The 51903-nt window shown below is 33.7% G+C and overlaps 1 protein-coding gene and 1 non-coding gene across 3 annotated transcripts; one reads left to right on the forward strand and one right to left on the reverse strand.

Annotated features, from left to right (window-relative positions):
- Positions 1 to 4339: 4339 nt before the first annotated feature.
- Positions 4340 to 18899, reverse strand: LOC136218553 (uncharacterized). 2 transcript variants are annotated; one of them, XM_066005495.1, is made up of 6 exons: positions 18653 to 18899; positions 11411 to 11710; positions 11282 to 11318; positions 11159 to 11180; positions 10942 to 11074; positions 4340 to 7813 (listed from the first exon to the last, which is right to left on the reverse strand). In XM_066005495.1, the coding sequence occupies exons 2-6, from the start codon at positions 11411 to 11413 to the stop codon at positions 7613 to 7615; spliced, it is 396 nt and encodes a 131-aa protein (XP_065861567.1). In that variant the 5' UTR covers positions 11414 to 11710; positions 18653 to 18899; the 3' UTR covers positions 4340 to 7612. The 2 variants fall into 2 exon arrangements, with proteins under 2 accessions (XP_065861567.1, XP_065861568.1); XM_066005496.1 differs by lacking the exon at positions 4340 to 7813 and adding an exon at positions 8776 to 9412.
- Positions 7310 to 7416, forward strand: LOC136221294 (small nucleolar RNA R71). The gene has a single exon (XR_010685068.1). It is a non-coding gene; the product is annotated as a small nucleolar RNA R71 (small nucleolar RNA).
- Positions 18900 to 51903: the final 33004 nt, after the last annotated feature.

Genomic DNA, 51903 nt, shown 5'->3' on the forward strand with positions numbered 1-51903 from the left:
AAAAGGGAGAGACCAACAGATGTGGTGTATTTTCTTCTCTATCTTTTTATTATAGCTGCTACAATACTTCTTTATCTTTTTCTAACATTTTTGTTTGCATTTTCTTTTCTTCTTTTTATTATAGCTGCTACAATACCTCTGCTACAATTAAACTTTTTGATCATTATTAAAAATCAACAATTTATTAAAAATTCATAATTTATTTATTTTGAAACAAAAAAAAATTCATAATTTATTAAACGAATTTTAATTTTATACTTCAAAAATATTACTAATTTAAATATTAAAAATACGTTTAATATATATATATATAGTCATCTCTTTCTCTCTTCTCCCATCCTTCTCTCTTCTATATAAAATGTTACAATAAGATCAGATTATTGTAGAAAAAATTAAGTATATAAAAGCGTAACATAAAACTTAAATAAAAAGATGAGATAATGTGTAAAAATACCATTAACTTTTATAATCAGGAGCAATATTACTCATAACTTCTAAAATGGTGCAATTTATCCCTAACTTTAGCTGCTAAGAGTCAATTTCAGACATCATTATAAAACACAGATATTTTGGTTCATATTTTGTACCAATTGCATAACCATTGTTTCTAATAAAAAATTTCAATTTTTTTGTGTTTTAATAATAGAATTAGTGATTAATATTTTTAAATTCGGTGAAGTGTTTGAATTTTTGTTATCCAATTCATACAAAATACATTATATTTTTTAATTTTTTTCACATATAATTATATATGTTTGTCATATGTTACTAACTAGTGATAAAAAAAAAAATTGCTATTGACTTCCAACCTTGTGCGTAAATTTGCATCACTTTAGATGTTATGGGTAAAATTACTTCTGACGGTAAATGTTAAGCGTACTTTTGCTCATTATCCCTCGAAATGAAGCTTAACTCGTCAGTTTAAGCATATATCTTAATAAAAGAATTAAAGTATAGATTCTAATGGACATCATATATACTAGATTTAATAATGAAGCATAATTCACCTGTAATATTTGGTCATTCACCATTAGATCTAGGTTTATTAGAATTCTAAGGTGGTGATTCAAAATATCATACGGCTTAGATTTAATAAGCCTATATCTAATGGTGAATGACCAAATACACTTGGTTATTAAGATCCATGTGAACATTCTTGTATACTAGTAAATTAGGTAAAAGCTATATATATATATATATATATATATATATATATATATATATATATATATATATATATATATATATATAGGTGTGAGATCCAGTGTGACAAGGGGTTATGGTGTGACAATGAGTTTATTGTGTGACATAACAAAACTACGTAGTTTTGATGATAATTGAAAAGGGCAATGTGACAAATTTGTAAATAAAAGGAAAGAGAGGATATAGAAAATTGTTTTATTTCTTTTCTTTAAAGGCCTAATACACAAATAACCCCCTGAACTTGTTCAAATGTTGCAACTGCCCCCTCCAACTTTCAATTGTAACAACTTACCCCTCAAACTTGTCCAATTGTAACAACTTACCCCTTAAACTTGTCCAATTGTAAAATACAACCTCAAATTGCTGACATGGGCTGCAATTGAAGAAACAGGTGAAACACAAAATCTGCAACGCTCGTGGAGTATGATAATCATATCTTTGGCGTGATACGAATCCGGGAAAACTTTTTTACGGTTGCTTCAAATACGAGGTAAAAAAATTCCCAATTTGGGGTTATGTTTTACAATTGGACAAGTTTAAGGGGTAAGTTGTTACAATTGAAAGTTGAGGGGGGCAGTTGCAACATTTGGACAAGTTCAGGGGGTAATTTGTGTATTAGGCCTTCTTTAAAATACATTTTTCCGACATCTCTAACATCGTTTTTTGAAATTTTTTATACTATTAGACTCATCTAAATTAGACGGTCATTTTAAGATCCATGAAGTTCAAGTAAAAAAATTTCCGGTAAACGGAATCCGGGTGTACGTTTTCCGGCGAGAAAAAAAGTGCCCATAAAATTCTCAAAAAAATCCAGAAAATGTAAAATATTATTCTAAGAAACTTTAATTCTTGGGTCAAAGTGGGATTTCTTACGGTTTAGTCCCAATAAAACTTTTTCCTTAATTTTATTCATTTTACACGCTTCAACAATTTGTTTGGTCAAAACTGTAAGGAATCTCGCTTTGAGCCAAGAATTAAAATTTCTTTAAATGATGTTTTAAATGTTTTGGAATTTTTTGATAATTTTCTGGGCACGTTTTTTTGTCCTACTTACATTGTTCCAAATCAGTGTACCATTTGTTCCAACATAATACTTATATTGTTCCAACAGAAAATTGTTTTATTTCTTTTCTTTAAAATATATTTTTCTAATATTTCTAACCTCGTTTTTCAAAAAATTTTATACTATTAGACTCGTCTAAATTAGACGGTCATTTTAAGATCCCTGAAGTTCAAGTAAAAACAATTCCGGTGAACGGAATCCGGGTGGACGTTTTCTGGCGAGAAAAAAAAGTGCCCAGAAAATTCTCAAAAAATTCCAGAAAATGTAAAACATTATTCTAAGAAATTTTAATTCTTGGGTCAAAGCGAGATTTCTTACGGTTTAATCCCAATAAAACTTATTCCTTAATTTTATCCATTTTACATGCTTCAACAATTTATTTGGTCAAAACTATAAGGAATCTCAATTTGAGCCAAGATTAAAGTTTCTTAAAATGATGTTTTACATGTTGTGGAATTTTTTGATAATTTTCTGGACACGTTTTTTGTCCTACTTACATTGTTCGAAATCAGTGTACCATTTGTTCCAACATAATACTTATATTGTTCCAACAGAAAAATGTTTTATTTCTTTTCTATAAAATAAATTTTCCTAATATTTCTAACCTCGTTTTTCGAAAAATTTTATACTATTAGACTCGTCTAAATTAGACGGTCATTTTAAGATCACTCAAGCTCAAGTAAAAAAAATTCCGGTGAACGGAATCCGGGTGCACGTTTTCTGGCGAGAAACAAAGTGCCCATAAAATTCTCAAAAAATTCCAGAAAATGTAAAACATTATTCTAAGAAACTTTAATGATTGGGCCGGAGTGGGATTTCTTACGGTTTTGACCCAATAAATTGTTGAAGGATGTAAAATGGATAAAATTAAGGAAAAAGTTTTATTGGGACTAAACCGTAAGAAATCCTACTTCGACTCAAGAATTAAAGTTTCTCAAAATAATGTTTTACATTTTCTGAAATTGTTTGAGAATTTTCTGGGTACTTTCGGGTTTTTTATCGGAAAACGTCCATCTAACCGCCAGATTCCATTGATTTGGGACTAAACCGTAAGGAATCTCATTTTGAGTCAAGAATTAAAGTTTCTCAGAATAATATTTTACATTTTCTGAAATTTTTTGACAATTTTCTGGATATTTTTTTCTCTCCGAAAAACGTTCACCCGGATTCCGTTCACCGGAATTTTTTTTACTTGAGCTTCAGGGATCTTAAAATGACCGTCTAATTTAGACGAGTCTAATAGTATAAAAATTTTCGAAAAACGATGTTAGAGATGTCGGGAAAATGTATTTTAAAGAAAATAAATAAAATAATTTTCTCTTTCCTTTTATTTACAAATTTGCCACCTCTTTTTGGTTAATTACAAAATTGATCCTTGTCACACAATAAGTCTTGTCACACCATAAGAAATGTGTCACACCTGATCTCTCATATATATATATATGACACATTTCTTATGGTGTGACAAGACTTATTGTGTGATAAGGATCAATTTTGTAATTAACCAAAAAGAGGTGGCAAATTTGTAAATAAAAGGAAAGAGAAAATTGTTTTTTTTCTTTAAAATGTATTTTCCAAACTTTTCCAACCTCGTTTTTCAAAAAATTTTATACCGTTGGACTCGTCTTAATTAAACGGTCATTTTAAGATCCATGAAGCTCAAGTTCCGGTGAACGGAATCCGGGTGAGCGTTTTCCGGCGAGCAAAAAAGTATCCAGAAAATTTTCAAAAAATTTCAGAAATTGTAAAACATTATTCTAAGAAACTTTAATTCTTGGGTCGAAGCGAGATTTCTTACGGTTTAGTTCCAATAAAACTTTTTCCTTAATTTTATCCATTTTACATGTTTCAACAATTTGTTGGGTAAAAACTGTAAGGAATCTCGCTTTGAGCCAAGAATTAAAGTTTCTTAAAATAATGTTTTACATGTTTTAGAAGTTTTTGATAATTTTCTGGATACGTTTTTTGTCCTACTTACGTTGTTCCAAATCAGTGTACCATTTGTTCCAACATAATTACTTATATTGTTCCAACAGAAAATTGTTTTATTTCTTTTCTTTAAAATACATTTTTCTGACATGATCGGTGTAAACAATAACTTTGGAAAGCACTAAATATGAACGAAACTTGTCAAGTGCAAAAATCACAGCTAATAACTCCTTTTCTGTGGTTGTATAATTTACTTGAGCACCATTAAGAGTTTTACTAGCGTAAGAAATTGGTTGGCAAATTTTGTCCACCTTTTGCCCTAAGCATGCACCTACAGCTGTGTCACTAGCATCACACATTAGTTCGAAGGGTAAATCCCAATTGGGGCTAACCATTATCGGAGCTTTAGTCAGTTTATCCTTCAAGGTATTGAAAGATTCAAGGCATTCGGGTGTGAAAACGAAATTGGCATCCTTCAATAACAATTGGGTCATAGGCCTGAAAATTTTAGAAAAATCTTTAATGAAACGTCTATAAAAACCAGCATGGCCTAAAAAACTCCTAACTGCTTTGACATTGGAAGGAGGGGGCAGTTTGTCAATGACCTCAATTTTAGCAGGGTCTACCTCAATACCTTTTCGTGACACCTTATGGCCTAGAACAATACATTCAGTTACCATAAACTGACACTTTTCCCAGTTTAGGACTAAATCAGTTTCCTCACATCTTTGCAGCATTAATCCTAAGTTATGCAAACAACTATCAAAGGTCGTCCCAAAAATAGAAAAATCATCCATAAAGACCTCCATGAAATCTTCTATCATATCAGAAAATATAGCTGTCATGCACCTCTGAAACGTAGCATGTGCATTGCATAATCCAAAGGGCATCCGTCTATATGAAAATGTCCTAAAAGGGCATATGAAAGTTGTCTTTTCCTGATCGTCAGGATCCACTGAGATTTGCATGTAGCCCGAATACCCATCCACACAACAGAAGAAAAACTTACCTGCCATGCGTTCGAGCATTTGATCGATGAACGGAAGGGGAAAATGGTCCTTCCTAGTGGCGTCGTTTAATTTCCTGAAATCCACACACATTCGCCACCCGGTCGTTTTCCGCACCGGAATTAACTCATTCTTCTCGTTCAACGTCACTGTTGTGCCTCCCTTCTTTGGCACCATATGCACGGGACTCACCCACTGGCTGTCAGAGATCGGAAATATCATCCCTGCATAAAGCAGCTTAATCACCTCAGCCTTCACTACCTCCTTCATTTTCGGATTAAGCCTTCTCTGTGGTTGAGCAGTTGGCTTCACTTTATCTTCCATATAGATCCGGTGTTCGCAGAGCGACGGGCTGATCCCTTTTATGTCAGACATTTGCCATCCAAAATCCCCCTTATGTTTCCTCAACACATCCACCAAGCGATCTTCCTCAAGACCTGTAAGTTTAGCAGAGATAATTACAGGTAAATGTACAGGTGGTGCTAAGAACACGTATTTTAAATGTGCAGGTAAGGGTTTTAGATCGAGGGTTGGTGGTTCTTCGATTGGCGTTTTAGGCCTTGTTTTGGTCTCCCTCTCCAGGAGTTCATCGTGTCGGGCCCAATTACATCCTTCTTTATTTCCGTCCCCAATGTCTTCATCTGACAGCTCCTCCTCTTCTAGTTCGATGTTCAGATTCTTGACCTCGTTTTCCTAAAAAGTACTCTCAACCAAAGAGTCAGTAAAGCTTAGGAAATTACAACACTCGTCATCAACGGGAAATTTCATAGACTTCAGAATATTGAATTCTACTTCCTCATTCTGCAATCGGAGAATTAATTTTCCCCCTTCAACATCAATCAGGGTCCGTCCTGTCGCGAGGAAAGGCCTCCCTAATAAGATAGGCACTTGATCATCTTCCTCGATGTCCATTATCACAAAGTCAGCCGGGAAGATGAACTGATCTACCTTCACCAAAAGGTCTTCTACCACCCCTACCGATCGCCTTATCGATCTATCAGCCAGCTGTATGGTGACTGATGTTGGTTTCGGATCTCCCATCCCCAGTTTCCTGTAAACAGACAAAGGCATCAAGTTAATGCTTGCTCCTAGATCACATAAGGCACGTTTAAAATGAACCTTGCCTATTGTACAAGGTATGCTAAAACTACTAGGATCCTTAGATTTTTTTGGGAGTGGGTTTGTGAGCATCGCAGAACATTCCTGGCTCAGCATTACAGTCTCATGATCTCCTAATCTTTTCTTTTTAGAGATTAATTCTTTCAAAAACTTTCCATACACAGGCATATTCTCAAGAAGTTCAAGGAACGGAAGATTAATCTCTATTTTCTTAAACACATTAAGCATCTTTGAATAATCCTTATCTAATTTAGCTCTTCTAGAAGTAGGATAAGGTAATGTCACCTGTGTTGGTGGGTCAATAGTGTCAGTTATCGAAACCGGATCAGAAACACTTACTTGAGGAGAAGATGGAACAGACGAGATATTACCAGTAACTGGGTCTAACCCCTCGTCTCATTGAGGCACAAAATCTGGTCCTTTGACCTGTGTTCCACTTCTGAGCGTGATTGCTCGTGCTTCCTCTTCTACCAACTTACTCACTTGCGTCTGAAGTCTTTGGCAGAATGCTTCATTGTGTGCCAATCTTCCCTCCATGGCACTCATGCTCTCTATCAGGGCGTCGATACCCTTCTCTAAATTGAATTCAGAACTTGTCCCTCTGTGCCCGTCCTGCTTTAAATAATGGATCTGTTCGAGCACCATGGGACATTCCACACTCTTGTGCCCTCCGCTGCAACCCTCACAGCTCACCACTGACACCGGTGATTTCAAGTGATTTCCCAGCAGAGCTACCTTTTCTGTGAGTGCTGCTATCTGAGGATTTGATTTTGGAAATACTCCAATACACTCCTCTGCTGTTGTAACCCTGCTCGGAAGCGGCTTTACAACTTGCCAACACGCACTTCGTTCAGCCAATTCTTTCACCAGATTATAAGCCTGTATTGCAGTTTTGTTGAACAAATTTCCTCCCGCCGCTGTATCAAGAAAAGCACGGCTAACTGGAGATATCCCCGAATAGAACATATCAACAAGCTGGTACCACTGGTAATCATGATGGGGGCACCTTCTCAACAACCTCTGGAACCTCTCCCAGGCTAGATGCAGGTTCTCACTTTCAGACTGCCTAAACGATGCGATTTCGCTTCTGAACTGAGCAGTCTTGGATGGAGGGAAATATTTTGCTAGGAAAGCTGATACAGTGGTGTCCCAATCAGTGAGAGAGCCTGGCTCAACTGAATGTAGCCATTCTGCAACTTCTTCTTTCAAGGAAAATCTGAATAACTTCTGGTAGACTTGTGCAGATGTGACTTCTTCGCACTTGAAGGTGCTGCAATATTCTACGAACTTGTCAAGGTGTGAATTGGGATCTTCGTAGTAATCCCCCTTGAACTGTCCCGAGTTCTGAATCATCTGGATCATCGCTGGTCTGATTTCGAATGATTCCGCTGTTATCGCCGGATCGAGGATGCCGGAGGTGCTTGTCGGCCGCCTCGCCTTCAGCAACTCCATAACTGACATATCCTCGGCCATCGTATCCTCGTCTCAGGCCCTGCAAGAACAGTTTCAGCTTATGAATTCAGATAAGAGTACAATTGATTATCAGACCCTCGGTTAGAGGAATCCCGAACAATTATTCAAGCTTCGCAATGAATTAATTAGTTATAAAAAAAATAGTCCCCGACAACGGCGCCAAAAACTTGATGCTGCTAAAATGTATAGCAATAAATAAGACAAGAGTATCCTATCGCAATAAGTAGTACAGTGCTTAAGCACGAGATCGAACCACAAGGACTATTTGCCACAACTAATTAGTCTAGAGAAGAAGACGTAATTGTTCAGGAGGTTGAACAAATATTGGAGAAGTGATTAAGCAGATGAATTTTTAAAACAAAAGATAAGAACGTTTGACCGGGAGGATTTGATCTAATTGATGAAACAATCTAAGATGGGGATTCCCTTAATTGGTCTCCATGTATGATTTACTGGGATTCAGTTTTATATCCTAACGATAGTTGACGGTAATCACCTAATTAACCACATGAAGACTGCCAATCTCGTGTAGTCTATTCACATGCAATCGGTTGACGGCTTGATTAGGCATATAACCTAGGTCATGCAAAGCATTAGGTTCTGTGGTGATTAAGGCTAGAGCCGTAGCCCAGCCACTAGTCCGCACTCCTAGTGGTCTCTAGCGATGTCAGATTATTCTCATTCGGATTAGGTAGTTCCTTGGTCGGGTACTCACCTATCTATAATCCTAGATTTGTCAGAATCAAGGCTTTAGGTTCAGCAATTTCAGGCTAGTTGATCATCATTGAATCTCATTCTAACAATAATCCTAGTTCTGACAAATCCAGGACACTAAGCTTGCATAATCTGATCAATTGGGAATAATCCCATAAACCCAAATCCCTAATCATTCAAGGTTACACAATCAATCTCATCCCCATCCCAGATTGGATGGGGATTAGTTCATAGTTAAACTAATTAAATCACTGAAGCACATATTATCAACATGAATCATCATTAATCAAATAAGTAAAAAGTAAGAGACATATTGAGGAATTTAGAAATCTAAAACCCGGCTTTGTCTGATTCTGATTACAAAATGGATAGAACTCTCCTCACCAATCTTCAAGTAACAGCAATTACAATGGAAAAAACCAAAAATCTCCTACCAAGTAGAAGGTAGAAAAAGGAGGAAGAGAAGCTGAGAAGAAAAAAAGAAAAAGGTAACCTCCACAAAAGAGGCATAATGTTCTATTTATAGTGCTAGGTGTGTTAGGGGGTATTTTGGACATTTTTCAGGCCAAGATTCGCGCCCTGGAGGTGAGAAGGCGTTGGGAAATTGCTTCCCAGCGTCTCGTCTCGTCGAGACAAGAGGTGTCTCATCGAGACGAAAGGTGTCTCGTCGAGACACCACGTGATGGTTCCCTTTGGGAACCATCGGCCTGCCTCGTCTCGTCGAGACAAGCTGTGTCTCGACGAGACGAGGGCCTGTCTCGCTGAGACAGGCACTGTCTCGGCGAGACAGGTGCTGAGAAAGGGCAGTTCCCTCCGGAAGTTATCTGTTTTGGTCCATGTGCTTCGAAATTTGCTCTAGTGGTCCCCGAACTGTCCGGAAATGCTCAAAAAGTCCTAAAAACACCTGAAAATACAGAAAATGCCATAAATAACGGAAACTAATACTTTTAACTAAAAGATAACAAAATGATACTGAGATTGAAAGGAAATAAAGCAAAAACGAACTAAAACAATCCTAAAAACCCTATATAAATGGGAGCTATCAATAAGCCTGTTGAGAAATCCTAATTGATTTCAACCCTCCAATTTCTGTAACCACGGCCGTAGAATTCGGAACCGAATCTATCCTGGCTGAAACCACCTGAGCATAAGAATTTCGACCAATAAAAGGAGTAGCCGAAGCTATACCCCCAGAATTTCCAAGAATAGAACATGCAATCCGGCCAGCCACAGGAGCTTTGAGATTGAAGAGAACTCCTATCCCCAAATAATTATAAAGATAATCCAAAGGCAATTTAGAAGCCATCACAACAAAAGCACATAAACCAGCAACTAGAAACCACCAATCAACACACAAAGAAAAAGTAAACAGCAATAAAAAATTCAACACACAGAGAACAGCAGCGGAAAATCAGAGACAGCATAGGCAACAATGCTCCAACCAATAAGCACCCAAAACTATATAGAAAAAATAGAGACAATCTGGTGTAAAAGAAAACAAACAGAGAATGGCGACTCTCAGCAACCGATGGCGACTCGTAGCAAAAATATCAGACAGAGAAAGCAATCAGCGGCAACCAGCAGGCGGCGAAAGCAATCGGCAGAGCAGCGGTGAGTTTACAGTCAGGAGAAATCGTGACCAACGGTGAGAACGATCGAACTGACAAAAGGAAGAATGAGATCGCCGATGAATGAATGAGCGTGACCGATGAAGGAAGTGAGAAAAACGATCGCAGGATGAAGGGGATGAAGGGAAAAGTGAGGACGGCGGCTCCAGGAATTTAGGTCGAATTTTTGGGATATCTCAAAATTGAATCGCCTTCAAGCGGTTGTCGGCCAAATGATTGCTGCATTTGATTTCTTCAATTCCTTGTAATATCATAAAATAAATTCCTAACTTTATAGCTAAAAACGTTCGACCATCTGTCAATAACATTCCCAATATTTGAATAGGTTATAAAACTAGCAGAGCTATTACTTCACATCTGTAATTGAAGACCATACATCATCAGAGAAGACTCTTCTCTATTTAATTTAAAGAATATTAAACAATTTCAGTCCCATTAGGCAGATCAACACAAGAACCAGTACTACAGCCAAAAATTCTATAATAAAAAGAATGAGAATAACACTCCAAATTTAGAAATGAATTAACTATTCACCTAAACATCAAGGCGTCCTTTCACAAATTCAACAACTTGAGCCAGATCTAAATTCAAAGCTACAAATTCAGCAGTGCAGGGTATTATACACAAGGGTATAATTTCTATAATCTACAACTTACTTTTTGCATCATCTTCTCCTAAAAGTTAAGAACATGCAAGTATCAAATTTATGGCTTCTGTTCGGAAATCAATAGATGAACAACTGCACTTCAAATTTAGAAGAAAAGGCAACATTCACTTGCTTAAAGAAAAGCTTAATAATATGTACCAGTATCTCATAAAAGAGCATTGCATTTCTTTTCTTGCTTCTTCCTTCCACAAGTGGCATCCAACTTACTACTTCCTGCTCTCTCTTTTTCTTTTGATTCATAAAGTATTGGTTCAAGTACTGCATTACCACTCTGCAACACAAATTGAACAAACTTAACAGAGGCTGATTCATAAGAATTAGGCAGGTAAAATGAAACAACCCCTTATTAACTTACTTGGTTTTTGCACACAAACCATCTGCAATCAAATATTTATGAGATAAGAACTCTATTTTCTATGAAAAAAAATGAGCTCATTAATTTGAAGCCAAGTACAAATTAAATTGAAGTGCTACTTACTCCAGTCCTGGTTATCTCTCTCACTTGAATTTGTATCCTGGTTAATAAAGGGGAAAAACATAAAAAAAGGGGAAATTTTTCATTTCTGCAGGTGTTTTGATCTTAAAATATGTCAAGCAAAAATCTCACCATTGTAAGGTGGAAGCTTTACATGCTGAATGCTTAACTCATTTATGAAACTGAGATCAGAATCTTGCTCCGTATCAGGAGACTGGTCTCTCTCTTCTCTTTTAGATTCGAGTCTCGCTCTATCCAAGTCAGGCATTTTAGGTCTTTCAAAACACCTCAGTGATTTAATACACTCAACATGTGTTTCTAGAGCTTTCTGTTTGCTCTAGAGATCTAACATCAGTATGAAATCCTGATACGTTCTCCACTTTCTCTTGAGGTTCCACATCTTACAGTGATTTCTATCAATATTCCACTTGGCTGTTAGATAAAACAGAGGAACTCATAAGCAAATTCTGTGTTAGTTAAAAAAATTGATATCACAATAATGGTATTTGCAAACTTTATTGTACACATCAATCATGGTTTAAAATAGAAAGTAAGAACAAGGTTAAGAGAATTTAATCATCAATCGTTGTCTTTTGTTAATAATTTGTTAGAACTCTAAATCTGGAATTTATCTGTATCTTAGTATCTAAATATAAAAGGAGACACGAGAAAGCATTTGCACCTCTCACAAAACTGCAAGAAGAACCTTGGCAGTAGAAATTGGAGTTTATATTTTCTGAAAACTGATATGTAACTCTAAGCCAAGAAATCATGAAATTGATCTTTATGTTGCATATTGATAGGGGGTATTTTACCCCTATCTTTTAGCGTGATTTACGGGATAATTTTGGATAAAATAATTAAGTTTAATTGCAAAAATAAAGTATTTTGAATAAATAAAGAAATAAAAATAAATCTCGTACTTTTAGTTTAATTCCTTCGTTTTTTGATTAGTTTAGGAAATAAAAACGTCAAGCTAACTCGGCTCTCAAGTGTTGTATTTCAGGTACAAGAAAGGAGCAAAAACCCACTTCATACGTGGGGCGTAGTAACCCTTACGCGGGGCGTGAAACATGATGCCAGAAATAATTGTCTTATCCGCAGGCACCATGTGGAACTGACTCAGCATACGCGGGGCGTATGCCATTTTACGCGGGGCGTATGACACATGTCGGCAATAATTGGCCTAATCCTGAAAGTCAGACTGCATTGTCTCCCAGAGTCAACTATCCATACGCGGGGCGTATCATTATATACGCGGGGCATATAAGGCAGTTCTTCAACGTAAAAAGATCAGAGACACATTTACGCGGGGCGTACTTCATCTACGCACGGCGTAAATACTCCAATTCTAGCAATAAAACTTCAGAAATTCAAACACGCGGGGCGTACTTCAGCTACGCATGGCGTGTTTGGGAACAATTAGACACGGAATTGGTCCACATGCAGGAGATTTCTGACGGAATGGGCACTGACGCGGGGCGTAAACCACCTTACGCGGGGCGTATCATGGGATTTCTGCGCCAAATAATGTTGCTCCATGCTTGTGCTTTGTGAAATTACCAACTTGCCCTTGCTTGATGTCTATAAATAGATAGCTTTTGAACTTCATTAGACACCAATTACATACTAGAGAGCTATACTATACTCTTTTCTTTCCTTGTAATTTAGATTCAAGTTTGTTGTAGTTAAACTCTCCCCCTCGAGAGCTTGTTCGGTTGCTCCGACGTTCCATCGAAGTTCCGCTCCATCATTCATCACCAAGCTCGAGAGTTCCACCTCTACGACCTAGGAGACGGCCTCGAGTCCGGTTAGCTAGTTCCAAGGGCGGATTCTCCCTTTTTACTTGCTAATTAGCTTGTACTCTTCCTATGTACTAGGCGTGGTTGTATTTCATCTATACACTTTCCATATTTATAATTTATGATTCTTAATCTCTATTTCCCTTTACGTGTTGATGTTTATTGCTTGTTTTGACATTGATAATTGACTATTGTGTAGGAGCACGCGATTACCGCCGCCATCCGGGCTATCTTTAGGGAATTATATAGGTGTTGCCTTACCGGAAGTGACACTCCGGAAACCGTAGGAATTGACAAACCACGGAACTTACGGGCCCTAATTTCTAGTTCCCCCGCATTAGACACGTCTTGACTAGGAATCACGTAGTCTAAGCACTTCACGGGTCGGTCTTACTATACTTAGTCATCTTTGCAAGAATAAACCATTTTCCGTATACATTTAGAGTCGTTATTTATCATAGTTATAACTGATCGTATACATCCCACTTCATAGAGTTCTAGTTACACAAACCTGTATCGCCAATAGCTAGGAATAGTGTGTAATTGTGTCTTACTTTACCCCAAAGTAATCATCGCTTAAATAACTTACGAAACCGAGTAGTCTAATACTTGTAATTATAAATCTCGTGGATTCGATACCCGGTCTTAACCGGATTATTACTTGATACGACGGGGTACACTTGCCCCTAAGTAGTCGTGACGTCTAGTGAATTTAAAGCACCTATAAAGATAACATCCATAGTCCCATAGCACACTCATATCGCAACAACATCCGTATTCGTAAACAAACACACACGCTAGACCGCACGCTATCAAGTTTTTGGCGCCGTTGCCGGGGATTTATAATTTCCTACAATATTAGACAAAAACGTTTCATCGTTAGTTTAAGCATTTGTAAATATCATTTTCTTTTTGTGAATAATTTATTTATTTCTTGTTGTTACGGATGATCTTTTCCGTGGTATGATGTCTCATAGTCGTCATCTATGGGGCAACCTCATGGACGACGAATGTTCGCACCAACATTCAGCCTCGCAATTCGATGTAGTAATCTCTATGCTTAAAGATATTCAAGTGAGATTATCTAACAATGAGGCATATTGCAGGGATTTAGGAAGTCAAATCGTCGGATTAACGTCTCGTCTCGATTCAACCGCGGACGAATCGATTAGAGACGCCAACCCGGGTGATCAAGATGTGGAGGTCGAGTTAATTAAGCCCTCTCAAGAGGAATCCCCAAATCATGTAGGTTGTCTCAAATGCGAGGAGACGGAAATCCTAATCGATGAGCCGGTTGTGTGCGGACCCATGGAAATGACTCCACAACTAGAAAAGTTTGAGGTTCCTTCTACCTCGGGTTATTTCGCTCTTTTTGAGCTACCCAAGGAGTCAAAGAGGGAGCAAACGAAACTCTTCAAGAATTTCTGTAAATATAGTTTTTGGTTTTTGCTAAATTTTTTTGAAGCTAACAATCCGTTTTGTAGGTACGGATTGTTTATTCAAGAATTTGCATTTCTCACGCGAATGGAAGCATACACCTAGGAGGAAATGTTAAGTCGAGCTCACCGACTATAACGTAGCGCTTCTTGGGAGGCAATCCAAGCTCGAATAAGGGAGTTTTCTTTCCCAACTTTTATTTTCCGCATGTCATTTCTTTAAAAAAAAAAAAATTCCCACTTTATCCAAAGGAGAATAAGCCATGCGGGGCGTACACACCTATACACCCCGCGCACCGTACTTGTCATTTTTGTTTTTGCGTGAGTTAATAACGTTCACGCAAGGCGTATCCCTTTTACACCCCGCGTGCCCCACCTTGTCCCAGATAAAATGGCCCAGAGCTCAGAACACGCGGGGCGTCCCTCTACGTGCGCCCCGCGTATTTGAGTCTCTGGCTAAAAATGGCTAAAAGTGCACCTCCTACGCGGGGCGCCCATTTGGGCACGCCTCGCATAGGACCTAACTCTAAGAGTCCTATTTTGTCCTTCTTTATTTTTGTTTTTGTTTTGTTTTCTTTTTGCGACGCCCTTGGAATAGGCGTCATTTTAAATAACCCGGAGGGACGTGCAACCCCGCACTTAACGTTTGTTTTGCACTACCAAAAACAAAAATAAAAATTTAATAACAATAAAATAATTAAACTAACTTATTGACTCTTTTAAATTTTCCGACACGTTATCCCTCCCTCGGAAATCAATTAAAGTTCCGTTGTTTGTCATCAAAAATAAAAGTGTCGGAACATAAAGGAATGATTCGATTAAGAAATTTTAGCCTTGATTTTGAAATTAGGGAATTTATGCAAAAGTCTAGGTCTGTACCAAACTAAGGCATTGAGTCTTAAACCCAAATGTTATCTCCATAATGAACTTTGAAAAGGCAATAAAAACGGGATAGTTGAGAATCTAGCGAAGACTTGATAGTACACAATTTAAACCCGAATCTTTGTGAGGTATTTTTGAGCCTAAAAGAGTTCGTACGAGAACTCTAATTCTTTCACAATTTTTCGAGAGCTTTGACTTCACTCAACTCATAGAATTTGCATCCAATACCGAGTTAAGTACACTTATTTTTGGTAAAAAGGCAATAGATGATAAACCAAACCCACTTAGGCTAATTTTTCTTAATTTATTTTTCTCGTTTTCACTAAACATTAGGAAACCCCTTCGAGCCTATTAACCAACTTTTTTTGTTAATACCCTTTTTAACATTTAACCCTTTTTCCTCTTGTTCGAATACCGACAAAATCAATTTGCACCCAAATCACTTGGAAAAAGTCACGGCCTTAACAATTGAGCACCATAAGCTTTCAAAATATTGTTTTTGTGCCTCTATCAAAACAAAGGATACAATAAAGGTAAAAAGGCATTCTCAAGCTCCACCCGAGCAATTTTGAAGTATATCTTGTAAAATTCGTTAAGGCCGAAGCAAAATACGGTGCGATCACAAGTCGGTATTTTGGAACTTGAGTCTCTTTAAACTAACCACTAAAAAGCCACCCACATTACAACCCCCTCCGGGTTCATTTTTAATGTTGCCTAACCATGTTATAGGAGGAAAAACCCGGATGAAAATGCAAATTCAATATGATCTTGAGTAAGTGCAAAGAAGAGTGCGAAAACACCGACCCACCAAAAATTGAGCGTAAGAGTGAAATTCCTTGGTGAGGTACTACCGAGTTCTCAAAAGATGATCGGCTCCCGTTAGTATCGCCTATTAAACTTAATCATGGAGGTCTCAAATAAGTTTTTGTACTCAATTGCTTGCGTAGGTACTTACCGAAACCTTTGCATAAAACCGTAACTTTGAAATCACGCACTTGGTAAAACCAACCTTCGGTTTGTTTCTCAATTATCTCAATCCCTTGTCTTTCGATTTCTTTTACTTGAGGACAAGTAAAACTTTAAAGTCCGAGGAGGTTTGATAGGGGTATTTTACCCCTATCTTTTAGCGTGATTTACGGGATAATTTTGGATAAAATAAATAAGTTTAATTGCAAAAATAAAGTATTTTGAATAAATAAAGAATTAAAAATAAATCTCGTACTTTTAGTTTAATTCCTTCGTTTTTTGATTAGTTTAGGAAATAAAAACGTCAAGCTAACTCGGCTCTCAAGTGTTGTATTTCAGGTACAAGAAAGGAGCAAAAACCCACTTCATACGCGGGGCGTAGTAACCCTTACGCGGGGCGTGACACATGATGCCAGAAATAATTGCCTTATCCGCAGGCACCATGTGGAACTGACTCAGCATACGCGGGGCGTATGCCATTTTACGCGGGGCGTATGACACATGTCGGCAATAATTGGCCTAATCCTGAAAGTCAGACTGCATTGTCTTCCAGAGTCAACTATCCATACGCAGGGCGTATCATTATATACGCGGGGCGTATAAGGCAGTTCTTCAACGTAAAAAGATCAGAGACACATTTACGCGGGACGTACTTCATCTACGCACGGCGTAAATACTCCAATTCTAGCAATAAAACTTCAGAAATTCAAACACGCGGGGCGTACTTCAGCTACGCAAGGCGTGTTTGGGAACAATTAGACACGGAATTGGTCCACATGCAGGAGATTTCTGACGGAATGGGCACTGACGCGGGGCGTAAACCACCTTACGCGGGGCGTATCATGGGATTTCTGCGCCAAATAATGTTGCTCCATGCTTGTGCTTTGTGAAATTACCAACTTGCCCTTGCTTGATGTCTATAAATAGATAGCTTTTGAACTTCATTAGACACCAATTACATACTAGAGAGCTATACTATACTCTTTTCTTTCCTTGTAATTTAGATTCAAGTTTGTTGTAGTTAAACTCTCCCCCTCGAGAGCTTGTTCGGTTGCTCCGACGTTCCATCGAAGTTCCGCTCCATCATTCATCACCAAGCTCGAGAGTTCCACCTCTACGACCTAGGAGACGGCCTTGAGTCCGGTTAGCTAGTTCCAAGGGCGGATTCTCCCTTTTTACTTGCTAATTAGCTTGTACTCTTCCTATGTACTAGGCGTGGTTGTATTTCATCTATACACTTTCCATATTTATAATTTATGATTCTTAATCTCTATTTCCCTTTACGTGTTGATGTTTATTGCTTGTTTTGACATTGATAATTGACTATTGTGTAGGAGCACGCGATTACCGTCGCCATCCGGGCTATCTTTAGGGAATTATATAGGTGTTGCCTTACCGGAAGTGACACTCCGGAAACCATAGGAATTGACAAACCACGGAACTTACGGGCCCTAATTTCTAGTTCCCCCGCATTAGACACGCCTTGACTAGGAATCACGTAGTCTAAGCACTTCACGGGTCGGTCTTACTATACTTAGTCATCTTTGCAAGAATAAACCATTTTCCGTATACATTTAGAGTCGTTATTTATCATAGTTATAACTGATCGTATACATCCCACTTCATAGAGTTCTAGTTACACAAACCTGTATCGCCAATAGCTAGGAATAGTGTGTAATTGTGTCTTACTTTACCCCAAAGTAATAATCGCTTAAATAACTTACGAAACCGAGTAGTCTAATACTTGTAATTATAAATCCCGTGGATTCGATACCCGGTCTTAACCGGATTATTACTTGATACGACGGGGTACACTTGCCCCTAAGTAGTCGTGACGTCTAGTGAATTTAAAGCACCTATAAAGATAACATCCATAGTCCCATAGCACACTCATATCGCAACAACATCCGTATTCGTAAATAAACACACACGCTAGACCGCACGCTATCACATATGGGCCTACTATTACCATTACAATGCTCTATTCCTTATCACCTAGGAAATATCATAGCAGAAATACAAAATAAATCAGCTTTTGAGTTCAAAGTACACGGAAAATGCTAATATACCATGGTTATTTTGTTGAAGAAAAGGTAAACCTTACTTGTTGAAGACATGTTAAACCTTATTTTGTTGAGTTCAAACTCCAAAATCATGCAGATTAATACAATTACCACTATCAATTAAGAAAAACAGCAAAAGAAAAAAAATCAATTCCAGCAAATAATCAAACAAAAAAAACAAGAACAGACAGCATGTATTATTACTCTATCTAGGTAGGCAATTACCTTTTGTCACCATAATTCAGTACATCATCAACCAGTGTTGTAATCATTCAACCAATTGCAAAACCAAAGCCAGACTAAACTTCTTGTGGAAGACATAAAACCAAAAAACATCAAAATCAAGAAGAAATATTAATATCTAATTAGGAGATTTTGGAATTGAATAAACCCAAAAGGAGGAAGAGATTGAAATTGACAATGATTGCGAGAAAACCATAGCCAACAAAACCCTAAAGACCAGCCTGAATTTTTTTACCTGACGCCATCAAGGAGCTGAACTAAGTCGGAACGATAGATACAATGAAGCACTAACTTGCTATTGTGACTGACGCCGCCAAATCGGCGATTCGGGAGTAACGATTTCAACAGAGAAGGAGAAGAAATCACTTGCATCCTCTGTAATTGTTCGCCGGAAATAAGGAAGAAGAAAAGGAAGAAATAAGAGAGAGAGAGAGTGGGGTTTTTATTTCACCGTTAAAATCACAAATGTCACTCGCCAAACACCACCAGAAACCCTAGTGCAGGAAGAAACTTCATACGTGGTCGTTTAGAGGGAATAATCGGCTGAAATAATACTAAAAGAATGAGGGCATAGTTGGAAGCTGAAAATTTTAAAATTGAAATCAATTGATTTCAGTTCCAAAGTTCCTTTTGCCACCGATACAGACTTTCAAATTGTCCCCAATTGTATTATCGAATAGTATTAGAGACAATATAATTTTTTGTCTCCTTTAATAATTTAATAATGTTAATAGAGGACAATACAATATAATTGTCTCTAAGGATTTGTACTTGAAACTCTCTTTTTTTGTAGTGAACTGAGAACAAAATAACTACTACACATGGAAAAAATAGAATAATTACCTTCGAAAACATAGCGATTTCCTGTAATTTCTGACACATTTGTTTTTTCCGATTTCAGTTGTCTATGCCTCTTTTATTTGCATCCGATTTCTCCAATTGGAGATATCAAAATCTGAATTATCTCAATTTTTGAAAAAAAAATTCTTTTAATATAGTTTATCAATGGAATCCGCTCTTAAATAAATCTGAATCTCTTAATGAAGTAAGAAAAAAAATTATAAGACTATATTATTTGAAGTAAGAATAAAATTATAAGATTAAGAACAAAACTAATACATAACAAAATTAAAGGAGGTCTTTGATTTTCGGTGGCCAATGAATATAATGATGGAATAATATATATCATGCTTTATATATAAATTTATTTATGACTTTTGAATTTCCTTTGCTTAATGTTTTTTCATCTTCTTGTAACTCGTGCTTTCTTTTATTATTTGAATTTCTGATTTTCTAAATATTTCTGATTTTCTAAGTATTTTGGTTTTGTGAAAAATAAAATTGATATATATATATATATATATATATATATATATATATATATATATATATATATATATATAATTAATTCACATATTTTGATTGTTGTTTATTTTTAATTGTATAGATTGAATTGAGTTGTCTAATTAAGGATATTTGATACAATTGATTAGACGAACTATTTGATTGATACAAAATTAAAATTTTAAAACAACGAAACAACCCATATTAGTTTATTATAATTGTTATAATTAATAAATGAATGTGGTAGTTATGTGTGTTTTAAATTGATTCTGGAAACCGTTTTATGTTTAATTAAATATATTTGATATACTATTTAAATATGTTAAACAGTTTTGATAAAATAATTAAATACAATAATTTATAATATCTCGTCTTAAAAGTTGTGTTTTTGAATTGATTTTGCAAAGTTATTTTGTGTTTAATTAATTGTACGTGACACGGTTGAATTAAACACATTAAATAAAATTGGTAAAATAATTGAACACAAATCATTAATATTTTGTATAGTTATATTTTGAATGTCTGATTAAATGTATATTTGATATATTTTAATTAGAATAAAATATAAATGATACAAAATTAATTAAAGGTTAATTTGATACTAAAGTTAATTAAATGGTAAATTGATAGTAAAATTAATTTAAGCGTTAATCAACTAAAATATTACATAAAATTATTTTATGTAATCAATCAATTAAATTTATTTAATTGAGTCTTGACATGGTTGGCGTTATGGACATTATTAAACCGCTTTATAATTGTTATGTTGTCTTTTGGTATTTTTGGAAAATAGGGCATGCGTGTCCTACCTTATCTACTCTCTATTGTATTTCTCTTCTCACCTAAAACTCCCTTCAAATTAGTTGAAGTATTCTAAGTAGTACAGAAAGTAATATTATTGTAAAATCAAGGCGTCAAGCAAAAGACAGGATGACCTATAGAATAAATATGTAATAGTTAGTATTTTCCCTAAGGTTGACCTTTTATTCCATTTCTGGCTCAACAGAATAAATTTAGATAACATGTTCATAACCGCCAATGTTATATGTATGGTCTGATGTATGCTAAAGTAAATCAAGACTAAGTTAGATTATGAGACTTAAAATAAAATCCCTCACTAAGCAAAAGTTAAGTCAATAAGTAAGTTATAAACTAGTTGCCTCTCTAATATTATAATTCAGCCGGGCTTATTTGGAGGCCTTTGGGTTGTTGAGTCGCTCAAGCTCGGGGCTCAATGGATAACACCCGAATTATTGAAAATTGTTTTCACGAATACAAGGTTAAGACTTAAACTAGCCTAGGATATTTGGATGAGTCGCTCATGTTGTTCGAAGCTGGTAGGCAATATGGTTAGGATTAATATTAAAATATATTAGTTAGTAGTGTGGTTAGTAACCCAATAACCCAAGAGTCATATAGTTGATATGATTAATTACATGAATCTAAGCTAGCTTGTTGAGTCGCTCAAGGTGAAACTTCACGAGATAGGATCCTAGCCCATTAAAGAGTTTGTAAAATTTCTTCTAGTTAATATAGAGGGTTATTGATTTGTTAAAAATAGTGAGAGCAATTTACACATACAAAGTCCTATGTTTAAATTGAATACTTAAAACAAATGAATAACATATGTCACTCTATCTCACTCTTAAGTTAAAGTAAATACTTAGAATCATCATATCTAAAATGGATCTACATGATATTTTAACCGATAACAAATTGAATAGTTCAAATTTCACCAACTATTTTGGCAACATCAAAATTGTTTTGAAGTTTCGAAAAAGATTGGGTATGTATTAAGATACACCGATACCCAATGTCCTTGTTGATGATGCTCATATCGAGGAGGTTGATGTTTACCGGAAGCATCAATCAGATGACAAACATACAAGATGCATCATACTTGCAGCAATGACTAATGAGCTACAAAGGAAACATAAGAACATGGATGCATATTCTATGGTTCTGCACTTGAAGGAGCTGTTTAAGAAACAGACTCGATGCGAACTTTATGAGATAGCGAAGTTGTTGTTTCGCTCTAAGATGCAAGAAGGTTCTTCTATTGTGGCACTTTGTGTCAAAATGATTGGCCACATCACCAAAGCTTTCTAGTATTGGATTGGATTTGTGATGGATAATGAATTAAGTGTCGACTTAGTTCTACGATCGATCCCATAGATTTTTTTCATAAGTTCATCATGAACTGTCAGATGAATAACTCAAAGACCTCTCTAGAAGAGCTCTTGAATATGCTCAAGTCAGTTGAGCCCAATCTTAAGAAAGAGAAAGTGATGTCTGCACTTGTTATTGAGGGATCTCACGAGAGAAAATGGAATTTTCCAATTCTAAAGATTCTAAGAAGAACAAGGGTGTTAAGCTAAGTCAATAAAAGCAAGAAGCCGAAAAGGAATGCCACCAATATGGTAAAGAAGGAAATTGGAAGAGGAACTATAAGAAGTACTTAGAATCTCTCAAGAAGAAGGGTCAGGATGGTGCTTTTACATTTGGAACTAAAGGATAGATAATGCAACTTACTTATGGAAATGTCACCTAGGCCATATAAGCGAGAAACGCATGTCTAAGTTGCATCAAGATAGGCTTATAGACTCAGTTCGTTTTGAATCAATGGGCACATGTGAGTATTGTTTAAAGGAAAGATGACAAAGACACCCCATAGCAATAAAGGTGAATGAGTATCAGACACTCTAGGACTAATATATTTAGATGTATGTAGTCGTATGTCAACACAAGCAAGAGAAAGGTTCAGTTACTTCATTAGCTTCATAAGATGATCATATCAGATATGGATACATCTGCTTGATGAAGCATAAGTCAGAACCTTTTGAGAAAGTTCCAATGCTTCATGAATGAAGTAAGAAAAACAAATAGGAAAGCATATTGCTTCGATCAGATCGTTGTGGAGAATATCTTTCTGATTTTATGAATTATCTAAATGATTATGGGATTCGCTCACAATGGACTTATCTGTATACACCACATCACAATGATGTATCTGAAAAGAGAAATTATACTCTATTAGATATAGTACGATCCATGATGACCACAACTTTTCTTCCAAAGATTTCTTAAGGCTACACCCTAGAAACCGCCTTATTTACCTTGAACCGAATATCCATAAAATCCTCCAGTTCTACTCCATTTGAATTGTTCATTGGAAAGAAACCCAGTTTCTCTTTCATGAGAATTTAGGGGTGTTCAGCATATGTTAAATACATAGCATCAGATAAAGGTAGACCCTAAAATTGGTAAATAATTCTTCATTGGATATCTAAAAGGGACAGTAGGATATTATTTCTATCATCTGGATGATCAAAAAGTGCAAAACGCTTGTAGCACTTTGTCCATGTATGTAGACTGGGAGGGGTCAAGCAGTCTTCTCAATCTATCTCCATAGATTTTAATCTTTAAGATATAAGTTGTTTCTCCCAAGTCTATTATAGAGAATTTTATCCGATAACCAAAATTTTCACCGATTGCAGCATAGCTACACCGTTTCCAGGCTTAATTATTTTCCTTCAATAGCATGATGCGACAAACTCTAGTAGGATGAGCTTGTCGCATTTTGTCGAATTTTGTCGTGTTTTGTTTGTTAATGTGTTTTTTTTTGTTAAATGCAGAAGTATGTCGTTTGGAACTGTTCCCTGTATGCTATTGTGGCATGGCTATTGGAAAACCGTCCGAGATAATATGACATACATGGGCGGTCAATCGAAGTTGTTCTATTTTGCAACTAATATCAATTTGCAAAAGTTAAAAGGGAAAGTGTACACTTCAGTAAGTATTGATGCAACCTCATTTGACCTACATATGTCCATATAGTCAACATACAGTTCAAACGAAGTTCTTAGAAGAGTAGCACGAATTGAAGATGATGAGGATGTTATGTGTTTTATAGACTATTGTCTTATGAATCCGACCGATTTGATTCCACTATATGCTACTTTTATACCACGAAGAAATGATGAAGGAATAGACATATAGCATAAAGAGACGAGGAAGCCCCAAGAAGAAGAGACACAGACAAAAGTTGTGCATGTACAATCAAGTTATGTTTCTACACACGAATTTGACACCCGTGGAACAGATGATATAACAGAAAATCAATTTTGGAATGGTGATGATGGTTACGATCATAATGATGGTTATGATGGTTATGATGTGTATCCTGGTGATGATTGTACATATGATTATGATGTTGAAGAAGTTCAAAATGAAGTACCTATATGACAGAGTGAAGCTATGAAGGAAAATAGGCAAACTTTTGGCAACGAAAATATAAAATTTTTTAACCTATTTCATTTAAACCAAGATCCGTTAATCGTTATTTCATATAAAGAGGGATAGAAGGAAATACCTTTTGATGAACTATCTACCGTTGCAAGCGAAGTGCCCTCAACTCTTAATCCGAGTTCACGAGCACAAAACAAAACACAAATCAAACGATATTAGAACTCAACCAAGTAATAGCAATCAAGATAGATTGCCTCTAATTAATCAACACAAGATCAAGGGTGAGAGAAAGAGATGAAATCAATAGAATGGAAGCGAGCGGAGCAATTTCTTCCTCTACAATAGACTGGTCGAAATTCTCTCTCTATTAGAGATTAACCAAGTACACCTATAAAGGGGGATATATATAGCCTCTTGTATCTAAACTTTAGTTAGATAGAATTAGGTTACTTCTTTTGAGTTTTATTCTAAAATAAAACTTCATAAATATTATCTATGGTTTTAGATAACTTCTTTACAGTTCTATTCTAAAATAAAAACTTCATAAATATTATCTATAGTTTTAGATAACTTCTTTATAGTTTTATTCTAAAATAAAAACTTCATAAATATTATCTAAAGTTATATCTAAATATAAAGATAATATTAGGTTGTTTGGTAGAATAATATTTAGAAGCAATTTAATAACTTTAAATCTTCTAACTTAATTATTCCATAATTAATTTATCCACAACTATAATCTAATCATAATTGACTAAAATAAATTAATTCTCACATGTATATATATATATATATATATATAATACATGTATTTCCCCTTTTTATTATTTGGGCCTTTATATTGGGCTTTCATCTATTAATTAACATCCATTCCTCTTTTGGTTCCAAGTCTTATGTGTGACCCATTAGGTTCTTATTGCTTCTAGCCGTATACAACTATTAAATTAATTTTCTCAGAATTATATTTAATCTTTGTATAACGGAATGAGTGCGCGAACTGTGATTGACAGATCTGAAACATTCCCCCAGAGCTATAAGAAGACAGGTTGATTCCGTCGTTGACCTTTCCGTATTAGTTACAGTATAATTCGATCTTTTGTCAACTACATCCTTGAACTGAATCTTATGACTATGGGCAATGTCAAGTCATATATAGAGAGACGTTCGTTTTACTTGTACAGGCCGAGTTAACTCCAATTAGATAGGTTAAGTGAAATCTGCATTTCAAGTCTTAAGCTATCACCTTGCAATGATTTAGAGTTAAGTCTTCCACAAGTGATCCTTGGACGTATCTCCCATTTATCAGGAGTGACAAATGCTCAATCCATATGTATAACTATCCTGCAATTACTTCCTGCGATACCCAACGTCTGCCGTACACACCCCAGGTTCATCCATGTTATGGATCGTGTTACAACAGGATCAAAGTATCACATTCCATAATCCAGAATCACTAATTAACATTCCTTTGAGTCTTAGGATTACTTATACCTATTAATACCAATGAGATGAACAAGTGACAAGGATAAATCTACCCATCCTGTTATCTCAAGTCGGGTCCCCAATCATAATGAACTCCATTCATTGGATCCATGTAACTGTCCAGATATCTGCATATCTGAAGCTTGTGAGATCAGCTCTCTGTCTTGATAGAAAACATTGTTACATGCAAGTCTCAACAGTGTTATGTCAATCCCTATTCAAAACACATCACTTGACTTGGGGTGGCTTTAAGTTTATTAGTTTATTATAATGTTTCGTCTCACTTCATACTTGTATGAACACTTTATAATCACTTTAAATAAACTCAGGGATTTCCTTTTATTAGACTTATTTAGTTCTTTAAAGGAGGTTGCCTTTATACAGTTATGAAACCATATCTTATTAAAACAAATGATATAAAGAACAATTCATTTACATTAGGTTTATATCCTGGAACAATTGTCTATAGGACACTAAACCCCAACATACTCCCACTTGGACTAAAGCCAATTGTTTCTACAACTTATCCCAGTAGAACTTAGATGACGATCATATACTTTCTGGGTTAAGGGCTTTGTCAACGGATCTGCAACGTTGTCCTCTATATGTACTCTTTCTATTCTCACATCTCCTCTTGCAACAATCTCTCTTACAAGGTGGTATCGCTTAAGGTAATGATTGGATGCATTATGAGACCGTGGTTCCTTTGCTTGTGCAATGGCTCCATTGTTATCACAGTACAGAGTAATGGGATTCACAATGTCAGGCACCACACCAAGTTCTGTAATGAACTTCTTAATCCAAACTGCTTCCTTTGCCGCTTCCGTAGCAGCGATGTACTCTGACTCGATCGTAGAAAAAGCAACGCTTCCCTGCTTGGAACTCTTCCAACTGACCGCGCCCCCATTCAAGATAAACAGGTATCCTGATTGGGATCTAAAATCGTTCTCATCCGTGAGATGACCGGCATCTGAAAATCCTTCTATTTTCAGATCCCCTTCTCCGTACACTAGGAACATATCTTTATTCCTTCTCAAGTACTTAAGAATGTTCTTGACGGCATTCCAATGCTCGTCACCCGGATTACATTGATAACGACTCATTATGCTTAACACGAATGCTACGTCAGGTCTAGTGCAAAGCATAACATACATAATCGAACCGATTGCGCTGGCGTATGGAATTACAGCCATGCGCTTCTTATCATCTTCGGTTTTAGGACATTGATGATTGCTTAACTTTATCCCATGTACCATGGGCAAGTTACCTCATTTCGATTCAAGCATGCTAAACCGCTTTAGCACCTTTTCAATCTATGTAGCCTGTGAAAGACCAAGCAGTCTTCTTGATCTATCTTTGTAGATCTTTATACCAAGTATATAAGCTGCTTCACCAAGGTCTTTCATGGAGAAGTTACTTGATAACCATACTTTCACCCACTATAGTAGAGCTATGTCATTTCCCATTAGTAATATATCGTCCACATATAATATGAGAAATGCAACTGAGCTCCCACTTGCTTTCTTGTAAATGCAAGCTTCTTCGCAATTTTGTTCGAAACCAAACTGTTTTATGGTTTCGTCAAAACGCTTGTTCCAGCTTCTAGATGCTTGCTTGAGTCCATAAATGGATATCTGAAGTTTGCAAACCTTGGTTGCATCCTTTGATGTGAAACCTTCAGGTTGCATCATATATACATCCTCAAGCAGGTTTCCGTTCAGGAAAGCTGTTTTCACATCCATTTGCCAAATCTCGTAATCGTAGTGAGCTGCAATAGCAAGCATTATTCTGATTGATTTGGACATGGCTACAAGAGAGAAAGTTTCGTCATAATCAATTACTTGCTTCTGACGATATCCTTTCGCTACTAACCTAGCTTTGTAGGTACTAACCTTTCCATCCATGTCGGTCTTCTTCTTGAAGATCCACCTGCACCCAATGGGTTTTATCCCTTCGGGTGGATCAACCAAAGTCCACACTTGGTTAGTGTACATGGAATCCATTTCAGAATTCATGGCCTCAAGCCATGCTTTAGAATCTTGACTGGTGAGAGCCTCTTCATAGTTTTCGGGTTCGTCGTCTAATGCGGGAACCTCATCATCATCTCCCACTAGAAAACCGTATCTAAATGGGAGTTCACGAACTCTTTGTGATCTACAAGTAGGTGGTGGCACTGGAGTCTCATCTAATGGGACTGCTTCGGGTTCCTCAACCGCCTCTGTTGTTTTAGCAGGTGTTTCTTCTTCTTGAACTTCATCAAGTTCAATCGTGCTTCCCTTTTCTGTTTCTTCGAGAAACTCTTTCTCTAAGAAGGTTGCGTGCTTGAATACTATTACTTTCTGATCATCTAGATGATAGAAGTAATACCCCATAGTTTCCTTAGGGTATCCTATGAAGAAACATTTATCAAATTTTGAATCTAGTTTATCTAATGCTATTCATTTTACAAATGCTCAACAAACCCATATTCTCATAAATGAGAAAGTATGTTTCCTACCAATGAACAGTTCATATGGCGTGGAACTGGCGGATTTAGTTGGTACTCGATTTAGGGTGAAGAGGGTAGTTTCTAAGGCATAGCCCCAGAATGTCTTTGGAAGTAATGCTATGCTCATCATAAATCGTACCATATCTAGTAGGGTACGGTTCCTCCTTTCAGATACACCATTGTGTTGTGGTGTATAAGGAGGTGTCCATTGTGAGCATATCCCACATTCAGTTAGATAATTCAAAAAATCATCTGAAAGATATTCACCACCTCGATCAGATCGAAGTATCTTTATTTTCTTTCCTATTTGATTTTCTACTTCATTCTTGAAGCATTTGAATTTCTCAAAAGCTTCGGACTTGTGCTTCATCAAGTAAACATAACCATATCTGGTATGGTCGTCTATGAAGCTTATGAAGTATCTGAATCCTCCTCTTACTTGGACTGACATAGGACCACATACATCTGAATGTATTAATCCTAGAGTGTCTGATACACGCTCGCCTTTATTGCTAAAGGGTGTCTTTGTCATTTTACCTTTTAAACAGGATTCGCATGTTTCCAATGATTCAGAATCAATTGGATCTATAAGCCCATCTTGATGTAGCTTAAGCATACGTCTTTTGTTTATATGGCCTAAACGACAATGCCACAAGTTAGTCGAATTATCTAGCTTATGTCTTTTGGTATCAATTGCGAATACAGAAATTTTATCATCTAACACATAAATCTCATTTAGTGATATTCCAGAAAAATAGAAAATCCCATCTTTATAAAACTTGCAATGTTTGTTCTTTATTGAAATATTAAAGCCGTCGTCAACAAGACAGCTAATAGAAATAATGTTTTTGCACATTTCTGGAACATACAAACAGTTCCTTAATTCTATTACAAGCCCAGAGGGCAAACTCAAAACATAATCTCCAATGGCGAGTGCGGCAACTCTTGCTCCATTTCCTACTCGCAAGTTTATGCTTCCTTTCTTCAATTCCTTAGTCCGTTTTAGTCCCTGCATATTCATACAAATATGAGATCCACATCCGGTATCTAATACCCAAGATTCAGACTATGAAATTGTATTTATTTCAATATAGAACATACCAGATGTTGAAGCACCGTCTTTACCCTTCTTGAGGGATGCTAGGTACTCCTTGCACTTTCTTCTCCAATGCCCATCTTTACCACAAAAGTGGCACTCTCCTTTGTGCTTCTTCACTTCCATCCCCTTTGCATTGGTGAGCATGGCCCTCTTGCCCTTCTTGGGACAGATAGGATTGGGAGGGTTCCCTTTCCTCTTCTTTGATCCCTCAATAGCAAGGCCGGTATTCCCTCATTATCCTTTATATTGGGCTCGACTGTCTCGAGCATATTTGCAAGCTCTTCAAGAGAGGTTTGCAAGCCATTCACCTGGTAGTTCATGATGAACTGTGAATAACTCTCGGGGAGGGATTGGAGAAGTAAGTCTACACTTAGTTCATGATCTATTGCATCTCCAATACTAGAAAAATTGGTAATAAGGCCAATCATCTTGACACAATGTGTCATTACAGATGTGCCCTCATGCATCCTGCTTCGATATAACTGCTTCGATATCTCGTAGCGTTCACACCGAGTTTGATTCCCAAACAACTCTTTCAGGTGTGCGACCATGGAATAGGCATCCATCTCCTCATGTTGCCTTTTCAATTCCGGTGTCATCGATGCAAGTATGATGCATCCCGCGTGATCGTCATCAGCCTTATGCTTCCGGTAAGCATTGATCTCTTCGATGGGAGCATCACAAGCTGGGGTAGGGGGTATCGATGTATCAAGTACATACCCTATCTTATCGAACTTCAAAACGATTTTGAGGTTGCGATACCAGTCGGTGAAGTTTGAACCGTTCAACTTGTTATCGGTAAGTATATTTTGCAGATTGGGTTTAGTCATGATTTTAGGAGTGTTTTAATTTAACCTAAGAGTGAGAAAAAGTAAACGTATGTTATTCATTTGCTTTAACGTGTATCAATCTAAAACTATAGGTCTTTAATTTATTTAAATTGCTCCCACTATTTTACCAAATTAATAGCCCTCCATATTAATTCGAAGAATTTCACAAATCCTTTAGTGAGCTAGGATCCTAACTCCTGAAATTTCACCTTGAGTTTACTCAACAAGCTAGTCTCATTTGTTAGGTAGATTCATACAATCAATCACATCAACAATGTGATTCCTATGTTATTGGGTTACTAAGCACATTAGTAACTAATATGTTATTCATATTAATCCCAACCATATTACCCATTAGTTTATGACAACATGAGTTTACCCATCCAATTATCATAATCTAATTTAAGTATTACCCCATATTCATGAAAAGGCGATTTTCGATAATTCAGGTGTTACCATAAGACCCCGAGCTTGAGTTTACTCAACAACCCAAAGGCCCCCAGTACTGCCGGCTGAATTATAATATTAGGGAGGGGCAACCGATTTTAATAACTTGCTTATTTACTTAACTTTTAATTAGTGAGGGATTTTTATTTTAAGTCTCATAATCTAACCTAGTCTTGATTTGCTTTAGCATATATCAGACACATACATTGGCGTTATGGACATATTATCTAAATTATTCCGTTGAGCCAGGAACGGAATAAAAGGCCAAACCTAGGGAAATACTAACTATTACATATTTCTCTTTAGGTCCTCCGTCTTCTCCATGGCGCCTCGAAATTACATCAATATTAATTTCTATACTACTAAAGAAAACTTCAATTGACTTGAAGGGAATTAGATGAGGGGAGAAATTACAATAGATAGTAGATAGGCAAGACACGCAAGCCCTATTTCAAAAATACCAAAAGACTAAATAGATGGTCCAAATATGTCCATAACTCCAAACATGCATAGACTCAATTAAGTAAATTTAATTGGTTGATTACATAAAATATTTATGTAATATTTAGGTTAATCACATTAACTTGTCAAATTAACTTTCATCCAATTTTAATTCTATCAGTTCTGTATCTTATATATTTAATCTAATTAAAATGTAACAATTACATGTTAGATTAATACAACTATACAAAACGTTTGTTACGCATATCCCGGTTATTTTGTTTTAATTCATTTAATACTTTTGATTTACAAATAGGTAAAACAAACTTTTAAATAAATTCTTTTATTCGATAATCAAAACAGAAAACTATTAATTTCTGAAACATATATTTTTGTAAATTCGTTTTATCCATCCATCCTCGAGTTTGATCCATTCTTTCTTAGGTTTCTCTAATAGAGATTTTAATTGTTTAATCTCACTTTCTAATCTGTGCTGTTTAGATTCAATTTCTAAGTATTTTATTTGAGATTCTATTATTGTTTCTGTCATAATATTGTTTATTATTTGTAAGTTTCGCTCTTTTTTATCAAGTTGTTGTGGTATGTTCATATTTTATTAATATACCTGATTTTGTCTTGATCTTCTATCGTAATTCCTTCATTATTTATCTTATATTTTATTTTAGTTAAAAAGTCGTATCCTAATAATAGTGCATATGTACTATCATATTCTGTTACTCCTACAATTATCTCATATTCTAAATCTTGAATTTTAAATCTAATTCTTATACTTCTAGTTATGATTATTTCTCTCGTACTATTTGGACAATTATACGTTTGTGGTTCTATTAGTTCACATTTGTTCTCGTTTATTTTGCTAATATGTACTAAACTTTTAGTTCCTGTATTGATTTCAGCTATACATTCATTTGCTATTAGCTCATTAAATAATATTACTTTTATTCGTAATTTATCTTCATAATATGAATGTAATAAATCTAAGGTTCTTGGTTGTCTTATTATCTCTTTTCTAAAACTTAATCTTCCTCCTTCAATCTTGGGTAACAATTTCTGGATTGGTTGTATTTTTCTAGAATTAAAATCTATACATATTTCGTCTGGTATTGTTATGATTGAATATTCTTTATGTTCTATTGGTTCTAATATTTCCTGATATAATTTTGGTACTAATATCTCCCTATCATTTTGTTTTCTTATATGATGATTACCTGTAAGGGCATATATCATTTTTGTTTCTATACTAATTACTTTACTCCCTGGGGGCATTCTTATTCCTTCTAATTTATAATATAGGGTTAAAGCTAAATCTTTATGTTTATCTTCTAATGATACACTAAAATCTGGTTGAATTGTGAATTTAAGTTTCTGATAAATTAAATTCCCTCTTACTACTGATATTAAGGCATCTTGTATATTATCTAATATTCTATCATCTAATACATATATTTGAATAGGAGTATCGATATTTTTCTGAAAATATGCTTTTATAGTGAATTCTATTCCTCCAAAATAAATATTCCTATATTTCTTAGATTCTTTATGTGATAATTTTGATAATTCTCGTTTTATTACTTCATCTGTTATCAAATTTATCCTTGCTCTACCATTTATAGTAGTTGTATCTATGATATTCTCATGTTTCTGAACAATATATCTTATATTTTTATTTCTATCAAACCATTTAGTTTTAAATATCTTATTTACAGATAGCTCTTCAGTTTCATCTTGTATTTTTTGATAAATTTCTGGTTTAAAACTTAAAGTTTGAGTTATACCACCTTCATAAGTATTCATTTGATAATAAGTATTATCGATATTAGTCTGTTCTGTTATTTCCTTATTCTCTTCCATTTGTTAAAGCTTGAATATGTCTGTAAGTTTCAGTAATTATTTGTTTTTGAATTTCTATTGTCTCTTCTTGCTCTCTATGTTTTTCTTCTAATCGTTTTACTTCATCTTCTAAGTCAAAAACTCTTTTTTGTAACTTTATCTTTTCAATACGCTTAGCATCTAAAGCACCTTGTGTCAATTCTAATTGTCTATCTTTTAATTCCATAATTTGTAATGCTCTTCTACAACTTATAATATGTTGATTAATATCCTGATTATAAATTAATGGTTTTTCAGCAATAATCCTAAGACTTTCAACTGGTATATCCATTATCTAGTGTGTATAATCCTGAAAAATCACGATTGTGAAATTAATTAGGCTTTTAATCATTACTACTTTTCGTGTTAACATTATATGCCTATTTAAATCATTAGTTCCTATATTAAGGAGATGTTGGTAATATTCTAATAATATAATTAATTTGCCTAATAGAATAGAAATTTCTAAACTATTGCTTAAGCCGCTTGTAATTTTGTCAACTGTTTTCCTATGAATATTAAGCTGTGATGCAAACATACTGGTATATGAAGATGACATAGTGATTTCAAAAAGTTCTAACTATTTGTGAGATCCTTTTAAAGCTCTGATACCATTTTTATGTGGACCGTTTTTTCTGATGTGTGCAATGTGTGCAGGATCGCTCTTATGACCCTAAAAAGGGTAGGAAGACAAAAGACCGCTGAAGTAAACATTGTTAAATGAAATTTAACATCCATAATATATTAAACCTTTAAGTGTAACTAATGATAACAAATTAATTTAATTAGAACAAGAGTTATAGAGGAACTCTAGTATACCTTTCAAAGCAATCCTCAATGGAGATTTCTGAACTCTGCCTGACACCCTCTCATCATCATCATGGGTTATGGCTGTGTTCCAGCATCTCTACACACCTCTTGGATTCGTCTGAAGGCTAACTATTGTTCCTTTATAACTCTGGGTCTTTTTAAACTAATATGCTATACGGAAGTTAAACTTAAGTAGTTAACAACTATGGATGCTAAAAGGGGAAGTTTAGAAAGCCATGGATATAGAGAGAAAGAAAGCTTTTATTGCTCAAAGCAAGTTATATCTTATACATCATATGTCTTCTCCTTATATAGGTAGAAGATCAAAGGTGAAATTACAAAAAAGGAGATTACATCATTACAAAAGTTAAAAGTACAAACTTTTAGGTTACACGTGTCGAATGCTTCTTATTTTGCTCTTCCACATCAAGCTTTACATCTTGCCACTAATCTCTAATGTTTCCACCTCATGCTTCTTCTTTGGACACATGTCTCTTCATATCTTCATGTCTTGCCACGTGTTGATCTTATTGCCACCTTTTCTTTAGGTATTGACACCTCGTTCTTATATTTCTTATTTTTCTTATACATTTTTATCTCATTTTCTAAACAAATGGATCCTCCTCTTTTCCTGGATGGGCTTCTTCTTTGGGCCTTATGGAGTCAATATTCATGGGCTCAGGTCTTATGGGCTCAATTCTAATTAAACATGATTTTCTTGGGCCATATATGGATTCATAATGGGCCAATGTATCTGAACTATGTTTATATTTCTTATCCATCAATTTCGTATGCATTTCTATCAAAATTTGTTGACTCGTTTCATCACCCATTTCCATTAAATAGTTGATAGTTATCATTTCTTCAACTTCTCCATGATTCGATCTGGCTATTATAGCCACCTTTTTATTTCTAATATAGTCTTCGAGTCTACATTTGATCGTATGGATTCCATGTGCTCGTTTTTCTCCTAACCAAGATTTAAAATTTTCTAATTTGCATGGAATGTCCCATTGATGGTCAGAATTATCTACATCAATCTTAGTGTTTCTACCAGTCTTAAAGATCTGAGCAATTATCATTGGTTTCCCTTCTAAGTCCATAGCAGCATCAAAAATTTGAACACAAAATATTCCTCTTCCAAATCATAATCCAAGTTCGTCAATGGATCTGGGTATGATAGATGGGAGTTTTGAAACACTAGTAAGGCTCTCATCAGTCATGACTTTGTCCAGAAATCCATATCGAAATAGTTTCTGAATAACATCTGGACTGCAGTCTTCTGAGCATATATACCTAGGGTATTTGGTCATCTTAATGGTTCTATATACGGTTTGACTCTTCTTATATGTAAAAAATTTCATGATATTCTTATATGCTTCTGTCATTTCTGGAGGGAATTGTATAACCTGGGAGGTTGTGATTTCTGATGAGTTTTGATTAATCAGCTTAGAATGGTTCAAGGTGGTGGCTCCTGCAAGTCCACTTGATGAAGTTGGCATCTCAATTGGCTTCTTATGAAGATCTCCTAACAACTCATAAGATGATCTAGGAGTCATGGTTCTTATATTCTGATTGTTTTGAGACTGGAGTTTCTTGAGTTCTTCCTCAAGGTTGTCCAGAAAGTTCTCATGATTTCTGATCATTGCCAGCATCTGGCGGTTCTGATTTCTGATATTCGCTGGATCATTATCTCCATTCCTGCTCAAAAAATCAGCTAAGATATTTCGTTTTCCAGAGATAGGCTTAACAACAAAATTATAGCAATTGAAAAAACTTTGCCAATGCCTTCTTTTGTTCAGTTCTGGTAGGGGATCTATTTTATTTCTGATAAATGCTCCTACTTGTGTATTATCTGTTCTTATGATAAATTCTAGTCTTAATTTTGGGAGAACTTTTACTGCTTCTTTTATTTTTCTTAGAGTATCAGTATGAGTTGTAGTCCATTCAAATACTTTATGTTTCTTAATGAGCTCTTGCAAGGGTTGTCGTAATTTTGGTAAGTCTTTTATATAATCTGATGCATAATTTATTATTCCTAGAAATTGTTGGACTTCTTTCTTAGTATCTAATTTTTCTTTAAAATTTTCGATCCTAGTTACAATATGATCTTGTAGTTGTAATCCTTCACTATCTATTATATATCCTAAATATTCTATTTTATTTTTAAAGATTTCTGATTTCTTTTCAGATAAAAGGATTCCATGTTGTCTTACTGTTTTTATAAATGCATCTAGGTGTAAATGATCTGCTATATTATTACTGTAGATTAATATATCATCGACATAAACTACACAGAATTCATTTAATTTTCTAAATATCGTATCCATTCTTCGTTGAAATATCTGGGGTGCATTTTTCAAACCAAAAGGTAACACAATCCATTCATAATGTCCTTGTGGTGCACTAAATGATGTTAATGGTCTTGATTCTTTAGTAAGCTTAATTTGCCAAAAGCCACTTTTACAATCAAATTTACTAAACCACTTTTTTCCTGATAATCTATTAATTAAATTTCTCTTATAAGGTAAAAAGTATCCATCAAAAATCGTTTTCTTATTTAGTTCTCGATAATCTATTACCATTCTTGCTTTGCCTCTCTTTTGTTCGCTATGTTTTCTTACTAAGAATGCTGGGCTACTATGAGGGCTTTTACTTTCTTGAATTAATTTTAAGTCTAATAATTCTTTTATTTGTATTTCAAATTCCTTTTGATCATCAGGACTATATCTTATTGGTCTGGTGCGAACAACATCATTAGGGTTTATGAGTTCTATCTTAGCATATATCTTTTCTTTTTCCCACAACGTTATAGGGTTTTCTCCAAAGTTAATCTTTAAATGGTCTAAATATTTCTGTTTTAAAAGTTCTAAATTATTATCTCTGTTTGTTTTGATATTATGTATTGTGAGTGGATATAAAGGTAGGACTCGCTTAAGGATAATCCATTTATTACAAGGAGTTAAAAGACTGATGGTTTTAGGTTTGATTAGTTGGACTTTAAAGAAATCAAGGAAATTATTTTCTAATAATATATGTTGTTTCATATTATTTTCTTGATAAATTATGGGTAATCGAAAGATTGTCTTGTTAAGTATTAATCTCATGTTTTCGGCTATAATATCTAATTCTTTCATTTGTTCATTAAATCCTGTAACTCTGACCTTATGTCCTTTAGATCTTTTCCATTTATGGGGAACGAGTACATCTTGCTTCGCTAAACATATATCAGCTCCACTATCTATAAATATACGACGTTTTATAATCTTATTAGGTTTATATTCTACTGGGGCTTCTACATATATAGCTACCATTAGTTATCAGTTTCACTATCTTCATATTCTAATTGTTCTATTTCAGAATTAGAATCTTCTGTTTCACTAATATAAAATTCATCTTCTTTATGCCATGTGTCATCATTGGCTCTTATTTGTTCTAGACTCATTATAAATTCTGTTGTTCCTATATACTTGACACCTTTTTGTTTTAATTTAGGGCATTTATTAGCATAATGTCCTTTTTCATTACAGTTCCAACATTTACATTCTGTAAGCTTAGTATTTTTATCTCTTAAGGGTCTTTCTTGTCTTTTCCTAAACTTTCGTTTATATCTAAATCTGTTCCTATTTTCTGGATTATTTTTATATCGTCTAAATCTTTTTCGTCGAAATCGTCCATAATCATCATTTTTTGTATAAGACTTCTTATATGTAGGATTATTTCTATAATTACGATTATTTCTATAATTACGATTATGAGTATATCATCTATATTTTCGTCTAACTTTATCATCACAACCAAAAACTAATCATTTTTCAGTGAATCCACATATTTCTCGTAATCCTAGTTTCTTATCCTTTTTAACCTTTTGTTGAACTCTATATTCTTCACATTTTTTCATAAGATAAGATCGTAAAACTCTTATTCTTTCTCCTAATGTATTTTCTTTTGGTTCTAATTGTGTATATTCTTTTGACACTTCTATGTTGTACGGGTTTGGTAAATGGTCATAATATAGTTGTTGATATATCAATCCTTCTTGTGGTAAGAATCTAGCTTCATAAAAGAACTTAGTAAAACTGATAGTATATTCTGGTAATTTACTGATTTTACAACATTTCATGTTATTCAAATTCATTATTATTTCGGCTTTTCTTTCAGCAAATACTGTTTCTCTAGCTACTAACCATCTTTCTCCTAAAAATTCTCTTTTTAATACCATATCAAATACTAATAACATTGATTTCCAATCATGAGCACAAGCTTCTATTTGTGGTCTTAACTGATGAGTTATTGATTCCATCCAAAATCCTACTTTTCCTATCATTGTTTTAGATATTAGGTCATACATATAGTCTAAATTTTCAGTGTGAGATGAATTCATTAAGGCTATATACATTCCTAAATTCCAATCATTTATTCGTCTACTTATTTCTTGTTCATCATAGACATTATCTAAGTCTAAAAAGTATCCATTTGGATTTAATCCTTGAGACATAGATCCTATAAATTCTTTAAAGTCTCATTGTTGTCCTATTGGTATATGTCTTGGTATTGTAGGTGCCTTTTTAGTCACCACTTCTAAATTGGGATCTATCATTTCTTCTTCTGGATAATTATCTGCATCTTCGTTTACTATATTTTCTGATCCTATATCTGATTCCTCATACCTAGTGTATTCGGTATTTTCTATATCACTTTCTGGTTCTTCTTCTATAATTGCATTAATATTTTTCATTTGTTCTAATGCTTTTATTATCTCGTTATTTTCTTCTATTAATTTTGTTTCATCCTTATTTTCTTCTTCTATGTATCCAATAATGTTTAGTTTAGTTTCACCTTCACTTTGATTATCTGAACTATCACTACTACTCTTACTAATGTGACTATTTTTTCCTTTCACTTTTTTCACCATTGTTCTTAACACGTTTACTTCTTCCTTTAATTCTTTTAATTCGTCTTTAATGTGGATTAATTCTGATTTTGTGTGTTTTAATTCTAATTTGGTTTCCTTTAATTCTTTTTTAGTGTTTTTAAACTTATGCTTATATTTTTTATATTTGTCTACCCATTCTGTATTAGAATTTATGACTAATTTAATATTTTCTTTTTGCAGGTCTTTTAATTCTTGATTTTGTTTTTGTACCTTTAATTGAAGATATTCTACTTCGGTGCTTATGTCTATATTGGATGTTTTTACATCATTTTCTTTATGTTTTCTATTTTTTAGCGGTTCATACTTGTATCGTTCTTTTTCAATAATTTCTTGGGCGTGATTCTTAAGAAATGTTATTACACTATGTTCTTGTTCTGTCATTAGAATTTTCCTTTTTTATGTAATACAGTTAAAAGATCTAAAGTTTTATTCACCTTTTCAGAGAGTTTAGGTTTTATTTCACTTATATCCATCATTATTGGTTCTTTACTTCGTCTCCATGCATCTATGGGTACTAGTTCTGGGGTTTTAGTTTGTGTTAAGTTTTCTCCTAAAGTAATGCTAGAGCTGTCTTCTTCTAAGGGTTTTTTTCTTTTATCAATATTTGCTACTAACATGTTTAATTTTTCTAAAATTATCTTAAAAGTGGGTATTTCCGATGTATTCCATAGTTTTGTTAATTCCTGTGTTATCATTTCTTGGATTTGGATTTGATTTTCTTGTATTAGACTAAGAGTATTCTTCAATTGTTCTTTAGCTACAATTTCTGTCCATATTTGGTCTAATTTTTGGTTAAAGTCACTCATTTTTGTAAATTCGTTTTATCCATCCATCCTCGAGTTTGATCCATTCTTTCTTAGGTTTCTCTAATAGAGATTTTAATTGTTTAATCTCACTTTCTAATCTGTGCTGTTTAGATTCAATTTCTAAGTATTTTATTTGAGATTCTATTATTGTTTCTGTCATAATATTGTTTATTGTTTGTAATTTTCGCTCTTTTTTATCAAGTTGTTGTGGTATGTTCATATTTTATTAATATACCTGATTTTGTCTTGATCTTAGTCTTGATCTTCTATCGTAATTCCTTCATTATTTATCTTATATTTTATTTTAGTTAAAAAGTCGTATCCTAATAATAGTGCATATGTACTATCATATTCTGTTACTCCTACAATTATCTCATATTCTAAATCTTGAATTTTAAATCTAATTCTTATACTTCTAGTTATGATTATTTCTCTCGTACTATTTGGACAATTATACGTTTGTGGTTCTATTAGTTCACATTTGTTCTCGTTTATTTTGCTAATATGTACTAAACTTTTAGTTCCTGTATTGATTTCAGCTATACATTCATTTGCTATTAGCTCATTAAATAATATTACTTTTATTCGTAATTTATCTTCATAATATGAATGTAATAAATCTAAGGTTCTTGGTTGTCTTATTATCTCTTTTCTAAAACTTAATCTTCCTCCTTCAATCTTGGGTAACAATTTCTGGATTGGTTGTATTTTTCTAGAATTAAAATCTATACATATTTCGTCTGGTATTGTTATGATTGAATATTCTTTATGTTCTATTGGTTCTAATATTTCCTGATATAATTTTGGTACTAATATCTCCCTATCATTTTGTTTTCTTATATGATGATTACCTGTAAGGGCATATATCATTTTTGTTTCTATACTAATTACTTTACTCCCTGGGGGCATTCTTATTCCTTCTAATTTATAATATAGGGTTAAAGCTAGATCTTTATGTTTATCTTCTAATGATACACTAAAATCTGGTTGAATTGTGAATTTAAGTTTCTGATAAATTAAATTCCCTCTTACTACTGATATTAAGGCATCTTGTATATTATCTAATATTCTATCATCTAATATATATATTTGAATAGGAGTATCGATATTTTTCTGAAAATATGCTTTTATAGTGAATTATATTCCTCCAAAATAAATATTCCTATATTTCTTAAATTCTTTATGTGATAATTTTGATAATTCTCGTTTTATTACTTCATCTGTTATCAAATTTATCCTTGCTCTACCAATACATAATATCCACTCACAATACATAATATCAAAACAAACAGAGATAATAATTTAGAACTTTTAAAACAGAAATATTTAGACCATTTAAAGATTAACTTTGGAGAAAACCCTATAACGTTGTGGGAAAAAGAAAAGATATATGCTAAGATAGAACTCATAAACCCTAATGATGTTGTTCGCACCAGACCAATAAGATATAGTCCTGATGATCAAAAGGAATTTGAAATACAAATAAAAGAATTATTAGACTTAAAATTAATTCAAGAAAGTAAAAGCCCTCATAGTAGCCCAGCATTCTTAGTAAGAAAACATAGCGAACAAAAGAGAGGCAAAGCAAGAATGGTAATAGATTATCGAGAACTAAATAAGAAAACGATTTTTGATGGATACTTTTTACCTTATAAGAGAAATTTAATTAATAGATTATCAGGAAAAAAGTGGTTTAGTAAATTTGATTGTAAAAGTGGCTTTTGGCAAATTAAGCTTACTAAAGAATCAATACCATTAACAGCATTTAGTGTACCACAAGGACATTATGAATGGATTGTGTTACCTTTTGGTTTGAAAAATGCACCCCAGATATTTCAACGAAGAATGGATACGGTATTTAGAAAATTAAATGAATTCTGTGTAGTTTATGTCGATGATATATTAATCTACAGTAATAATATAACAGATCATTTACACCTAGATGCATTTATAAAAACAGTAAGACAACATGGAATCCTTTTATCTGAAAAGAAATCAGAAATCTTTAAAAATAAAATAGAATATTTAGGATATATAATAGATAGTGAACGATTACAACTACAAGATCATATTGTAACTAGGATCGAAAATTTTAAAGAAAAATTAGATACTAAGAAAGAAGTCCAACAATTTCTAGGAATAATAAATTATGCATCAGATTATATAAAAGACTTACCAAAATTACGACAACCCTTGCAAGAGCTCATTAAGAAACATAAAGTATTTGAATGGACTACAACTCATACTGATACTCTAAGAAAAATAAAAGAAGCAGTAAAAGTTCTCCCAAAATTAAGACTAGAATTTATCATAAGAACAGATAATACACAAGTAGGAGCATTTATCAGAAATAAAATAGATCCCCTACCAGAACTGAACAAAAGAAGGCATTGGCAAAGTTTTTTCAATTGCTATAATTTTGTTGTTAAGCCTATCTCTGGAAAACGAAATATCTTAGCTGATTTTTTGAGCAGGAATGGAGATAATGATCCAGCGAATATCAGAAATCAGAAATCAGAACCGCCAGATGCTGGCAATGATCAGAAATCATGAGAACTTTCTGGACAACCTTGAGGAAGAACTCAAGAAACTCCAGTCTCAAAACAATCAGAATATAAGAACCATGACTCCTAGATCATCTTATGAGTTGTTAGGAGATCTTCATAAGAAGCCAATTGAGATGCCAACTTCATCAAGTGGACTTGCAGGAGCCACCACCTTGAACCATTCTAAGCTGATTAATCAAAACTCATCAAAAATCACAACCTCCCAGGTTATACAATTCCCTCCAGAAATGACAGAAGCATATAAGAATATCATGAAATTTTTTACATATAAGAAGAGTCAAACCGTATATAGAACCATTAAGATGACCAAATACCCTAGGTATATATGCTCAGAAGACTGCAGTCCAGATGTTGTTCAGAAACTATTTCGACATTGATTTCTGGACAAAGTCATGACTGATGAGAGCCTTACTAGTGTTTCAAAACTCCCATCTATCATACCCAGATCCATTGCCGAACTTGGATTACTATTTGGAAGAGGAATATTTTGTGTTCAAATTTTTGATGCTGCTATGGACTTAGAAGGGAAACCAATAATAATTGCTCAGATCTTTAAGACTGGTAGAAACACTAAGATTGATGTAGATAATTCTGACCATCAATGGGACATTCCATGCAAATTAGAAAATTTTAAATCTTGGTTAGGAGAAAAACGAGCACATGGAATCCATACGATCAAATGTAGACTCAAAGACTATATTAAGGTGGCTATAATAGCCAGATCGAATCATGGAGAAGTTGAAGAAATGATAACTATCAACTATTTAATGGAAATGGGTGATGAAACGAGTCAACAAATTTTGATAGAAATGCATACGAAATTGATGGATAAGAAATATAAACATAGTTCAGATACATTGGCCCATTATGAATCCATATATGGCCCAAGAAAATCATGTTTAATTAGAATTGAGCCCATAAGACCTGAGCCCATGAATATTAACTCCATAAGGCCCAAAGAAGAAGCCCATCCAGGAAAAGAGGAGGATCCATTTGTTTAGAAAATGAGATCCTGCACACATTGCACACATCAGAAAAAATGGTCCATATAAAAATGGTATCAGAGCTTTAAAAGGATCTCACAAATAGTTAGAACTTTTTGAAATCACTATGTCATCTTCATATACCAGTATGTTTGCATCACAGCTTAATATTCATAGGAAAGCAGTTGACAAAATTACAAGCGGCATAATTGAATTAGATTTAAGCAATAGTTTAGAAATTTCTATTCTATTAGGCAAATTAATTATATTATTAGAATATTACCAACATCTCCTTAATATAGGAACTAATGATTTAAATAGGCATATAATGTTAACACGAAAAGTAGTAATGATTAAAAGCCTAATTAATTTCACAATCGTGATTTTTCAGGATTATACACACTAGATAATGGATATACCAGTTGAAAGTCTTAGGATTATTGCTGAAAAACCATTAATTTATAATCAGGATATTAATCAACATATTATAAGTTGTAGAAGAGCATTACAAATTATGGAATTAAAAGATAGACAATTAGAATTGGCACAAGGTGCTTTAGATGCTAAGCGTATTGAAAAGATAAAGTTACAAAAAAGAATTTTTGACTTAGAAGATGAAGTAAAACGATTAGAAGAAAAACATAGAGAGCAAGAAGAGACAATAGAAATTCAAAAACAAATAATTACTGAAAGTTACAGACATATTCAAGCTTTAACAAATGGAAGAGAATAAGGAGATAACAGAACAGACTAATATCGATAATACTTATTATCAAATGAATACTTATGAAGGTGGTATAACTCAAACTTTAAGTTTTAAACCAGAAATTTATCAAAAAATACAAGATGAAACTGAAGAGCTATCTGTAAATAAGATATTTAAAACTAAATGGTTTGATAGAAATAAAAATATAAGATATATTGTTCAGAAACATGAGAATATCATAGATACAACTACTATAAATGGTAGAGCAAGGATAAATTTGATAACAGATGAAGTAATAAAACGAGAATTATCAAAATTATCACATAAAGAATCTAAGAAATATAGGAATATTTATTTTGGAGGAATATAATTCACTATAAAAGCATATTTTCAGAAAAATATCGATACTCCTATTCAAATATATGTATTAGATGATAGAATATTAGATAATATACAAGATGCCTTAATATCAGTAGTAAGAGGGAATTTAATTTATCAGAAACTTAAATTCACAATTCAACCAGATTTTAGTGTATCATTAGAAGATAAACATAAAGATCTAGCTTTAACCCTATATTATAAATTAGAAGGAATAAGAATGCCCCCAGGGAGTAAAGTAATTAGTATAGAAACAAAAATGATATATGCCCTTACAGGTAATCATCATATAAGAAAACAAAATGATAGGGAGATATTAGTACCAAAATTATATCAGGAAATATTAGAACCAATAGAACATAAAGAATATTCAATCATAACAATACCAGACGAAATATGTATAGATTTTAATTCTAGAAAAATACAACCAATCCAGAAATTGTTACCCAAGATTGAAGGAGGAAGATTAAGTTTTAGAAAAAAGATAATAAGACAACCAAGAACCTTAGATTTATTACATTCATATTATGAAGATAAATTACGAATAAAAGTAATATTATTTAATGAGCTAATAGCAAATGAATGTATAGCTGAAATCAATACAGGAACTAAAAGTTTAGTACATATTAGCAAAATAAACGAGAACAAATGTGAACTAATAGAACCACAAACGTATAATTGTCCAAATAGTACGAGAGAAATAATCATAACTAGAAGTATAAGAATTAGATTTAAAATTCAAGATTTAGAATATGAGATAATTGTAGGAGTAACAGAATATGATAGTACATATGCACTATTATTAGGATACGACTTTTTAACTAAAATAAAATATAAGATAAATAATGAAGGAATTACGATAGAAGATCAAGACTAAGATCAAGACAAAATCAGGTATATTAATAAAATATGAACATACCACAACAACTTGATAAAAAAGAGCGAAAATTACAAACAATAAACAATATTATGACAGAAACAATAATAGAATCTCAAATAAAATACTTAGAAATTGAATCTAAACAGCACAGATTAGAAAGTGAGATTAAACAATTAAAATCTCTATTAGAGAAACCTAAGAAAGAATGGATCAAACTCGAGGATCGATGGATAAAACGAATTTACAAAAATGAGTGACTTTAACCAAAAATTAGACCAAATATGGACAGAAATTGTAGCTAAAGAACAATTGAAGAATACTCTTAGTCTAATACAAGAAAATCAAATCCAAATCCAAGAAATGATAACACAGGAATTAACAAAACTATGGAATACATCGGAAATACCCACTTTTAAGATAATTTTAGAAAAATTAAACATGTTAGTAGCAAATATTGATAAAAGAAAAAAACCCTTAGAAGAAGACAGCTCTAGCATTATTTTAGGAGAAAACTTAACACAAACTAAAACCCCAGAACTAGTACCCATAGATGCATGGAGACGAAGTAAAGAACCAATAATGATGGATATAAGTGAAATAAAACCTAAACTCTCTGAAAAGGTGAATAAAACTTTAGATCTTTTAACTGTATTACATAAAAAAGGAAAATTCTAATGACAGAACAAGAACATAGTGTAATAACATTTCTTAAGAATCACGCCCAAGAAATTATTGAAAAAGAACGATACAAGTATGAACCGCTAAAAAATAGAAAACATAAAGAAAATGATGTAAAAACATCCAATATAGACATAAGCACCGAAGTAGAATATCTTCAATTAAAGGTAGAAAAACAAAATCAAGAATTAAAAGACCTGCAAAAAGAAAATATTAAATTAGTCATAAATTCTAATACAGAATGGGTAGACAAATATAAAAAATATAAGCATAAGTTTAAAAACACTAAAAAAGAATTAAAGGAAACCAAATTAGAATTAAAACACACAAAATCAGAATTAATCCACATTAAAGACGAATTAAAAGAATTAAAGGAAGAAGTAAACGTGTTAAGAACAATGGTGAAAAAAGTGAAAGGAAAAAATAGTCACATTAGTAAGAGTAGTAGTGATAGTTCAGATAGTTCAGATAATCAAAGTGAAGGTGAAACTAAACTAAACATTATTGGATACATAGAAGAAGAAAATAAGGATGAAACAAAATTAATAGAAGAAAATAACGAGATAATAAAAGCATTAGAACAAATGAAAAATATTAATGCAATTATAGAAGAAGAACCAGAAAGTGATATAGAAAATACCGAATACACTAGGTATGAGGAATCAGATATAGGATCAGAAAATATAGTAAACGAAGATGCAGATAATTATCCAGAAGAAGAAATGATAGATCCCAATTTAGAAGTGGTGACTAAAAAGGCACCTACAATACCAAGACATATACCAATAGGACAACAAGGAGACTTTAAAGAATTTATAGGATCTATGTCTCAAGGATTAAATCCAAATGGATACTTTTTAGACTTAGATAATGTCTATGATGAACAAGAAATAAGTAGACGAATAAATGATTGGAATTTAGGAATGTATATAGCCTTAATGAATTCATCTCACACTGAAAATTTAGACTATATGTATGACCTAATATCTAAAACAATGATAGGAAAAGTAGGATTTTGGATGGAATCAATAACTCATCAGTTAAGACCACAAATAGAAGCTTGTGCTCATGATTGGAAATCAATGTTATTATTATTTGATATGGTATTAAAAAGAGAATTTTTAGGAGAAAGATGGTTAGTAGCTAGAGAAACAGTATTTGCTGAAAGAAAAGCCGAAATAATAATGAATTTGAATAACATGAAATGTTGTAAAATCAGTAAATTACCAGAATATACTATCAGTTTTACTAAGTTCTTTTATGAAGCTAGATTCTTACCACAAGAAGGATTGATATATCAACAACTATATTATGACCATTTACCAAACCCGTACAACATAGAAGTGTCAAAAGAATATACACAATTAGAACCAAAAGAAAATACATTAGGAGAAAGAATAAGAGTTTTACGATCTTATCTTATGAGAAAATGTGAAGAATATAGAGTTCAACAAAAGGTTAAAAAGGATAAGAAACTAGGATTACGAGAAATATGTGGATTCACTGAAAAACGATTAGTTTTTGGTTGTGATGATAAAGTTAGACGAAAATATAGACGATATACTCATAATCGTAATTATAGAAATAATCGTAATTATAGAAATAATCCTACATATAAGAAGTCTTATACAAACAATGATGATTATGGACGATTTCGACGAAAAAGATTTAGACGATATAAAAATAATCCAGAAAATAGGAACAGATTTAGATATAAACGAAAGTTTAGGAAAAGACAAGAAAGACCCTTAAGAGATAAAAAAATACTAAGCTTACAGAATGTAAATGTTGGAACTGTAATGAAAAAGGACATTATGCTAATAAATGCCCTAAATTAAAACAAAAAGGTGTCAAATATATAGGAACAACAGAATTTATAATGAGTCTAGAACAAATAAGAGCCAATGATGACACATGGCATAAAGAAGATGGATTTTATATTAGTGAAACAGAAGATTCTAATTCTGAAATAGAACAATTAGAATATGAAGATAGTGACACTGATAACTAATGGTAGCTATATATGTAGAAGCCCCAGTAGAATATAAACCTAATAAGATTATAAAACGTCATATATTTATAGATAGTGGAGCTGATATATGTTTAGCGAAGCAAGATGTACTCGTTCCCCATAAATGGAAAAGATCTAAAGGACATAAGGTCAGAGTTACAAGATTTAATGAACAAATGAAAGAATTAGATATTATAGCCGAAAACATGAGATTAATACTTAACAAGACAATCTTTCGATTACCCATAATTTATCAAGAAAATAATATGAAACAACATATATTATTAGGAAATAATTTCCTTGATTTCCAACTAATCAAACCTGAAACCATCAGTCTTTTAACTCCTTGTAATAAATGGATTATCCTTAAGCGAGTCCTACCTTTTGATGAACTAACGCAGGCTCTAATACCACTGAAGGAAAATAGGCAAACTTTTGGCAACGAAAATATAAAATTTTTAACCTATTTCCTTTAAACCAAGATCCGTTAATCGTTATTTCATATAAAGAGTGATAGAAGGAAATACCTTTTGACCGTTAATCGTTATTTCATATAAAGAGTGATAGAAGGAAATACCTTTTGATGAACTATCTACCGTTGCAAGTGAAGTGCCCTCAACTCTTAATCCGAGTTCACGAGCACAAAACAAAACACAAATCAAACGATATTAGAACTCAACCAAGTAATAGCAATCAAGATAGATTGCCTCTAATTAATCAACACAAGATCAAGGATGAGAGAAAGAGATGAAATCAATAGAATGGAAGCGAGCGGAGCAATTTCTTCCTCTACAATAGACTGGTCGAAATTCTCTCTCTATTAGAGATTAACCAAGTACACCTATAAAGGGGGATATATATAGCCTCTTGTATCTAAACTTTAGGTAGATAGAATTAGGTTACTTCTTTTGAGTTTTATTCTAAAATAAAACTTCATAAATATTATCTATGGTTTTAGATAACTTCTTTACAGTTTTATTCTAAAATAAAAACTTCATAAATATTATCTATAGTTTTAGATAACTTCTTTATAGTTTTATTCTAAAATAAAAACTTCATAAATATTATCTAAAGTTATATCTAAATATAAAGATAATATCAGGTTGTTTGGTAGAATAATATTTAGAAGCAATTTAATCACTTTAAATCTTCTAATTTAATTATTCCATAATTAATTTATCCACAACTATAATCTAATCATAATTGACTAAAATAAATTAATTCTCACATGTATATATATATATATATATAATACATGTATTTCCCCTTTTTATTATTTGGGCCTTTATATTGGGCTTCCATCTATTAATTCACATTCATTCCTCTTTTGGTTCCAAGTCTTATGTGTGACCCATTATGTTCTTATTGCTTCTAGTCGTATACAACTAGTAAATTAATTTTCTCAGAATTATATTTAATCTTTGTATAACGGAATGAGTGCGCGAACTGTGATTGGCAGATCCGAAACATTCCCCCAGAGCTATAAGAAGACAGGTTGATTCCGTTGTTGACCTTTCCGTATTAGTTACAGTATAATTCGATCCTTTGTCAACTACATCCTTGAACTGAATCTTATGACTATAGGCAATGTCAAGTCACATATAGCGAGACGTTCGTTTTACTTGTACATGCCGAGTTAACTCCAATTAGATAGGTTAAGTGAAATCTGTATTTCAAGTCTTAAGCTATCACCTTGCAAGGATTTAGAGTTAAGTCTTCCACAAGCGATCCTTGGACGTATCTCCCATTTATCAGGAGTGAAAAATGCTCAATCCAATGTATAACTATCCTGCAATTACTTCCTGTGATACCCAACGTCTGTCATACACACCCCAGAGTCATCCCTGTTATGGATCGTGTTACAACAGGATCAAAGTATCACATTCCATAATCCAGAATCACTAATTAACATTCCTTTGAGTCTTAGGATTACTTATACCTATTAATACCAATGAGATGAACAAGTGACAAGGATAAACCTACCCATCTTGTTATCTCAAGCCGGGTCCCCAATTCTAATGAACTACATTCATTGGATCCATGTAACTGTCCAGATATCTGCATATCTGAAGCTTGTGAGATCAGCTCTCTGTCTCGACAGAAAACATTGTTACATGCAAGTCTCAACATTGTTATGTCAATCCCTATTCAAAACATATCACTTGACTCGGGGTGGCTTTAAGTTTATTAGTTTATTATAATGTTTCGTCTCACTTCATGCTTGTATGAACACTTTATAATCACTTTAAATAAACTCAGGGATTTCCTTTTATTAGACTTATTTAGTTCTTTAAAGGAGGTTGCCTTTATACAGTTATGAAACCATATCTTATTAAAACAAATGATATAAAGAACAATTCATTTACATTAGGTTTATATCCTGGAACAATTGTCTATAGGACACTAAACCCCAACAAGCTAGTGGTGTCAAAACAGAGCCGCGAGTTGATTATGTCCCAAAATCTATTGAGGGTGATTCAAAAAGGCAAAGAAGAATGTCTGATCCATTATGGTGGATTCCAGAGGCCCCCGAGGCACCCATGTTGACTATTGAAAAACTTATAGATGAAGGTGCCTTCACTTTAAAGGTGCACGATATTTTCACAAACAAAGAAGAACTACAAGATGCACTCTGGAAACATGCAATCTTGAATATGTATCAATGGAAGGTGTACAAATCTAACAAGTCTATGTTTGAAGTTAGATGTACATATGTTGAAAAATGTAAGTGACGGGCTAGAGATATTATGATATCGGGTTCTTAAATGTTCAGGCTTCGAAGAATGGATGGTATCGATCAACACACTTGTCCAAGAGATCAAATATTACCACACCATAGACAGATGGGGAAATAAGTTGTTGACACACTACTTAGAGATAAGTTTGATCTCTCAAATCGAGTGTACCAACCAATTAACATTGCTGCAGATTTTCAACATGATTACAAAAAATTAACATCTCTTATATGCAAGCCTGGAGAGCAAGAAGTTAGGCTTTAGAAGCTCAAAGTGGTTCACCTGAAGAGTCATACATATTGTTACCGGATTATTGTGCGGCATTGAAGGCTAAGAACCCCGGTACGGTGATACATATTGAAACTGGTGATGATGATCACTTCAAATGTTTTTTCCTAGCTTTTGGTGCTTCAATCAGAGCATTTAAAGAACATTTATGTCCAGTTCTTTGTGTTAACGGAACCTTTTTAAAAGGTAAATATCTCGCACCTTGTTCGTTGTTGTTGGTAAAGATGGTAACAATCAGATTTTCCCATTTGCATTTGCGATTGGAGCTAGAGAAAGCAACAAATCATGGAATTGGTTTTTGACAAAAGTGAATGAATGTATTGGTGATGTTAAAGATCTAGTGATAATATCAGACAGACATAAGAGCATTGAACATGCATTGAATTTGGTTTTTCCAAATGCGATACATAGAGCTTGTGCATTTCATTTGAAACAAAATATGAAGGGTAGATTCAGGACCGTTAAAAATATCGATGTTGTGTTTTGGAAGACTGCAAAAGCATATCGAACTTCCGATTTTGACGAATCATTCGCTAGACTTCGTGCTTTATATTTCGATGTTGCTACATATTTAGAGCAAGCTGGAATAAAGATCACGTGCCTATTTTTTCACTCGTCGGTATAACATCATGACCACAAATATTTCTTAATCATTCAATGCTACTGAGATAAGCTCCAAAACAGCATTCCCTAAACAATTCTATTTATGGTTAAATTCTCTTTGATAACTTTACGTGCGGGCATATTAAACCTGTTAGATACTTGCACGGATGAATTTAAGGCAAATGGATACTTGAACTTTATCTCAGACTTTCTCCTTTTGTTCTATTGTGATACCTTTTGATCATGCTGCAAATAAAACAAAACAAAGAACAGAACAGAAAATATACTTTGTCGCATATGTCGTATTTTCAAAAAACGCAACAGATAACAAGCACTATACTTTGTCGTATCTGTTGCATTTTCAAAAAACGTGACAGATAACAAAAACGTTACTCTGTCCCATTTTCAAAACACGCGACAGATAACAAAAATGTTACTCTGTCGCATCTGTCACATTTTCAAAAAAATGCGACTAATAACATAAACTTTACTTTGTCTGTTACACTACCAGATTCATCAATCCAAAATCCAACCCTATAATACATAAATCCCTAGTTCAATCTATCAGGTTTGTCGCATTTTC

This window comes from Euphorbia lathyris, chromosome 2, assembly GCF_963576675.1.
Source record: "Euphorbia lathyris chromosome 2, ddEupLath1.1, whole genome shotgun sequence".
In the NCBI taxonomy this organism is placed as follows: domain Eukaryota; kingdom Viridiplantae; phylum Streptophyta; class Magnoliopsida; order Malpighiales; family Euphorbiaceae; genus Euphorbia; species Euphorbia lathyris.

Coding starts and splice junctions, on each gene's coding strand:
- LOC136218553 (XM_066005495.1), bottom strand. Junction 11,181..11,281: donor GAGAGATAACCAGGACTGGA/GTAAGTAGCACT, acceptor ATTTGATTGCAG/ATGGTTTGTGTGCAAAAACC. Junction 11,075..11,158: donor GGTTTGTGTGCAAAAACCAA/GTAAGTTAATAA, acceptor TTTGTGTTGCAG/AGTGGTAATGCAGTACTTGA.